The 72,089-nt window shown below is 37.6% G+C and overlaps 2 protein-coding genes across 6 annotated transcripts; one reads left to right on the forward strand and one right to left on the reverse strand.

The window, feature by feature from the left end:
• Positions 1–14,177: 14,177 nt before the first annotated feature.
• Positions 14,178–20,421, reverse strand: RPS24 (ribosomal protein S24). Of its 2 annotated transcripts, XM_074874541.1 has the most exons (7): positions 20,313–20,421; positions 19,488–19,553; positions 18,932–19,141; positions 18,336–18,446; positions 17,445–17,462; positions 15,245–15,280; positions 14,178–14,378 (listed from the first exon to the last, which is right to left on the reverse strand). In XM_074874541.1, the coding sequence occupies exons 1-5, from the start codon at positions 20,313–20,315 to the stop codon at positions 17,457–17,459; spliced, it is 396 nt and encodes a 131-aa protein (XP_074730642.1). In that variant the 5' UTR covers positions 20,316–20,421; the 3' UTR covers positions 14,178–14,378; positions 15,245–15,280; positions 17,445–17,456. The 2 variants fall into 2 exon arrangements, with proteins under 2 accessions (XP_074730642.1, XP_074730643.1); XM_074874542.1 differs by lacking the exon at positions 17,445–17,462 and having other exon boundaries at positions 20,313–20,416.
• An 85-nt stretch (positions 20,422–20,506) lies between these two features.
• Positions 20,507–58,530, forward strand: POLR3A (RNA polymerase III subunit A). Of its 4 annotated transcripts, none has more exons than XM_074874537.1 (32): positions 20,507–21,087; positions 21,640–21,775; positions 22,306–22,443; positions 22,980–23,151; positions 24,483–24,637; positions 25,590–25,829; positions 26,809–26,971; positions 27,170–27,306; positions 27,876–27,979; positions 28,677–28,818; positions 29,339–29,479; positions 30,751–30,820; positions 31,505–31,632; positions 33,114–33,252; positions 34,236–34,400; positions 34,673–34,845; positions 35,525–35,636; positions 36,744–36,862; positions 38,273–38,410; positions 40,042–40,212; positions 40,983–41,096; positions 42,288–42,323; positions 45,772–45,858; positions 45,943–46,025; positions 48,140–48,310; positions 48,903–48,996; positions 49,107–49,199; positions 49,652–49,816; positions 50,582–50,746; positions 51,295–51,426; positions 52,773–52,905; positions 56,530–58,530. In XM_074874537.1, the coding sequence occupies exons 1-32, from the start codon at positions 21,044–21,046 to the stop codon at positions 56,676–56,678; spliced, it is 4,209 nt and encodes a 1,402-aa protein (XP_074730638.1). In that variant the 5' UTR covers positions 20,507–21,043; the 3' UTR covers positions 56,679–58,530. The 4 variants fall into 4 exon arrangements, with proteins under 4 accessions (XP_074730638.1, XP_074730641.1, XP_074730639.1 ...); XM_074874540.1 differs by lacking the exon at positions 56,530–58,530 and adding an exon at positions 54,358–56,502; XM_074874539.1 differs by having other exon boundaries at positions 21,012–21,087; positions 21,620–21,775.
• Positions 58,531–72,089: the final 13,559 nt, after the last annotated feature.

A 72,089-nucleotide genomic window follows, 5' to 3' on the forward strand; every position in this document is an offset into this window, starting at 1 on the left:
CATCTAGGCCAATAAACTAATTAGATAGTAAATATTAGAAGACCTACTCATTCATTAGACTAATTGAACTAATTCTGTCCAGACATTAGCATATGAGGAATGAAAGCTATAGGCAAACAAAACAGCTGTAATGACTTTCTGATAAATACTTTCAGGCTGAATAAGGCCAGAAAATATTACTCAAGGGTGGCAGAAAGATTTTCTTTTCGCAGCAGCAATAATCTATATATCCACAGATAATTTAAATACATGATTGAGATCTGCAGCATACTATGTTCACTGCAGATGTAGAGGTAATCTTGCAGCTAAGTTTCTATTAGAAACCAGCACCCCGAATTTCATATCTGGTCTTCAGGAAGACATTTTGCACTAAATTTTTGCAGAAATGGACAAAAGGTGCTTGAACTTAAGGGATGGCCAGAATGAGAGAAAGAAACAATCACTAGAATTCAGAGTCTAACTTATTTGCTACTTTGTCAATGTCATATTATCCAAAAAAAAAGAGGGAAAATTGAGCTTCTAGGTCTTCTTTACCTAGGAGATCAATGTAATCCCGTTTGTTAAAGTTGAGATTTTAAATAGATAGCAGTTCAGATCATTAGTACTGATTGTTTCTTCAAGACCTAAAATTGTTTCTTCAAGACCAAATCTTGCTAATTTGGAATTCTTATTTTCTCTGAAATATAAAACACTAAAGCTTCATTCACCCTGTCACAAAGTCCCATTGCTGACATTAGGTCTCTAGCGTAGCTGTAAAGGAACAGTCTCTGAGTACAGTCTTTTTCTCTAAACTGATTCTGTTCTCTAATTTGTAGTAGTTTAGCAGAGCACAGAGGGGGAATGTCTGCTTTATATTCCTTTTTTCTGGTATATTGATGGGAGCTTGGAAATTGTCTGACCTGTTTGCCACTCAAACAACAGGAACACAGGCATGCACTTGTATACATGTCTCTACATATGTGTGCATATTACCATACAATGAGCACAGAAATCATAGCAAGCTGTCAGAAGAATCAAGGTCCACAAATGTTTTTTCACACACGGCATCCTTGTTTGATAAAGCAAGGTGTAAGATGACTATAGTTATCTTGACTGACTAGGTGCACATACTTCTCACATGCAGGCATATGAGAACTAAACACCTTCCCACTTAGTTGCTTCCACAGATTCTTGCTGGTGACGTTCCTTTTTTTTCACTACGTTCTACATGGCATGAACTGGAGGGATAGCCTGACAAAAGCCTTAGAGAAGAATGAAAGAAGCTAGTAGAAGGTAATATTATGTATAGAAATAAGAAAGACTAAAGAAGAGTATCAATAATAAAGTGGAAGGGGAGAGGAAAGCCTAATGACAGTGCAGTAATGGATATATATTCTGGAGTCAGTTTGGAGAGAGAGGAAGGTTCTCCAAAACTTAAACTGTTTCACTGCCCCTCTAGACTAATCAAAGGAATGTCGTTTCCAAGTTTACAGAGTATTGTCAGTATCCTGGTCTTGTATGTGGAGATTGTGTGACTGCCATACTGAAAGTTTGTTAAGCTTCCCAGATTAATATTGAGAATTCACATTCTGCCTGGCATAACTCAGATGGAATTCATATATCACAGCACTTTTTCCTATGGATTGTTAAACAATATTTTTATCAATGCCTTCAAATATCTCCATGACTCCTAACAACTTTGGGCTGAAAGGAAACAATTCTGAGAAGTATTTTCAAGGGGACCGTCCTGAAGCTGTAGCTTTCTCATGGTGCTGGTTTCTTGTATGCCTCCACATGCATTCAAGTGATAGAAATCCCATCACTTACCCTTATCTATCAAATATCCTCTAATTTGATATGAAAGTGTAAAAATGTTTTGAGAAATAGATCTCGGCAGAATTTACTGCAGATGCCCTACAAGCCTCTTCCAGTGGAATCATTTATCAAATATGTGAGAACATGTCAGAGTGAGGATTTCTGAGCCTTGTCCTAAATTGCATTTTATATATGGATTAATGAATGAAGTAATAAATCAAGAAAGACTGCTGTGCTTCGGTTACTCTGAATTCCTCATATACAACTACTTCTAATGTCCTACCTGCAAGGCAATGTGGGGAAGCAAGGGGGAGGGATAGCACAGAAAAAGACAGGAGTGGAGAGAATCAGTTTTCCTCTTTGTAGTGATTCTACCTAGTGCTGCTTACCTTTTTTTGATTGTATTTGCACTGTGTTGCCTAAAAGCTGGGTGGAAAAAGAATTCTTCCCTCCCTAAAAACAACCATGTGAGCTCTGGGAATGGGTTTCTTCATACATAGCCTAATTACTGGCTGTCTTCTAGAAAAAAGTACAGGTTTTACACCATATTGGTTATTTGTCTACAGTAAAGTGTGGAAATACATCCCACAAATTAAGCATTGTTATATCTCTTATTCCCCTAGTCAACTGCAGCCTTACTACTAACATCAGTAGTTAGATATAGTGCTAAAGGTCTCAGTTGTAACAGAAAACAGCATTGATTTAACTGTCTAATCAAGCTAAGATAACTTGTTTGAAGCTGAACTGAAATGAGGTGAGAACATCTATATGAAGGGATTATGCTTCTTAACCAATTTATCAATTTTTATAATTATGTGAATTTGCCATATATACAAACCCAAAATATTGTGGAAATGTATTAACTTTCATAGTCTACACCCAGATACTCCTGGCAGGCAGTACACAAGCAAAGTCCAAGTAACGTCCATTCTAAGATGTTAATAAAGCAAAGCTTTGTTCTGTAGCTTGTGGAATCTGTCTAGATTTATTTTCTTTCAGGCGTTATAATGTAGTTGGGAAGGAGTGTAAATGAGATAGAGACACTTCTGTCTCTCAACAATGGAGGGCTATATGACTTGTAATAACAAGTGCTCTGACAATGTTTGCTATTCTGTTGCTGGAAAATCCCCCTTGCCCATCCTGGAGACTTTATTTTCTCCTTACACTTAATTTCCATACTCTTATCCAAACAACAACACAAGTTCTGCGTTTTGACAGGTTGTCATCAGTATCATTCCTATCCTGAGGGCTAGATCCATGATGTACAATTGTTCTCCACAGCCTTTTTCATCTTTCCTATATAGTCTTAAGGAGGATGCAAAAAGATTTCAATGTTTTAAGCTGCACACTACTGTAGAAAGGGGGAATAACACATTTTAGCATTCAAAAGGGTGGATGCCAGATTAATATGACAAACCTGGTAGAAGCTGGATAGATAGCCAGAAAGAGATGATATAAGGTGCAGGAGAATTGGTTTTTAATTGGTGCTGAAACAAGCCATGTTAGCACTGATGTCATGAATCCATAGAGTGTTTGCATACCACAGCAAGTGTTTGTTTTCTCCTTAGGGAGAGTATGTGTTTGTTATAGCTGTCAAGAAGAAAGGTGAGGAAGAAAGAGCTAGTGTGTTTTAAAGCATGATAGAAAAAAGATTGTCTTTTATATATTCTTGGTGTTTGCTCTCTGCAATTTAAACAGAATGTAACTGGTGAAGGGTGGGAGTCCTTCAAAAGGAGGGACATAGGGCAACAAAATGGGAATTGTGGGCTAAATTCTGAATGCTGAACTGTCTGGCATGCTGAGAGAAGGCTCTAGAAACTTCAAGTCACCTGCTGGCAACTTGGGAAGCCATTTGCTAGTGATTTCAAGCCACCTATACTTTAGTCATCCTATAGACAACATAAAATTGCTCAGATTGTATTTATCCTATAGCTGTAAGCAACACATTATCTGCAAATTCAGCAAACACATATATCGACTCCAAAAATATCCCAACATTTAGGGGTGTTTTTTGTTACCCCTGTGCACATGGAGGATTTAGAAAACAGTATCTGATAGCAAGCACTGAACAGTCCCACTGATGATGTACAAGGGAGAGTTCATTTCCCTTTGTCATCTGGGTTGGCTCCATAGAAAGACTAAATGCCAAAACCAGAAATAATTGTTTCACTACAGTGAGTAAATATACTCACTGAATATACACAGAGGATTGCATAAGAAATAAGTTTAACATAGAGCTACATTTTAAAAGTAATTATCCTACTAAGTCTTTCTCAATCATATCAAGTTTTTAAAAGAAAACATGATTTTCCTATGTATTGGAATTTTTAGGAGCTCAGAATTGAGATGCAAAATAAAATCAGTATTTCAGGGTAGGACTGTCTCTCACTGCTTATTGAACAGCAGCCAGAATAGTGTAATTTCCTGTCGAAGTACAAGAAGATTTTAAAGTGTGGTTCATCCCAGAAGTTCACATTGCAGACAAGTGATGGTATTGTTAACTTCATTATTTTTTTTCATCTACATAGAGGTTTATTTTCTAGTGGGAAATCTCTGAAAGAGACAGATAAATGGTAAATTTTTATGTCTACAGACATGCCCAGAAGAGGTTAACTACCTTCAGATGACACCTCGTTGGGCAGGCAATTTCTTGTTCTGTTGTTGCACTAATGGATGCTTAACAGCCCAGTTCAGTAGAGACAGCAGAATTAGTTAGGCCAGGGAAGCTGTAGCAAATAATTTTGAAGAATTTGAGGATTGCTGTATTTGTTTTTCTCATGTAATAGTCTTGGCCTTAATTTAGATTTACAACATTAAGGAATGTTTTTGAGTATTTTATCCATGTATCAATTATTCTCTGAAGAGGGCTTCACCGTATATCTACACTATTGCACTTGTGCAGTAAAAACAAGCATCTGAAGAACCCTCATGAAAATACGTAAATGCCAATTATTGTGATTTGTGTTTACATTCCAGCTGTCTTGTAATGAGATTTTTTTCCATGCTATTAAAAAAAAAAAAAGAGGATACTGCTGTCAGTTTCTGGACTCAGAGATAAAGTTTATGAAAACATTTAAGTACATATTTCAGGTTTTGTCTTGTTGAAAAGATATAAACATACACATGAGTACCTTCACGAATTAAAAACATGATTTAATAGACACAAATAAATGGACACTGCGACTGAATTCAACCACCTCTTTGTTGCTGTGGGTTCGTTCCCAACTCCAAGTAACCTCTCCAAGTTGAGTTACTGACCTTTGATAACAAATGCCCCATGTATTTCAGGTCTGAGTAGTCTAGACCATTCAATAGGGCAGTCCATATGACAGATCTGACTTTTAGAGGATTTTTTCCAGCCTACTAATATTTCTACTTGACTTTGAGCTGGGGACAGATGATAAAAGGTAAAACCTTGTTACTGGCAACATGCGAATCCCTGCCTTTATGGAGTGCCTCTAGTCAACCTGCCTTCACCGAAGCATGAAGGTCTAGAAGCTGCCTGCAGTCCCTCACAGATGCAGATGTCTCTAGAAAGTAGTCTGCTGAAGCATCCCAGCACAGGCATCTGGCCCACACATACTGAAAAAGCTGAATTAACTCCTCTATAAAATGTGGAGTGGATGAATATGCCACTATAACATACCCAAACTGCAGCTGCTGTAATAGCACAGCGAATGTTCCCATTTCTTAAAGGGTGTCATGCATATCAAACCTTTCTCAGTCTTAATTACAAAACAAAAAATAATATGATACTCTTACTGTATGTCTTTATTTACCCTCTCATCTGCGCTGGCATTTTAATATCCAAGTTTTAGTTAGAAACAGATGCCTTAGCTTTAGCACCCTCTTGTAATGGCTTAATACTTGAGGTAAGATCGAAGACAGAGGAAAAAGATGCTACACTGAATACAACTTTTGAGCAAATGGGCTTGAATATTCATTAAACAACATTTAATTTAAACACCCAAACTCTAAAAGCAGCAACATATGGGCCTGTTTTATTTTACATAAACTGAATAGGAGGTTGTGCCATTAGTTTCTGCAGACATAATGTTCATTACAAATGAAGTATGTTTTCCTTTAGGGAATGCACCACCATTTCTGTAGTGTTGTCATTCCCCCAAAAGGTTCAGTATACTTGCCATATGAAGTACTCATCTTGGCAATGTGCTTCAAAATGTAAACAAAATTCCCATAGATCTTCATTGACAAAGGGAACCTGGGGCAAATTAAATTCTTTAATGATAAACAAACAAAGAGCCCTTCCTCTTCAGTATTTTACCATGTTTAAGAGACTGTCTCAACTACATAGTTTGCTACATGGGTTTTCCCCTTACTCTCTGTGATTGAACATTTTTGCATCAATAACTGCATGATATGTGGTTCTACAGTCCTCTGCTGGCTAAAGGATTAGTTTGCACAGTTTCTCCGAGAATCTAAGCTGTTTTCTTGTATGCATCTTCACTGGAAAGAAAGCTATTTGCTCTTGAGGTTTATGTAAATTGAAAATGGCTAAAAACATTTTGATTAATCAGCAAGCTCCATGAAAAGTATTTTACACACGCTCCTGTGCATTACATCTCAAGACAGCTATTTAAGTAGTTAAAATAATGAACAAAAATATGCTGGGGTGATAGGTACTTGGAGAGCTAAGCTGAAAAGCAGATGAGAAGCATCACCACATCTGAGTTTGGAGGATCTGTTCTCTCTGTAGTGTTGTTATAACTGTCACTAAAGTTATTAAGAAATATTAATTGAAGAATGGACCTCAGAATTGCCTTGTAACATAGTGTTTACTTGGTAGGTGACTGCTGTAGTATTCCTCTATTTCCATTTACTAATTATAATAAAACCAAGGCACTGAAAAGTGTTTTTTTGTTGCTTTGGGCATTTGGCATTTTATCGTTTGCTTGCTTTTTTAAATTGAGAAACCCTCCAGAAATTATTTTGCTTCTTTACTGAAGAGCATTAATGTAAGACTAAAGAAGTGTGGCAGATCTATATAACTGGGAAGTGTATCTTCTTCCATGCACAGAATAGCATCAATACAAAATGCTCTACAACCTTCCCTCAACACTGGAGACCGCAACTTCAGGTTCCTCTAGGCTTTTTTCGGCACTTGTACCCACAAAGGTGCCAGTGGAGCATTAATCAACCACTAGGAAAGAGACTGATAAATTGCTTTATATAAGCTACATGATTATTGTTTATTCCTACACAGTCTATGGGAAAGTAAAGCTAGAACAACTATCTGCAAGCAGAACAAATCTAAAAAACAAAGAGACACCACTGGGATGGAAAGAGAGGGGGTGCAAATTAGAAACACGAGGAACATGGAGATAATATCACTCAGGGTATACGCCTTAAGCTATGTTATCAGTGCAACAACCACAGAGACAGCATTTCCTAAGAGTGAGTGGAAAGGGCTGACACAGGTTTCAGAAAGAAGCATGGTCCACGTGCAACAGGCAGCTTGAATGAAGAGAAGCTATTCTCTTGGCTAAGCAGAGACTCACGGGTTAAACAAACCTCAGGCTTCTTTAAGGGGACAGCAGAAGATGGAAGATTGAAGAACTATCTTCCCCTACCTCTTAAAATATTAAAATCAGTAGTGATCACACAAAGCACTTTGTTTAAAGTATAAGTTGTTTATGTTATGGAGTAATGAACTTTGTTAATGAAAATAGAGACATACATTCTGAATGAATTGTAAACCACAGAGAAGAGTGCCCCTAATTAAGCAGCCGGTTATGGGTACAGCTGAGTTGTGAGACTAAAAGGGTACAAAATTATGTTGGTCTATTATCACTGACAAAAGTAAATCCCTACATGAGCCATTGGAAGTATATTTGAGACATGGAAATCTGTTTTCAAGACATCTGACACAGGAGTTGTTCTGTAGGAAAAAATGTTAAAATATTGCCAACTAGCCCTATCACCCCTGAAGAGAGCTTTTCAAGACAAGGAAGTCATCTCAGGAGCTACCTAAACTCAGCAGAAAATTACTTGCTCCTAGGTAGGGGCATTGCATCAGGCTGACAGTACTGGCTGAAACATCAAACATGGATTAGTAGCTGGGTTGAAGTTTAAGCTATTGACCCTAAGACTGCATTGTAGAAAAACACTAAGGCAGAGTGCGGCTGATTGAGGCTTGCTTGCCTTCAGTGCTTTGTGTGCATTGAGCCTCTCACTAAGACCATTTCCACAGAATCAAGTCCCATCTCTGGTTTGCTGAGAAGAAAGCTGGGCCAGCAGTTCACAGTAGAATTACTTTGACCCTGAGGTTCAATTCCCCAGCACAACTTTTGCTTGTTTTCTGACCTGGGGAGAAGCCACTACTGCAGGAGGTGTTTTTATACTAATAGAGGGTTCAAAATTGCACTAGGGCAAGTTTAGACTGGGTATTAAGAAGTATTTCATTACTGAGTGGTCAAACATTGAACAGGCTTCCTAGAAAGGTAATCAATGCCCCCAACTCAAGTGTTTAAGAGGCATTTGGACAATGCCCTTAACATGCTTTAATTTGGTCAGCCCTGAACTGGTCAGACAGTTGGACTAGATGATCATTGTTAAGTCCCTTCCAACTGAGAGAGTCTATTCTATTTATTTGTACACAAGTACATTTGTACTTACGCTTTTAAAACACTCAGGTACTTAAAAAAATATCTTTGTACTTTATCCTTCTGTTCTTTGTCTACGAAGTGGGAATACTGGAATGTTCCAGCCTCATTTGTAAGTGTCTGATAACATCCTGCCAGCACTATCCAAGCACCTGCACCTCTCTTCAATACTGGCATAGCTTTTTCTAAGGAGACTCTCCAATGTTTGGTGTGTGCAACACCACGATAGAGCTTCTGTAAAAGTATCTTAGTCCTACACTGAGACTTTCACCCAGGTCACCACACATGCCATACCAATAAAGTATTGCCAGGAGCCAAAAGAACACTGCTTAAAGAAAGCATTTCAAAAGCAATCATTTACCTCACCAAAAGATTTTTTTTTTCAAAAGCACAAGTCAATCATAAAAGGTACCTGAAAGACATTACACCTGTGAGCCTTCACATTTAATAAAAACAAGAAAAAAATTTGATGCATATTGTACTTACACCATGTTTAATGCCAGATGTTTACTTTCCAGTATTACCTTGAGTCTGGACAATTCAATTTCACCATGTTTTCTCTGGTTTGTGCATTAGTATAGTGCTTCAGTGTTTGTTTGCAAACACACTATGGAGTTCAATGCTAGGCAAAATATACTTATTTTAATTAACGCCTCAAAACCATAGAAGTTGAATATTTGTGTGAGAATACAAAGCAATTTCTCCCAATCCTAGGTCCTTACATTAGTCTTGACTTTTATAAAGCCCTGAAGGAAAGCCTAGATCAACCTTTCTTCAATAACCAGAACTAACCAATTAAAAAAATACTTAAAACATTAATTCTAACAGCTCTTAAGTTTTATAATACCTCTCTCCTTGCATTTAAAAGTATAATAATAAAAAGGCTTAATTTCACTTCTGGTCTGGAGCAGGACTCAAACTATAAAGGAAACAGTGAAACAAACTATGCAAAAACTCATGACCAACATTTTAAGAATAAACTTTTTCCCCCTTTTAATTTAAAAATATTAAGCCACTTCCATTGTGATTTTCCTATCAGCTGTGAAACCAGACAGAAACCACTGAGAAAGTGTCAGTCCCAGTTTTGTACTTACAGCCAACACCGTGCAGGAGATATGGATCTGAGGTCATTTGTCACAGAAAAGTTTTATTATCAGTGATTGAAACCTGTTATCAAATCAACACAAATGATGCCTGGCTTAACAAACAGGCTAGCGAAAATTGACAGAAAATGATAGCAGGGTAGCAGCTCCAGTACAATGAAATCAGATCATCATGAAAAGCAGTGAAGCGTGCTTCTCCTAATGCAGGTCAGTTTGCTGTCTGGCCACCTTCATTAGATAACAAGCTGTATTTTAACCCAAGGAACACAAGTACAAACTGTTATCATTTGCCCCAGTGAAGCGTTGCACTCAAGAGTTTTTGTTGTTTGTATAATATCTACTGTGTTAAGAGAAGCCACAGAGCTCTGAATGTCCTCCTGCCTCAGCACACTACTTGACCTTATTTAAGAACTCTGTGTATGAACAGCAGTAACAGGAAAGGAAGATGGAGCTTTTTTACTAATAGTAGTACTGGGTGTCAATGGCCAGTACAACTGGAAAAAACACAATTATCTTCTAGCGCACAGGATGTTTTTAGCCACTTTTCCAGCTCTTTTGTTACTCACAGCCTTTATAGAGAGCCAAGACTAAAGTAAGGAGCCTTACTGAATTCCCGATGAAGATAAAAAAATCCCCTGTGGAATTTTAAGGCATAACTAGAGTTCACAAATGTTAGCAACAAACATAAGACTAAGTTTCCACTTAATCCCTTTAAAGCAAAGGAGTCCAAAAGCATTAATGTACTAGGATGTGCCTACTCCTGACATGGGCTTGTCAAAGCTTACTTAAACCTTTCCATTTGATGTCTTAGAGGCATTGTAACAAATGTGTTCATAGGAATACCTGAGTCTTATGCTACTGTGTTAAGGATATGATGAACAAAAGGAACATTTTCTATCTATATTGGAAAGCTCTCCTGCTCAGATGAAACTTTACCAGCGTTCAGAGCAAAAAAATTAACTACTCTCATCTGGTCTCTTAGCACCACCAAAATATCCATCCAAAAAAAAAGGGGTCAATAATATCTAGTTTCACTCAAATAGAAGCACATGAGTAGAGAGCATTCACAACTAAATTCCCAAATTACTGTATCAATCTAGTATTAACAGCTGCTACAGGACAATGTTCTAATTCCTGTGTAAGAAACTAATGACATTGTTTGGTTTTTTTTTTACAGGAACTGACCAGAATAACATGGACAAGTTCATTTTTTCTGACTTGCAAACAGATTCACTAGTGGCCTGCATGCTTTATTCCTTAAATGACACATTTTCTATGAAAATAACCTACATGACCCTTTTACCCCTCTGCCTATTGGTACTGCAGTCTTCATAGCATACTATGCCTCATCTATTTCAAGCCACTGATGATACCAGCTTCATTTCTTCTCCTCAACATTTGTTCTCAAACCTGTTAGAAGCTGCTCCCTAGATAAATCAATCTTATTGCCCAGGTGATGCCAAATTTTACCATCTTTCATCTGTATCACAGTTATCTTTTTCTATGATGCCAAAACACTAATCTCTGCTCTTCCAAACAAACTCTGCTTCCCTGGTAAATCTTTCTTTGATCTGCTGTAGTTTGTCTTTGCCTTCTAGACTACGATCTCCTTCAGACAGAAGCCATCATTATCTGGCTGTGCATTATATATCTCACTAAACATAGAGGTGGAACCTCAGCAAGAAGTTGGATTACTTGATCCAGTTTCAATTGAGTCAAGCCCTGAGGCTTCTGCACAGCTTTTCAAGTATTTCACAGGAAGACTTCATTTACTCTTAACTAGTCCAGTTATACAATTTTGAGTCCTTCCTACAAGAAGTCAAACATTTTCCATGGTAATTATATCTCTTGTGAAAAACCACACCAGTCCTGTGGTAAAATGGTAAAGAGTTAATGAAAGTCTTTCCATGTACATCAATTTGAGATTACTCAATGGTTTAATTTAGAAGCTCCTTCTACAAAAATCCTTCCCCGTGTAATTTGGGCTCTAGACTGGTCAAATACATAAAGTACTTCAGATACTGAGATATGAGGGCCAAGCCAAGTCTAAAAGCAGGCAACAGTGACAAAAACTACTACCTATAGGTGATAGGATGTGCCAAGATCAGCAGGAAATAAAAGGGTACCTTCAGCACACAGTAGGGAAAGTGAAGATTCCTGTTCATCAATGCTTTTCACTTAATTGTTTTACTTCCCCCAGGAAAGGGGATTAACCTAGAGTCTTCACAGCATGACATGTGCATTAAACTTCTGAATTACAGAACATCTGCTACACATTGCTTAGACTGTAGTGTATGAAGGCAAAATGTTGGCAGAACAGAAACTCACATGAAGAGCTGCTTATGTCTGCAGACTGTTGAAGCACCAAGATTTCAGATGACAGCTAGTCAGTTACTTGCCATTTTCCAGGTGGAATGGTAGGAGATAAGGATAGCCACATCAAAATAAAATGTTGCAGAATAGTGGAAAAACTCCAGTAGGGTGATCTGACTTGATCAGTTAATTCTAGATCACAATGTCATTTTGTCCCCTTGCCAATTCTTTGTGCTTAATGCCTCATATTGCAAGACAAGCTTACAGGTACATGGTTATAACTTAACCATGCAACAAGGAAAGAGTAAAATGTTCTAGGGATTCAGTAGGTATTTTTTGCTGTCAATCTTAAATCATCAAAATGGGACATCAAGTATCAAATTATGGCACCAATCAGTAAAACAGCCTATTTCAATCCATCTGCTTCAAAAAGTTACTGTACCTCATAAATGAGCCCATAATGAATAGCATGTAAGACACCACAAAGTTGAAGAGATAACCTTTATTACCCCAACTGAAGAACTAAGTTCTGCTTCAAGAGGTACATGACCCCTGGAACACTACTGTTTACTATGTAAAATCAAAACATCAAGACTATGCAAGATACATATACCTCTATGCCAGCATTTATGGATCCTTTGCTGATTGCTTAAAACTAAGGTAAGGAGGCTTCTTGAAAAGTGCAACTGGAATTTGTGCCAGCACTCTAGAGCTTTAAAGTAGCAAACATTTGGAAAACACTAACTGTATGGTCTTCACTGAAACAGATTGTTTCCATTTAATTCAAAGAAGAACCAGTGAAACAAAAATATCACTTAAACTCAGATCCTAAACACAACTATTTTTAAAGTGTATTTTCAAAGCTGACCTCTTTGTCAGGGGACAATTCAGCTTCCTTTCAGCCTATTTTATGAAAAATTGGTCTACAAGTCTTCCTTGTATTTCTATCACTGTGTTCACACCACCCCCTAGTGATTGTTCAGTTCAGAAGCATGACTCCTCTCCTTTCATGCTGAACATGATACACAGAGTTTACGGCAGGTATTACCTTTAAAAACAGGTTTAGGTTCTAACTCTTAAGCTTTATGTGCTTAACATTTGCTCCCAATCCCTTACAATTTTTTCAGCTGTCAGAAATTTACTGTCACCTACTCAAAACATATCTACAGACGCAGGAGTTCAGTGCACATACTGTATCCAAGTACACAAATCCCACTTTTAATACCCCTTTATCAATTCTTCAGCATTTAGTATACTTACCTTTGGGAAAAATATTCAATACATACCTATCTTTGAAAGTCCATCTGCCAAGTAAAAAGGCTGTTTGAACTTCCACACAACTTCAGAATCAAAACTATCATTTTAGAAGCAATTACTGCATTTCACCATCCTCTAACATCACTAGTTCACCTACATATAGAAGAAACTGGAGTACCTATTCTTTCACCAGGGCAACTGCCTACTAATCCGTTATTAACCTCAATAAAGGCAGAAACACTATAGCATGAGGTACAAAAAGTTTACTGTACAGCTAAAAGTGTGATGCTGCTGAATGCAGACAACAGCAACCCCACTAGGGTACTGAAAGAGGCATTAAGTGCTTTACCTATATTTACCAGATCTTTTACGGAAGTTTAGGACAACAGTATCCCCCTGCAACCACTTTAACAATTCTAACTACAGGGTTGTTGGTTTTGCCTTCCAACACTAAAAATGCCTTACCCATGTTACAATATGCTTCCTCAGTACAAAGGTAGTACAATTTAAAAATACTGTACTTTAAGTATCAAGTCAGACGCTTCATCAGAACAGCTGCTAGAGCTGCCCACTCTGTTTCAGTCATATTTAAAGCATAAAACTTCTATTTTGCTTGCTACTTGAAACACCTCCACCAGAATGCCCACACTTCTAGCATAGAGCATGCCTCATCAGCCACTAATCCAATCTTAAGTGACTCCTTTAACACTACCAAATGAAAAGTTAGGAGTGTACTACACAGTTTGCAGACCAGAGAGACACCCCAGAGCCTGTCCTGACAACTCAGGAAAAGACAAGTAATTTCTGACTCCTTCATTAGCAAGAATCTTAACTGTGGAATTATGCGGCTCTGAAAATTTCTGTCTACACATTCTGTTCTCCCTTTAGCTATATTCTACAGGTCTATATAATATAGGCAGTCAAACAGCAAGCACATCTTGAAAGGATTTCCCAATTCACAGTTAAAACACCAGACGACAAAAAGCATACCCAACTCCATGAACTAACACTGCATGCTTGGAATTAGGTTATACTACTACTGGTATAAAGCTCTGATTCACTTCAAATCGATACTCAAAACCAAGAGTTGTTTAATTATGAAAAATTTTAATACAGTGCAAACAGTGCACCAATCTTGAATTTCTCAAACTTTACAAAATGGTAGCTTTCAAATCAAAACTAAAGGGCAAACCAGCATTTTATTGACATAGTTTATTTGATGTTAAAGCCAGATGAGCAGCTTCTTTCCAAATAATTCTTCCTCTACATCTTCATAGAATTATGTAGTCTGTAAAGGAAAAGATAGATCAGTGCCATACAATTAAAAGAATTTTTACACTCATACCTTCATAGAGCTTGAAAAACAGATTCTCAAACAAGTTAGGTGAACCACACTGCTTTTCTTAGAATATAACGTTCAATATTTCACAGTACTGTCATGGGAATAAATGAGAGCCTAGATTACAGCATTTCTGTAGAAGAGCTCAACAAGCTACATTTGCTCTGCCAGCTTTCTGTTTAAGACATTATGCTCACTACATCAGCTCCCAGACAGACTATATAAGTTGCTTTAAAATGAGTTATTCAAACCATCTGTAATAAAACCACAGTTTTGTCTATAAGTTACTGTCCACAGCACATCCAACTCATGTTTCTGCAGCAGAGACACAAATATATAGTCTAGGACTTATACAAAAGGGTATAGGTTTGTTTATAAGGAATTTACTTGAAAAAGGAAACAACAGAAGTTTGTCCTCAAAATAGATATCATACTACTTCAATCTAAGACAATAAAAAAACAAGGTGTACTATCCTCTCCTTAGCATACCTACAAAAAGAAAATCTAAGCCTTGTTTACAATAAGACTAAATAATCAACACCTTTAGCAACAGTAAATCTGAACTGCCTAATTTATTATTTCAGTCTTTATACTAATCAGGTGTTTCATGTAAGTGGAAGTCACAAATTATCAACTGAGTAGTAAGCACAACAGTGATTTGTAAACATTTAAGTCTCTCAGTCTTAAACACTTGCACTGGGTTCCAGATCAGCACAAGTACCACAGTCTTTGTGTAAATCAACATTAGACCTATGTCATCATAATGACTACAAACTACTGAATGTCTACCATTACAAAGCATTCTGAAGTCATACCTGTTATCCATTTTCCATGTGAAGCATGTTAATTTACTGAAAAAGAAAGAGCTTTAATTAGCAAGAGAACAGTTTCATCGAAATTCTACTACTGTAGAAGATGGAGCTTTGAGGCTTTTTACTGACACTCATAATATTTTTTTTCAATTACCACAGTGAAATATAATAGGAAAACCTCAAAGTTTTGACTACTGCAGAGGCTGAAGACTTAGATTTCACACATTCCCTCAAACTCAAAATGGGACCTAACAATAGCTGTTTAGAGCTTTAGTAACACTCAGAATGCAATGCATGTTCAGTTATACCTACAGGCTAAAATGCCTTTAAGCGCCTACCCATCCACACTTCTGTTTGATCAATTTTTTTTTAAAAAACCTATCTGCTTGGAAGACTCACATGTCAAAGGCTGTCACCACTACAGTTGTGGCATTAAAAGGTAGGGTGGGGTTTTTGCATTTTGGTATCCCAGGGTACACAGGTCACTGCTCTGAACAAACACTAGGTGAGGGACATCTTGTTGCAAACTTTTATGCGAGCTCAGCAAACTACAGAGCTACAGAATACATTAACACGAACTACTTGAAAACGCTTTTCTTGAAACTGCAAGGAAAACGGAATGGACATTCAGAAGGAATGAGAAATGAAAAGGAAGCACTGAAGAAAACTTCAAGTCAGGCATCAGCACAGTCGATGCCTGACTTAAAGTTCAAGAAAAAATAGCGTGATTCAGCGTTTCAATAGTTTTCACGACCACATGGTACATAACTTAGATCAACAGACTTGCCTGAAAATGTCTCAGAATCAAGTGCCTACACATTTCTGAGATAAACAGTTTTCATAGATTGTGTAGGTGGACTCCAAAACATATTCCAGGACTCCTATTAAAAATTTCTCCACATGGCTGTGATAAAGGATGTCGAACCATGCCACTTCATTATGTTTAGACATGCATCTTTCAAGACAAAGCTTTAAGACACAAATGAATTTCACAAGCTTTTTTTCTGTGATGCAGCACAGAACTCTTCTCAACCAAGTTTCCCAGAAAGCACATAAATTGTCTTTAGTTAGTTTAAATCTAATGTGACAACACAAAGATTAACAAAACTGGTGAACAAATAAGACCTAACCCATGCATACTTATCAACTAAAAGATCATTTTAAAAGACATTTAAAAAACTTCTAATCCAAAACACAGTTTGCCTACTACTAAGATAGCACACTAGTTTGAGAAGCACTTGATACAGAAGTCACATCTGCTACATAATTATCACAGCACACAATCCTGGTCTTGATTGCTAAAGTGTTTATATGCTTTAAGAGAACTTCTATGAACTGGACAGCTTTAGTAATTCAAGTGACAGTCATTTAACCATTTTGTATTAACAATAACAAGCTACCTTCAAGTACAAAATTCTTGAAGGGAAGAAGTTCATCCATACTACCGGTGCAACACTAAATGACTTCCTTGACACTGACAAGGAAGTTTACATTAGTGTTACTGCTATATCACATGATCATTTGTGCTGTTACACTGTAAACAATTGTACGAATTCATTACTAAAGCAGCATTGAAGCAGAAAGGAAAAGGGCTCCAAATCCTATCTAGTAGTTTGCAGCAACACTTATTTTTATCCAACAATAACCAGAACTTCAGTTATACAGTAAGCAAACAATCTGATTTCATGAATTGAAAACTGTGGTTTGTGTCTTAACTTGGAATACTGCAGAGCAATAGCTAAATACAGTTTAATGCTGACAACTGTGCCATTTCCAACCACCATCTCAAATGCACAAAGCTGTGATGTGACTTAGTTTTCATAAAAATGCACGACTACTGTCACACAAAGGTCAAGTTACACATGCAGTTGCACTGTACTACTTTGATTCAGAACCTGGGGTGTTTTGAACCAATGCCTCAAAAATCAATAGCATTGAGTTTCCTTGATTACTTATCATCTGGAATTCGTTATTTTAATGTTGTTTCAATAGTTTCAGATATCTTGTTTGCTATTAGCCAAATTTTACTTGTAAGTCACATGGAATAAAGTTCATTTAGTTATCTGAACCCTTATAGGACAGAAGCAAGTTTTAAACAAACATGCACGCATGCAAGGCAGTACAGTGCTTCAATTAAAAGGATGGACATGTGTTTCAGTGATGTATAATTCAGTCACCACATTTTCATGCTCATTTTCAGTACCTGCTAGATACTTCATTTCTGATGGAGAATTCCAAGAAAGTAGAAAAAAGCAAAAGTGAAGATTACTAAAGATCAAGATATCAAAGCACTTAAAGCAGCTATAGAGCTAAGCGTCAAAACCCATTGCCCTATCTTCCCCTGTTAAAACACTTGAAAAAACCCACTTAGCTGCACAACTTAGTATTTTTCAGAGGACAAAAAGCTGCTAAGATGACTGTCTTAATACCCAGGCTATTCCTCAGTTTTGGCGGGTTTTTCTGTTTAATGATAGAGAAACTCTGGACCCCTCCAAGCTGCACACCCGACAAGCTTGTATGAAGTTCCACGCACAGCACAAGCAGCTCCCACGAGGGGAAAAAACCCACTATCTTGGGAATCAGTCACTTAAAACCAGGATAAAGCTGGCATTCTACCTTATTTCTATTTACACACTGTCCTCACTGCCCATACCACCACACATCCATAACAAAATCTCCACTATAAATAACACCGTAAGTAACAGTAACTTGGTGGAGTAAGCATTACCTATTTCAGTAGTCTGAGTAACAAGTGTTAAGAATATCTTATTTGTATATCGCAAGGCTGAGTTATGAGATTAGAGCCACACTGTTAGATTTATGAAAGTTTAACTTCAGTTCAAATGACATGTAGGAAAAAATCACTTAAGAAGCACTGTTTCATGTTGTATCAGCAAAGTTCGCAGCAGCAAGGAGCAAAACTAAACTACGGAGCTGGTAAGAAGCTATACAACACCACACAGATTACCTTCTGTTATCCAGTAGAAGAGGTGAAAGAAATAGGAAGAAAAACAATGTTATTCTATTGAAAAATTTCTAATCAGCATTTTAAAGGCAACATGCTCACTCTAGTTTACAGACATTCTCATCCTACCTTCTTGCCAGCACCAACATTTGCCTTGGCCGTGCCCCTGACTTTCTTCATTCTGTTCTTACGCTCCTTTCGCTGCTTCCTAGAAGTCTTCTTTTTTTCATACAAGCCATGCTATTAAAAAAAGAGTTAAAGTTGTATTTAACTTGGTTTCACTGATAGTAAGTTCTAGATTTAAGTTACACTATTTCTGGACTCTTCAAGTAGTGTTTAAATTTGAAATATTAGTTAAGTATTGAGACAAGTTCACTAATTAATGAATGATTCAACACAGAATATAAGCACTAAAGTAGCATATGCATCAATCTCATCTCCCATGCTTCTTCAAGACCTTTCATAGTGGTTCATTATCTATTACTCCTAGACATCACTGGCACCATAAATTTTGCCTTTACAATTCCCTTATAATCACCAATACAAAACTTAACCTATTTTGCAACTGCAGAAGCTACCCTGTATCATTTTAAGACCTCTTATATAACTCTGAATACACCAACAGTACTTTCACAACGCCTTAGCTTTTATACATGTAAATCATGAACCACTGAACACTTCAAACTGATCCTAATAGTTTTCAAAGTTACCAGAAAACACCCTACCCTGGCAAGCCTGTGCTTTGGTTCATTTTTCTTTGCATAGTCCAGAGAATCATAGATCATGCCGAAACCTGTTGTCTTGCCACCACCGAAGTGAGTTCTGAAGCCAAAGACGAAAATTACATCAGGGGTTGTCTTGTACATTTTCGCCAGCTTTTCCCTGATTTCTGTTTTGGGGACTGTGGCCTTCCCAGGATGAAGAACATCAATCACCTAAGAAGGAATTTTCAGAAGTTGCATAAAAGCAGGAGAAGATCAATATCCAGTACAAAGGTCAGGTGCTACAGTTCCACCATGAGCTTAACACTTGAACTAACCCACCTTACCAGCAGAAAGTATTATTAATTTGATACAAAAATATTCATAACAGTTCCCTGCTTCAAAAGACAAAACAGCTCACTACCTCACCATCAGCACTGACTTTCAACATGCATCAACACATTTAAACCATAAGCCTTTACAACCAGAACTTTTGAGATTCCTTATGGTGGCTAAAGAACACCTGCTGCCCAGAACCAACAGACAAAACAATTAAAGGCAATTTCCTGTATTGTTTTACCATCTGCTTGCGCTGAAGCAGCCTGTTTGTCATGAACTTCCTGGTTCTGATGGTCACTGTGTCATTCTGCAAGAGAAGATGGAAAGAAAACACAACAATATTGACATATATAATTCAAACGTAATAAATATGTAAATAATGCACAGTACAGCAACAGTCAGTGGTCTCTCCAATGCTCACAGTGAACTCATAACCTAACCAGACTGTTCCTGGGCTATAGATAACAACCCTGTAAAGCACATTTTAATATGTACTTTTGAGTACACATCAACTGATGACAAACTGGTCCTCAGTTTCCAAAGAATGCAACAACATATATATCTGCACCATTCTGAAAAACTGAAGCAGCGTTTGATGAAACACGTGGATTACAAGCCCAAGCACTACAACAGTACAATGCAAGTTTCCTTAATAAACCCCTGTGCTACTGCTTCCTTAATGCTTCCAAGCAAGAACATCCCCAAAACTAGTAAATGAGCATAATCCACAGAACCCCTTTAACACTTTAAGAGAAGTGAAATGTTACACTGCTACCACAGCAGACTGCTCTTGCCGACCAGCAGCACGGCGGCACAGCAGACCAAGGATACGCCCCGGCCCACACCCCGGCGTTACTTCCTCCCAACCGGCACCGACGCGCCGCGGCCAGGCCGCAGGAGTCCCGACTCGCCGCAGGAAAACAAACCCCCCACGCAGTTTCCACCATACCCCCACAGCCCACTACGGGCAGGCCAGCCTGCCAGAACTAGGCAGCTCGGGAGCCCCGCAGGGAGAGGATGGCAGCAACACGAGGCGGATTACCGCGCCCCTGAATGAGCTACTCACCATTTTAGCAGCTGCCTCCTTACCAGCGAGCGAGAAAAGGAAGAGCAGCGGCGCCGCAGCCAATCATAAGGCGGCGCAGGGGCCCTTCGCTCTGGAGGCGGAGCTACGGGTAGGGGTGTCCCTTCCCGAGCCGGTACCCGGAAGGGGGTGGCAGGGGTGTCCTACGTGTGCCTGATAGACCCGGTGGGGGGAGGCTGTTGGCTGCGGCTGGGCTGTGGGCGCGGTGTGCGCTGCGTTGGCAGGCTTGGTCTCGCCGCCGGGCGAGCGTCCCTAGTGAGCGCTGGCGCCGCCGCGGGGCTGGTGCTGTGCTGCTCCGCTGCTGGTGACCACGGCCTAGGCCAGGGCTGCTGGGGGGGTGTCAAAGACAGAGCCATGGGGTGGGCTTAGCGACATAGTTCCTGGCCCCTGGGGGGGCGGGGGGGCTGGCTTGTAACGGGACCATGGCAGGCAACGGAGCGCCCGTGAGCGCCCAGAGCGCTGCGAGTCAGCGTGAGAGACGGTCCTGAGCCGCGGCCGGACGGAGGTAGCCCTGCTGGCGGGGTCCGGCGCCGCCGGCGGCCCTCAGGGGAGGGCCCGGCAGACCACCCCGGGAGGGCCGCAGCTGTGCCGCAGCAGGGGGCGCTGCAGGCGGAGGGCGCCGCTCTGCGCTGCCGGACGGGCCGGCTCTGAGCCGCCGCGTGCGGTGCCAGGGGGAGCTGAGGGGCCGCCCCCGGGGCCCCGCCGCTGCCGCCATGGTGAAGGAGCAGTTCAGGGAGACGGATGTGGCCAAGAAAATGTGAGTGGGGCGGCCGGGGCGGCGTCCTGCGCGGCGGGAGGCTCCTGGGCGGCCGCTCCGCTGCCCGCCCGCCGGCACGGCACGGCAGTGCGGCGCCCCGCGCTGAGGGACCCGGCGTGGCCGCGGCGTGGGCCCGGTGGCTGTGGGAGCGAGCAGCAGAAATCCCAGTGTGTGATCCTGGAAGAAGTTTAGCGTCCAGGGAACCGGAGGGTGGCTGATGTTGCAGCTAGTTCACTTTTAAAAGCGCTGGCGCAGGCTGCCCTCTCCCAAGCCTTGCTGGGCTTGGCGCAGGTTGCTGGTGGCTCCCGGGCCGCTGAGTGTGTAGGCAGCTGTAGGGTTGCCCGAGAAGCTCGACCAGTCCCCTAGATATAAACAACTAAGTCGCCGCAAAACAGCTGTATTTTTTATAGTTATGCAAAAAGAACCTGCTTCAGCAATATTGTGAATTAACTTAGCCATCTTCGCGTTGCATTTAAATACATACGTGTGTGTATGCCTGTAGTTATAAGCATTTCTGCATGTGCACATACAGACGTGACATTTCCATTCTAGAAGCCACATCTGTTTTGGCATGAAATCTCCAGAGGAGATGCGTCAGCAAGCTCACATTCAAGTGGTTAGTAAAAACTTGTATAGTCAGGACAACCATCACTCTCCACTGCAGTATGGAGTACTTGACCATCGCATGGTGAGAACTGTTTTTTTTTTTTCCTGACCCCTTTTTGTGGAATTACTTGAAATGGTTAAAAATAAATTGGCATGACTGAAATTTACTGCTCCTTCAACATGCATGCAAATGTGTCACTTCTTGAATTGTGTATATTGTCTATTGCAGTGACAGCTACTTCATGCCTTTGGATACTCCAGAAAAGCATTGTTTTGAGGCAGGAGAAAAGTTTTTCCTGCCTAGTTGCTGGGAGACCCGGAGACAACCATCAACAATGTAACATATTGTAGGTTAGCGGGCTGTATATCAGTTGCAAAAGCCCTATGAGTTAATGTCACTAGTATCAGTAGGGCCTCCATGTGAAAGACGCTTTTCTTTAGGATTGGAGTGAATAATGCTACTGACATGCCTCAGATGCTGGGAAAAAGGAGTAAGCCCTGTGGGTGTGCTGTCAGGATAGCCGACTAGCTTAAGAGCTGTTGCATTTTCTATGTATTCAGTTGATTATAGCTAAAACTTTTTTCTGTGTGTGTGTTTCCCTCTTCCCAAAGGGAACCAGTGAAAAAGACCGTCCCTGTGAAACCTGTGGAAAAAATCTAGCTGATTGTTTAGGACATTATGGGTACATTGACTTAGAACTGCCCTGTTTTCATGTTGGATACTTCAAAGCTGTGATAGGCATCTTACAGGTAAACACAATTATGATTTGTTGTCAGTTTATAGTCCAGAAAAAGGAGATTATCAGGAAAGATGATGCTTGAAAGGGTAATTGAGAAAACCAAAATAAAGGTGTATTATAAATTTTATCTTTATACATTTTGTGTTTTGTAAAATAAAATACCAGTAGTGATGTAAATATATCCATTTTCTTTTATATAATCTCAGACTGATTAATTTAATCCATTGTTTTTCTGTAGTAGTTTCAATTAAATGTATGCAGTATAACTTGCCTTTTAGGACATCCCAGTAAATAAAAGCTCTGTTCTGTTGGCATTATGTGGATCTTTAAGATCCTGCAAAATCTACATAAGGATTTGCCTCACTGACTGTATTTTTTTTCCATCTACCTTTTTTTTTGCATTATAGCACATGAATTAGTCTTTCAACCAAGACCATTGCATTTAGTTCCAAAAAACTGCATTCTGTTGAAGAACTTCAGTTACAGCAGGTTACATTTCTGAATGTGTCTGTTAAACAACTGTGTTTATATGTGTTTACATTTAAGATGATCTGTAAAACCTGTTGCCATATCATGCTGTCAGTGGAAGAAAAAAAACAGTTTTTGGATTACCTGAAGCGACCTGGCCTTACCTATCTTCAGAAGAGAGGACTGAAAAAGAAAGTGTCTGAAAAATGCCGGAAGAAAAACACTTGTCCTTACTGCGGTGCCTTTAATGGTGAGTGTTGACATTAGCAGATAGTGATGGTTATCTCCTGTGATGGTTTTTACCTTGGCAGCTGTGATAGACATCAAAATCTTGAATATCCTTGTTCATTCCACAGCTAATGGAGTATTCTCTCTGGCCCTTATTAAGAATCTGCTAATTGCGTTCTTAATGCCAAGCACGTGCTTGTTCACGTTTCATTTATGTGCATAAAGACATTGTCCTAGTAGCTTGGTTTGTGTCATGTGATAGCTCTTCATGGCGGTAACCAATATTTGATACTTGAATGATACCAAAACCACTTCTGCTTAACATGTTGTTAAAAATATGGGAAGCTATTGTCAGTGATCAATATCTTTACATAGAAGCATTCGTAGACTTTGTAATTTTGATTGAACTTTGTTTTTCATCATTGTATTATCTTTCTTGAGATTAGATGTGCTTGTCATCCTCTAGGAGGGTATGTTCTGCAGTTTGGCAGTATTTGAGCTGTGATGATCTTGGGTTACACTGGAATTTGTTCTTCAGGGCAGAGTATCTTGATAAGATTTTCACATTTGTTTCTCAAAATACTTCTTTTCTTCATGTACACTGATCAAGTGATACTGCTGTTAAAGGACCTGCAGTATTACACATTCATAGTGGATGGTTAATTCATGACTTAAAACTTTACATTTTTAACTCATGAAAATTTTGAGTTGTTGGGTCATAATGATGAACACTGTGGATAAATAGAGCTGTTTCATTCTAAGTGCCAAATATACATATATGGGGCACAAACTGTAGGCATTTACAAAGTTAAGTGCTAGGTCAGCATACTTCAGTAAAAATAATCGAGTTTGGAAAGTGTTTGTACTAGTCTGTGGAAGTTTTATGAATAATATTATCTGCATGACGTGATAATATTTCTAGGATTTTTCTGACAATTCACTTCCAAAATTATTTTAAAATACAGTGGGATGATATATAAATGACACATCTTAGTCCTGTTTTTAATGTGGCAACTTCTAGTTTAAAAAAATATCTGCTGTGATTGAGGTGAAGCTGAATTAAAGTGTGAGCTAAACCACTTGCTTTGAGCTTCAGAAACTGCATCATGATCTAGGTGCACCAAGCCAGCCATACAAGGAGACATGATCTGGTTGTCCTCTTTATGTTTTGTGAATTTAGGAAACTGGTTTTTAAAGCTGTTAAAGCTTTATTTTAGTCTTGTGTTCACTGAAAGTTTAACTAGTTTTGGAACTGTAGCTTACTCATTTTAAGTTTGGGATTTGGTTTGAGGGTTTTTTTATTCAATGTTTTTGTTTAAAAAACAAAAGAACCCACATCTATTTGCTTTGCAGGAACTGTGAAGAAGTGTGGTTTGTTGAAAATAATACATGAAAAGTACAAGACAAATAAGAAAGTCATAGATCCAATAGTATCTACTTTTCTCCAGTCCTTTGAAACTGCCATAGAACATAACAAAGAAGTAGAACCCTTACTGGGAAGAGCTCAGGTGAATTCTATTATGACTTAAATTTTCTGCTATTTTTTTGTGCATGATATAAAACTCCTCAAAGGTTTTCAATATAGCAGCTTAAGCCTTTTGGTGGTCCAAGATTTTCTTATACCAAAAGACTCTTGAAGAATGTTTGTATTTATTGCAATAATGCTAACTTTGCTAAAATGAGCAATTTAGTTTATTGGTATGTTCTGATACATAGCTTTTTGTCTGTAAAGAAGGGAGATGTTCTTGGTGTGTTATACTTCCATAAGCTAGAAAAGGGAGAAGAAAAATAGGCCCACATAAACTCTGCATGTACATTTAGTGTAACTCCCAGATGATTACAATACACAGAATTATTATTTTATTCAGAAGAACTTCATGTTGAGAAGGAGAGAGTAGACTTTATCTAACCTTTTCGTTTCGTTCAGCTTTGCATTGTGTGCAGTTTTGTTTTGTTCTGCTCTTTGCAACCTGGGCAGATCTCAGGGTACATTTTTGGACAGAAGAAGTAGTGAATATATGGAGTTTCTTATACTACAGCAGTAGCTGTGCTAAAAAGAAAGGAAGTTTTGTAAAATAGTCTAGAAAGTACTGTAATTCGTGTGAGTTTCTACTAATAAAATGAATACAGTGTACTTTTAGGTTTGTTGTAAGAGGTTTATTGAGCAGCTTTGACAAATAACTATGAAATACTCCCAGTTAACTATTTACAAAAGAGAGTAACATGATGAGAAGTAAACACTGATGTGTAGGGAAAAAAAAGAAGGAAAGACTATAGCAAGTTAGTATCTGAGATGATAAAAGCATTGGTTCATGATAAACCAAAACATAGTTTTGTTTGCATGAATAGATTGTCTTTTTAAAATATGTCATTTTTGAAGTCAGTAAATGAGGGGAGGAGGGAAGCATTGAAACTGTTACATGATGGCTTGTTCTCTTCATTCTCCAATGGATTTTGTAGGAGAACTTGAATCCTCTGGTAGTATTGAACATCTTTAAAAGAATCCCAGCAGAAGACATCCCTCTGCTCCTAATGAACCCAGAAGCAGGTAAACCTTCAGATTTGATCCTCACACGACTCTTAGTGCCTCCGCTGTGTATCAGACCCTCTGTGGTGAGTGACTTGAAGTCTGGCACCAATGAAGATGACTTGACAATGAAACTGACAGAGATAATTTTCCTCAATGATGTAATAAAAAAGGTGAGTTATCCTTCAAGCTCTTGGAGGCTGTTGCTTTCAAAAAGATTTGGTTAGAACTGAACATAGGAAGTGGTTCTACTTCTCTTACTGCTTACAATCTAGCAAGCAGTCTGTACTTTCCTACTGTGTCATTTGGCATTTATTGAAAGAAATAGAGACACTTACTTCAGATGGAGCTGGCTGACTGGCTGCTTGCAGTATAGGACCTGCCGCAGATCTGCTCATGGATCATGGGAAATGTTTCTTTGTTTGAGTTCTGATCCATAAACTCTTCTCTTTTTTTCCCCCTGCTCTTCTTGTGCGCTCTTGCTCTCTTTTTTCCCCTCCCATGACTGACAGTTTTTGAGTGGTCACTTATAATGAAAACATTATACCTAATAGTTGTCTACATGTTTTTTTTCCATGTAGACCTTCCTCTGTTTTTACTTCATCTTTGTCCTTTCTTTATTCCACCATTTGTTCTTAAGAAATCAGGTTTCATTTAGCATAGTTATCAAATAGAGGCTAGAAGTAAATTTGACAATTTATCATTTGTTTAGAAGAACAGTTCTACCAGATAAATACTTTTCAGTCTTTTCAAAACTGGACTTTTGTCAGGCAGACAAAATCAAGTGAGCATTAACTTTCCCATGATTTGAAAAATGGTTAACTACTGATGATTTTCCTGGCTGTGAAGTTCATATATTAGCTTACCTTCCGTGGCTTGGGAAAAATATAATTTAAACAAATGCGTAGTTTTGTGAGCATTCGTCTGAAGCCAATGCTAATCAAAAGAAATTTTTTGCTGGGTTATCTTGTGAATGGCCTTAAGCTATAGCAGTATGCATCCTGTTGTAAAGTGATCTTGCCTTTTTCGTTCCAGCGTATGAAGGTTTTTCAAAGTTATTATCAAAAGAAGAGTTATATTCATCAGAAAAATTCTTTGCTAGTTTAATATGTGTTATATTTATTTTCTGAACTGGATGACTATTTTGTTTAGCATAGGATATCAGGAGCCAAAACACAGATGATAATGGAAGACTGGGATTTTCTTCAACTGCAGTGTGCCCTGTACATTAATAGTGAGCTCTCGGGAATTCCTCTCAACATGGCACCTAAAAAATGGACCAGAGGTTTTGTTCAGAGACTTAAGGGAAAGCAAGGTTTGTCTAGAAAGTTGGTTTTTAACATTTTTTTTTTAATTAAGCCACAAGTATTGGCTTTTCTAAAGCATCTCTCTGCTACTATTGTGTTGTGCTTCAGTGACATACCTTGAAAGATGTTTTAATGTGCTGTCTTAACAGATAACATTGTGAAAACAATTTTTTGTGAGAGTTTTCCCTTGGTTGTTTTTTTGTTAGGTCGGTTTAGAGGCAATCTGTCTGGAAAGCGAGTGGATTTCTCTGGCAGAACAGTCATTTCACCTGATCCTAACTTAAGAATAGATGAAGTAGCAGTGCCTATCCATGTTGCTAAAATACTGACCTTTCCTGAAAAGGTAAGTAGTGCAGAACCAAAACTTTTTCTATGCCTTTTTCCATTTTTGTTTGTTTGTTTTAACCAGACCTCAGTGTTATCCTTCTTTATAGCCTTACTATAAAAGGGAGTGAATGTATTGCGTTATGTTTGAAATGTCATTCACTGATGCTTTGCTAATTCTGTTGCTGCTGGTAAATGAAGGTTGTAGTATCAGATATATGCAAGTATTGTGAAGGCATATGGTGTAAGGAGTGACATACCAAGAGAGAATAGTTTTGCTTGATACTTTTTGAACTCATACATAGCTTCGTGTGTTTGTTGCTGTGCATCTGCCTAAGGAGTGGTTGGGTTTTCTTATTTCTGCATTTACTTCCCAGATTTTTAATTTAATTTCAGTCTGATGTTCTGCTCTAAGATTGGCTTACATTTTCCTCCTCTATTCCTTCCTGACTGTTCCCTTCAGCTGCTGGAGGCTGTGAGGGGGATTGTCAGTTGAGCTTAAAATTTGAAAACACAAAAGCTACCAGCAAAAGCAACAGGTCCTGAAAAGTGTTTCATTTGTTTCTGATTGAAGTCTTTATGCAACAGGTGAACAAAGCAAATATTGGTTTTATGAGGAAGCTTGTCCGTAATGGTCCTGATGTTCATCCTGGAGCCAACTTCATACAGCAAAGGCACACACAGATGAAAAGGTATCATGCTTATCTGTAATGATTCACTTTTTATTTCTCCCTATCAATTTGTTCTTGCTGCTGTGTGAAAACAGTTATATCTACAGAGATTAAAATTTATTTTTACAATCTTTCATAAAGGACAGTAACAAAAAAATTGTCATTGTCTCTTCTGGTTTAGTGTACAATTTATTTAAAAATAATCTGTTGGATTTAAACTTAAGTGTACATAGTAATGATGGCGAACTGCAGTATAATGATTTTTTTTTAATGACTGAGTCTCCCTCATTTGAAATAGAGTGTGTACTACAGACGTAAATGAAAAAAGGCAGTTTTGGGCATCTTGTACTCGCTGTTTTCATGGGAGAGCTAATCTGCTATCAATTTATGGGTAATAAGAAGTATATGAATGAAACTCCCTATACTGCCTGGTACAATTGAAACAAATTCTTTGTTTTTATAAATCAACTTTTTTGTTACTTGTTGTACTAATAACTGTGGCTTTGTTAACTAATGTCACAAATACATTCATTATTTAAAATAGCAGCAGGGCTTAATGATGTAATCCACACCAGTTTTGTCTTCTAGTTATTGTAATACAAATAATCCCAACATTTAATGAAAGAACTTGCATTATAAACACAGAATTCATTTTCAGCAGTGTTTACATCTTTCTGACTTTATTTCTTCTCATTCCATTGTTATGTGTTGTTATAAGATTTCTGAAATACGGAAACCGAGAAAAGATGGCCCAGGAGCTGAAATTTGGTGATATTGTGGAACGACATCTTATAGATGGTGACATAGTCCTGTTCAACCGACAACCCTCTCTTCATAAGCTGAGCATCATGGCTCACATTGTAAGTGCACACACAGCCTAACATGCAGGTGGTGCATCCCTGACTATTGGGTGGTTTACTTGTGCTGGTGTTTCTCTCTTACACACACAAAAATAAGCAGTTTTTTCTGAAACAGTGCACGGGGACAAGCATGAATACAGTGCAGTTCTGCTTTTGCATGGGAATTGATGCATAACCAGACAGTATGCTGCCTCGACAATTCTGTTAATAGCCGTAATTGACCTCGGTATCTGTTCTTGCATAAGCACTTCATGTTCATAGAGTTGATGTGATCTCTCCAAAGCATGTTGTGTTCTGTGCGTTGTATAAATTCTTCATAATAGAAGTTATTAGCTACATTTGTGTAACATAACCCAAGTACAATTTCTGTCAGTTCCTGGTTGAGTTAAATCCTATAATGAGAAATTTTGACTCGTGTAATTGTAATAAAAAGAAAAGATAAAGCCTACAAGGATGCACTCGGGCATGGCTTTTCATCTTTTAGTATGCTTGACTGCATGTGCATCACTTTCTTTTCCAGGCTAGAGTAAAACCTCATAGGACATTCAGATTTAATGAATGTGTCTGTACACCATACAATGCAGACTTTGATGGCGATGAGATGAACCTTCACCTTCCTCAGACAGAAGAAGCAAAAGCAGAAGCACTTGTATTAATGGGGGTAGGTAGATAATGTTGGGGTTGGGATTTTGCTAGTGACAGATGTGTGCCCTGTACTTCTTAACTTGCACGTGAAATCTGAAATATTATCAAGATTCCTGGGTATAGGTAATGTGTGACTGTGAAGCTGCCTGAAGACTGCAGAAGGGAATTTAGAATAAATTAGGATTGTTACGCAATGGTAGTCTACTAGTCTTCTATTTAGCATTTGTGGAAAACTCAGTGGTTTTAAGTAAGTAGATGTTATTATTTAGTTAGTAGATGTCACTTTTAAGTTAGTAGATGTCATTCTGCCTGACTGCCCTTAGTGATTGCTAGCAAAATAGGGTGGCTCAGTTACCAAACAGATAAATACTTTGCTTTCTGGTCTGACAGCCCAGCAATTGCAGATGGTCAGACCGACTGGAAGGGAGGCAGCAATAGTGTGCTTGTACTGCAGAAGGCAGTTTACCAGAGAAGGCAGGTGACAGTAGGTTCTTAGGGCAGGACAAAAAAGGGAGAAGGGAGGGTAGATAAAGAGGGATCTGATGGTTGCAGACATTGATCTGTGGTGTGAAAGTAGAGTCAGCAGCATCAGTCTGTGGATTTTCTAGTACATTGCTCCTTTAGGGTGACTGAATGCCACTGTTTCTTCAGATGTACCAACACAACTGTTGGCTACAGCGTCTGTTGGCTTGCTGAAGTGATTTGCAAGCTTAAACCCCCTGCCTCCTCTACAAGTGTGTGATTCAGGTTTGTGTGGGCCTGTGAACACTTCTGGCAAAACTGTGCCGCATAGGTGGGGGTGATTAACTGGAATAGTCATCTGAGTAAGATATAAGAAAATGGGGCTAGTGGAAGTGGCTAACTTGATTATTACATATCAGCAGGGACCACACAATTTGCAATATTTCAGTAGCTCACTGTAGTGAGCGTAACCTGTTTTGTCCCTTCTCAAGTTCTCAAAACTAATTGTTTCCCTTTATCTCTTTTGTTTGAACAATAACACATCAAGTTCATTTCAACTTCTGCTTTGGAGACAGAATATGTAATTCCCAGTAACTGTTCTCAGATTATTCCTTAACTGTCAGTAGATTTGCATGGACTGTAGTAAACTGGAACTTCTGGTTTATTTTTTTCTAGTTTATATTTTCAGGCTGTACCTTGATTTAGAATAAGTTTTTACCATTTTTGCTAAAATAACTGTCTTAAATGGGAAGTTTCCTTCTGAATAACAAATGGAGCATCAGTGTCTTCAAATGTGTATTTTTTTTTTTTTCTTTTATCATACAGACTAAAGCAAACTTGGTAACACCAAGAAATGGAGAACCTCTCATTGCTGCTATTCAAGATTTCCTCACAGGTGTGTGTATAAGCTTATTTTAGAGCTGTGTGATTTAAGAGTTGTTCCTTCAGAATCACTTCCCTCTTATCCAGAATTTTTCTATATTAATTAAAAAATATGTCTTTTCACAAGTCAAAGTGACATTATGAAAGTAAGGCCATTGTTAGTCTGAAATATGATGACATCCTCAGAATCTCTTCTGATACTGTCTGCCTTTGCAATTATTATTACCTTTGCATATATTTTGCTGTGTTTCTCCAACAGAGGAAATGAATGGGATCTTTGTGTGTGTTAGGTAGACAACGTAAACTGCTTATGATTGTGGTATAGGAGTTGAATCATTAATCAAAAATTAGTTTTAACCTACAGTAAATATCTTCAGGCTTCCTTAATTCTTTGGGAAATATTCAGTGAATATAAGGAGGAAAGTGTACAAAAATGAATGCCAAGGCCTTATTTTTACCTATGGAATAGAGTCTGAGAGAGAGAATAAATTATAGAAATGCATTCATTTTAATTTTTAGAAATTGGAGTGTGGAGCAATTAAAAAAAATTCTGGAAAGTATTTACAGCTGAAGCTGTCTAAACTATTGTCATTTTGCGTAGTAAGTAGGTAACTAGTATTAGAAGGAAATAATTGATACTGAATATGCAATAGCTTTTAAATTTCATCTGTCACATTAATAATTTTTTACATTCTAGGTGCCTATCTTCTTACATTAAAAGACACCTTTTTTGATCGAGCCAAAGCCTGTCAAATTATTGCTTCTATGCTGGTTGGCAAGGATGAAAAGATTAAAGTTCGTCTTCCACCTCCAGCAATTCTGAAGGTGTGTCAAACTATTTTTGTAATGTTGCTAAGACTTTCTCTGTTGTGTGTTCGTGACCTATGATGATGGTCTCATCAGAGACAGTTCTTGTTTTCTCTGACATTAGTTTTGTATGAGATTTTGTATTTGTAAAGTGCAAAGATCAGACTTCAGGGTCAAAGCTATGCCGGAGTTTTTTGATGGTTCCTGATGCTGAACAGAGCCAACCTTGCGTGCTACAGTCCAGATGCAGGGTTCCCTCAGGGTTCAAACATAGCTTTGCTGCTATCCTGCTGCTGTGAGATGGACCACTTGGCTCTTTTGGTGGGCAGCAGAAGATACATCGTTCTTAGTAACATCACTGTTACTAGCTGTGCAGACTAATGGGCTAAATAGAGAAACTGTGTTTTTCCTTGGATGCTCTCAAGTAACGTCCTGAAATGCTCACCAGTTCTAGGTTTCAGTATCCCAAATTTAGGAGATACTAAACCTGGGAAGTAGTATGCTTTAATTGTTAACCTGACAATGTGTTAAAGATTAAAGAGTATGAGTGCCATGTGATTATTTTTTTGGTTGGGTTTTTTGTTTGTTACATCATGTACACGATATTTATTGTGAAGGGCAGAGTATTTGGGTATTTGTCACAAACTTTGAGCAGAGCTATAGTATCATTTATTAGATTAGGGTCTCTTAAGCCTTCATTCACATACATTTAAGGGTGTCTGTATTTGATGAATTTTGTTTTTGAGGCAAACAGTCTTGTTTGGAGGGAGTGGTATGTTTTCAAATTTGTTAAATGCTTACTGAGTATGGGTGTATACATTTTTTTATATACCCTTTATTTAGTTTCAAAATATTACCTGTAATATTAGGGAAATTCAGAAAGTGAAATAGAAATACCAGTGAATAATAGTAATTTAAAGCAAGGTCAGAGCATTTATGGGCAGTATCAAATGTGGGTTTTATAACTTCTGCTAGTAGCCAGGAGCAGTGATTCTTTGCTTCTGTCGCTCCAAATGAATAATTTTAGCAGTAGTTGTGACAGATACTTACATTTAACTACAGCTGAGGGGAGTACATAATTGTATGAATCTTTAACCTCCTAAAAATTTAAACCAAAGGCACTATGCAGAGAAGGAGTTATAAATGTTGCAATCTCTTTGAGAAATTAAATGACAGCAGCAGCATTTTTTTTTTTTTCCCTTTTCTAATCGGAAAAGAAAATGTGACAGTAAGAGGGAGCAACAGAGCATGTTTCTCTAAACGTATGCACATATCTTTGTGTAAAGGAAACCATTCCACAGTGAGTGGTTTTTTGTCTATAAAGGTGCATAATACTTCCCTATTCAAAGGAATGCTACTATGCACTTCTACAAGTATAGTTCAGTATAGAAAGGTTCTGTATAGAAAACAATTTTACGATTAAATTCTCTGCTTGCTGTTTTACTGTAGTTGTAGCATAAACACTGTAATCCTAATTCTTGTCCTTTTGTTTCTCTAAGCCTGTAACACTCTGGACAGGAAAACAGGTTTTCAGCCTCATTCTAAAACCCAGTGATGACTGTCCTGTAAAAGCCAATCTACGAACCAAGGGCAAACAGTATTGTGGCAAAGGGGAAGACCTGTGTTACAATGATTCTTGTGAGTGACACTTCTAAAGCTGTGTTTTGGAAGTCTTCAGAGAAATTGTAGCTATCGTTTTGCTGAGTTTGTTGCTGTTGAGCTCATGTAGGAGTTAAAGCAGTATTTAAGTGTTCTTGAAATGAAAAATAAAATTATGCAGTGACTTCTGGTTCAAGCAGATGATTACCTAAATTCACATTGAAAATATTGAGCATAGAGTACAGTGTGCAAACATCTACAGTGTTCTGCATAAAATGATTTAAATTTGATCCATCTACATATGCCAGTTCTTCTTTGACAGATGGATAATGAAGTTGACAATGAACATATATTGTACTGCTTTCATAGAAGATATGTCTAGTCTTCATGTATGGAAGATACTTTTTAATTGGTTAAAGGCTAAAGCTGGTAAGGGAGATTGAGTGCCTGAAATGGAAGGTTCCTGATGAAGCAAAAATAAATGATCTAAAAGAGGCAGTGTGTACAGGCCTACAGGCAAGATGGATGTCGTTACGATATGCTTGTAATTAGAGAGACAGCTGAGTCCAGTGTGTCTTTTAAATTTAAGCTGTTCCTCCAGAGATGATTCAGTTGAACTGAATATCAGACTAACATTGTTTTATTATGCATGATTGAGGAGTTTATTTCTGGACAGATAAGATTGACTGAAGACTCTATTCTGGTTAATGAAGTGAAATTTATTTTTAGATTTGTAACAAAAAGAATTATTTGCAATATTTCTCAAGTCTTCAATTGGATACAGTTGCCTTTCTAAGGAGGAAGGGAAATAAATTTTAACTGAAGTTGGTGAGGTCAAGTTGTAGGCTGTTTACCTTACATACTTACTCATCCACTTCTACAGATACATTAAATGTATGTATCTTGATTTTGTTCTTTCCATGAACAGAGCTTTTATTTAAAAACCTGCTCCATAACTGATTACTAGAGTTTAGGTAATGTTTTGGAAAACTGTTGAATTCTTTCTGTCTTTTTGTTTCTAGATGTCACCATTCAAAACAGTGAGTTAATGAGTGGCAGTATGGACAAAGGAACGTTAGGTTCAGGATCCAAGAACAACATCTTCTACATCTTGCTGAGAGACTGGGGACAGGTAGAAGCTGCGGATGCCATGTCACGACTAGCTAGACTTGCTCCTGTCTATCTTTGTAAGTACATTTCCTTGTAAAATAGTATCTTAAAGCAGAAATAGCAATCAAACAAGACTTTTGCTTCAAATACGAGGTACTGTTTAAAAAAATAAGCTTATTGTGAAGCTGACAGAAACAGTGAAATAACTGATTGTGCATATGAAGTGCTTATGATGGGAGGAAAAAATAAATTTCCCAATGATAATATTTCCTGGTTTTAATTTGTTTTCTCTGTATGAGATTGACATGTCAATATCCTTTTTTTCCTTTTTTTTTTTCTTTAATAATAGCTAACCGTGGCTTTTCAATTGGAATTGGTGATGTAACTCCTGGGCAGGGCCTGCTAAAAGCTAAGTATGACCTCCTGAATGCTGGCTATAAGAAATGTGATGAGTATATTGAAGCTCTGAACACTGGCAAGCTACAGCAGCAGCCTGGTTGTACTGCAGAAGAGACACTAGAGGTAAAATTTTTAATTTAAATCACTATATATTTAGAGTAGACACTTCATTAATATATTCATGTAAATTGTGATGTTCAAAGTTTTCTTCTGAAACCTAAAAATACGAGTAAATATGGTCCCTAGGTACGCAACTTTAGCTGACTTTATCTAGCTTGAATGTTTAGATGCTTGTATGCATCTAAAAATGTTAGCTAAATACTAAACAACTGAGATCCTCCTTCCCTCCCTCCCTCCTAGCTAGATGTATTGTGGTGACATACAAAAGAATAAAATTACCTGGGTAATTGGAATGCAGTTAATTGCATTTATCAGTATTTGCTAAATTAATAAAGAACAGTAACAGTAAAGAACCTAGTCCAAGAAGCCAAACATTCCTTTAGTTATAGATCTGTTTATATTCAAGTATTTTCTTGCACCTTATTGGGACAAAAGTTACGTGGACTTTGGTTATGCTGGGCTTTTTCTTTTTTCTGTAGAAATTTTGATGAAGACCAGTGAATGTTGCCTGAAAGCTTACAGACAGGGACTTAATGAAGTCAGCTGAAGAACTTTCTTTTCATTGTCTAATTTTTACCTTTAAAAAAAGAGTAGAAAGGAAAAAAAAAGTGGCAAGAGATAGACTACTGTTTGTGCATGGGATTTTTAACAAATGCTGAATTTCTGAAATCTTGGATTTCAGGCCTTAATCCTTAAAGAACTCTCTGTTATCAGAGATCATGCTGGCAGTGCCTGTCTCAGAGAATTGGACAAGAGTAACAGTCCCCTTATCATGGCGCTCTGTGGTTCTAAAGGTAGGGATAGCTGAGCTTTGGAAGTAGATTGCTTGCTCCATCACTGTTCTCAAAATTACTTGCTCTGTCTTCATAACCTATTTTATACAGTTAGTTGTGAAGTATTAAATTCACGTTGTATAGATTTGAAGTGTCTCAATAAGTACAGGTTGGTTAATTAAAATCAAGCTGATTAGCTCGTTTTTGTATCTTGAGATTTTTAGTACAAGTTGAAGAAACATCCTATTGGAACTCTAAATGTTCCTAAGACTTGAATTAATTGATCAGTAAGAAGTTTTCAAGTTGAAGTGTATATATCACATTAAAAAATCAGCTGGAAATTATATATTAAGAATTGGAACTAGTATTTCAGCCATCTTTACTGCTTTGTTTCTGAAGGACCACCTGTGTAGTAAATACTTGTTTTATACTCAAATTCTTATCTCAGCTTTCCTTTGTTTACTATGAGAATTTGAAGAAATCACTTAACCCTTTGCCTTTATTTATCTATCTCTAATAAACTGTGGAAGGCCTCAGGGTGACGTTTTCTATTTCTGAAGAAACACTGAAACTGAAGGAGGAGGATATATTAAGTGTATAATCTGGGAAGGGGGGCATTGTGTGCAAAGATGTTCACCAAATAAAACTTCTGAGTTACTGACTTAATTCTTTGGGACTTAACTTGTTCTAGGAATCTCGGTAGACACTGAACCCTTCATGAAAAATACTGTTAAAATACGTTTATTGAAGAAATTGTGAAGCAAAATATGTAGGTTAGGATCATGGGTTGTATAAAACAGAATCTATAGTACGAAACAGGATAATATAAGGACTGTAGTCGAATGTCTATGATGCAAAGAAAAAAATTTTAAAAGGAGTTGTTAGCTGTATTGTAGGCTAACCTAGTTGTCAGTCTCTGCATAAATGCTGAAATTTACAGGACAAGTAACAGAAAAGCTTCTTTAACTGTTGCAATTCTAAATGCATTTTTTACAAATAGTGAAGCAAAATAATTTTGATGAATTACAAAGCTAAATAATAGATCTTCATAAAAGTGAAGACAGCTCATTAGAGGAGCACTGATATTCCACATTTGAGAGGGAGGTTTTTTTCTTTCTTTCTTTTCAGGCTCCTTCATTAATATATCCCAGATGATTGCTTGTGTAGGTCAGCAGGCTATCAGTGGGTCCCGAGTTCCTGATGGATTTGAGAATAGATCCTTGCCTCACTTTGAGAAGCATTCTAAGGTAATTCCATACGTTTACAATACACTGTGAAGAAAGATTAAACAAGTTGCCTTAAACCATTTTAAAAAGGACACAGGATAGGATGTATTGTCATGACATGATGAAGGAGAAGGATCACATATGGTGACTGTAAAATGTTTTCAATGTGATTTGGGAGTTAACAGCAGTGAATTGCCATAGGATGTCTAGTTAGCTTGACTTTTTTACAGCTAAACCTTGCTTAGACCTTTCTAATTTAGTAAAGTTAAATTAAGTCTGATGATATATTTTTGGTTCTCTTGAGAGTCCTGAAAATAATTTATTAAAGTTTCTCTCTTCAGCTCTGTTTCACTGCATTAGGACTTTCCAGTACAACTGCTGGGTGGGTATTGGTATCTTTGGACAGGTGAAAAATGCCAGATAAACCATTCTGGTTTCCACTAGGATAGGTAAATAGCATGGGCTACTCTGAATGTTCTGTGTTTGAGTTCTGTTCTAGATGAAGCAATAAGGAGTCTTATGCACATGTTAATACAATTCAGTCAGATCAGGTTTTATTTTAAACTGCTATCTGAAACCTAATGATTGGTAGAGAAGGTTCTGGGCACCAGACGTCAATCTTGTTAGTGTGTTAGGTAGGTCGTGTCAGTTGGTAGCCATGACACTTGCATTTGTCATTAAATGTCCAAATTTCAACTTCTGAGTTCTGTAATGTAAAATCTTTTCTTGCCTGAATAAATTAAAGAAGAAAAAATACTTCATGGATTAGATGAGAAGGAAAAAGTTAAAATTTAACTATAGCTTTTTTACTGATTTAGAATGCACTACCTCTCAAATAATATCAAAAAGGTATCTTCTAAGATGAACCTCTGTAGGCTATACATTGTTCTCTGTTATCATGGAGACAATTTGGTGTTACTTAAAGGGCTGCCTGCATAAAGTTCATTGGCAAGAACTCTTCTCGGAGGTGAGAGCAAACCATTCGAAAGAATTAGTTATGTACATATATCCACTCACATTTTTCCTGGATTCCTTAGTCTTCAGCACTGCAAATATCTTTGTTATACTGTGGCAAATTGAACATTCTTATCACCCTTTCAATTTTGGCAACTTTAAGAGAGGCTGAATTGTTGGAAGTTGGTGTAGTGTTTGCAAAGAGTGGCTAGAAGCATGACAAGGCTTGTAGGAAGAGAAAGAAAGTCTGTTAGATTAGTTTGGAAGAACTAGGCAAGTGTTTTGAAGCCTTTTTCAGATCTAAAATACAACCGTTGAACTTAAAAGCTAAATGCAGCTGAGTTAATTACTCTGTGTTTATGTATGCATTGGCTAACTATCTGAAAGAATTTAGATGACATGCAATGTGTTTTTCTGTAACATGCGTATAGAATGTACATTGAATTTTAACCTTTTTTCCCCTGATCTTCTCTGTAGCTCCCAGCAGCAAAAGGCTTTGTTGCTAATAGCTTCTATTCTGGGTTGACTCCCACTGAATTTTTTTTTCATACAATGGCTGGTCGAGAAGGTCTGGTTGACACAGCTGTAAAAACAGCCGAAACTGGATATATGCAGGTAACTGTCAGTGGAGTGGGGGTTTTACCAGCCTTGTGAAAGGAGGATATTTCTTATATGCATGTTGAGGTGAGGGGTGGGAGAGAAGTGCATATATTATATGTGTGTGTCTCTTTTTAATGTAACAGAGTAATTTATACTGTGGAATACATGACTCTGCTCCAGTAGACGTGAGGTTTATAAACCAGACCTCAGGCAATGGTACAGTAACATGCTTCTGTTAAGATGTTTCCTCTGGAATATGGGCAATAAAAGCCCTTGTTCTATGGAATTATCGAGGGCTACTTTCTGTGTAGTGTGTGTTCTGAAAACCCATGTGAATGATGGAAGTTTTGTCCATACATTATAACATACATTTGAGTTGTGAGTGTTTTTTCAGATACAGTGTATCAACAATGAGAAACAGAAACCACAAATTCTTGGTTTGGGTTATTTAAAAAAAAAAAATTGGAATATGGCTAAAGCTCCCTTTCAGTATCTCTCCTCTTTAGGTGACAGGCCCCTTGGCCATACAGGCTTAGAGTTCAAGTTCTATAATGTGTTAATGTCTTTGGCTGTATCTCCTGTGAAAACAAATGTTCCTCCGACAAAGCTTCTTGCTATTGTGAGCAGTCTTAAGATTTCAGTGAAAATATTTAAGTAGTATTTTAAGTATAGTCTTCTTCCCAATATAACAGGCAGGAAAAAAGCCAAGATAATTTGGGGCTGGGGATACATTCAGAGGTATGCAAGTAACCCTGCAAAGACTGAAATCAGTTCCTGTTGGGGTGGGTGACTAATTAGACTGTTTGTGTCCCAAACTAATGGAATAATGTTTACATGTGTATAAGTATATAGAAATACATGTAAATATAACAAGAAAGCTGCAAACTTTTAGCCTACATGAATGAATTGTAGTACTTGGACTTAGGAATTTTTTTAAAAAAATGTTAACATTTGTTTCAACTTACCTTTTTTTCTCCTCAGTGAAAAAGATTACCCATTTATATTCTTTAGTGAGCTAATTTACTTTTGTAGAACAATGAAGTCCATCTTTCAAGTAAAAGTGCTTTTAACCACGAATACCTCATAGCATGCCTTCTTTTGGGGGGATGGAGAAAGGAAGATGGTATTAAAGGGATTTCCCAATACAATGAATTAATCAAAGAGAAGTAGCTAACACTGGTAGAAAAATAGCACCTACTGGATTTGACGGATGAGTTCTTTGGTTTTTGTCAGTGAAAATAATTGTTGACTGGTTTTGCTTCCACATGCAAGAAGTGTTGTATCCCTTTAGAAATAAACCTCGTTGGAAGAATATGAATATTCTGTTAAAAAAAAAAAAAAAAACCAACAAATTTCTCAGACTATAATAGATTCTTGCAGCTTAGATTTCCTATGTGATAGAATTTCTACATGTGGAGAATTGCATTGTTGCTTTAAATTTTATTATTGTTGGCTTTCACGTTCTGGGGAATGTACAGTAAAGCCCTAGGGATAATGTATGACTTAAAGTAGGTTTTCATGCCTGCTAATCATTGTGTCAGATTTATTTCCTGAGTTCAGTTTCTATACTTTTTGTAATCCAAATCAATAGCTATTTTTTGAAAGATCCCATTTACTTCCCTTGCACTTTTTTTTTTTTTCTTCAGAGGCGGCTGGTAAAATCACTTGAAGATCTTTGCTCACAGTATGATTTGACAGTCAGAAGTTCTACTGGTGACATTATACAGTTTATTTATGGAGGAGATGGCTTAGATCCTGCAGCCATGGAAGGGAAGGATGAACCGCTGGAATTCAAACGAGTTCTAGACAATATTAGAGTAAGGATTACTGAAATCTTTGTTGGAAGTGTGAAAAGACTATTAAGCATGTAGGAGGAAGTACTAAATTATGGGGATAACTGTTTCAGTTGAAGAATTTATTTTTAAATACCTTTTTGTGTGGTCCTGGTCAGTCTTTCAGTATATGTATGCTAAGCGTTACAGATTTTTTTACAATAGAACAGAGCAACTAGGACCAAACTGTATATAAGCTGTAAAAAATTGAATTTTGTTCTGTTCTTAGGAATAGTTCTAGGGCCTAATATGCAGCTCACTAAATAAATTACTACTGGCTTAGCTGGGACTAGAATGGACTTGTACAACATGAAGTAATTCCTTATTAAATCAAGACATGCCCATTCTTTTGTGTTGAACTGCTTCTCAGGTCAGAGGCCTAATGTGTTGTTGAATAACTCTGGGCTTACTGTGATGTTTGAAGAATGGTATTGTTTGGTTTTGGTTTTGTGGTTTGTTGGTTGGTTGTTCTACCCTACCCCCCCCAAAGATAAAAGCCTTTTGCTGAAATGACTGTTCAGATTTCTGTAATGTGAGTGTAGTAAATTGATAGATTTAGAAAAATGTGTGTGTGTGTGTACCTTCAGGTTTACGTAAGTAAATAGAAGTGTATGTGGGCCTAGTCTTCACAATAACAAAACTAAAGAATGCTGTTAATCCCTGTTAATCACTTGTATGTATTTATATTCTGTGTCTTTACAATGAAGTCTTTATGCATATGTTTTATGTGAAGAAATAATTTTTTTTCTCTTAAGGCTGTATATCCATGCCGAAGTGAACCAGCCCTTAGTAAAAATGAATTGGTGTTAACATCTGAGTCCATCATGAAGAAGAATGAATTTCTGTGCTGCCGAGACAGTTTTCTGCAGGTAACTGTGTCACTTCCTTATCACACTATGATTAGCTTTTCCATATAAATCAAGGAAACGAAATAAAATGGTTTTATCAATCTGTAGGAGCAGTGGCTTAATTTTATGCATTGGTAGCAGGATTATTAGTTTGTTCAGTAATATATTTCTGTACATTTAGGGGGTGGGGAGGGAGGACTAGTAATTTTATTTCTTGTTATGGTAGTTGTTCATGTTCACCACAGGAGCTTTAGAAACGGGAGAAAAATCTAGTGGGTTTTTTGGTGTTTTTTGAGTAGAAGGTGCTGCTGATCTGAGATATCTTGCTGGACTTTCTCTCCACAGCAGGATGGTACAGTAATTATGTGCTTCCCCTGGGACATCAGAAATGAAATATTATGTATTGACTCTGTGTAAGAAACTACTAGGACTGAGTCTCATACTGTTATTATGCATATGTTTTGATATTACCAACTTTCCAAGTAACTGGTTTTACTCATTTGTTTGTTTTCCTGTAATAGAAACACCAGCAATACACTTACACCTATTTACCTTGCTTTCGTATGATACTAATCCAGCAAAAAACTTGTCACATGAAGTGCTTTGTTGGAGGGGGCTTATCTTCTGGGGAGTACTTACCTGTCTTTTAAGGATGAGTGAATGTTCACATGACTGCTTGCACTTTGAATTGTAAAAGTCAATTTGTTTGAAAGAGTATTAAGCATTTTAAATATTTATGAGAGCAGCCACACTTAAGACTACTTTGGGAGACAGTGAAAAAATATGTAGAATTAACTTGCCTGGGGACACGTAAATCTTGATGAACCTTCTGATAACTGGCAGTGATGAGAACATGCTTTTGAAGGGTTTCTTTTTAATAGGTCAGTTTTATAAACCTGATTTGCAATTCTGTTGCTAGAGGAGAGTTGAAAAAATAATTATATCCATACTTGAAATATGCTGTAAATCTTAACTGCCTCTCTGAAGGAAAAAAATATGCAATATACTAATATCAGAGTTTGGAGATAAAGCTGCTCTTTGAGATGTACATCTTTTTAATAGTATCAGGAAAATCTAGATAATTGCTATTAATTTCAGAAGCACAAAAATGGCTACATCACCTTAATAGTAATTAGTTTAACTTAAGATTTTTAAGTTTCAGATACTGTTACATTTTCTTCTTTCCTTTTCTTTTTCTGTTCATCCTTGAAGACATTAACTGAGACAGGTTATGAAAAATATAATGAGGTAATTGTAGCATGTGTGTGCACTGTGTGAGCATTAATGTTAGTGCTTTTTAGCTGAAGATGTGTGTATAGTGCTAAAGTAACTGATTAGCATATATACATTACTGCTGGTTAAATTATGATGTAGATGTTCATCACAGTATTTTACACAATTCCTTTTTAATGGTGAAAACCAGGACTCATAAATTGTTCCCCATGCTTAAATTTGAGGATTTTGGGGGTTTGAGGAAGCTTTCTTTTAGGGGTATTAGCATGTTTTTCTGATGGTTTTCCTATCCCTTCCTCTACTTTGCCCTTCCAGAACAGAGATACTTCTTACCACTGTTATTTTACAAGGAGGTTCCTATACCAGGTTTATCCCCTCTTGTCCAGAAAACAGTATGTCTAAATAGCCTTTTTCAAACAGACTGGCGTTCATTCTGCCTGCACTCTACCCTCACTGGAGGGAATTCAACTGATGAAAAAGCAGATTGTTGTCTGGCACAGTTTCAGTTGTGTTAATATTTTAAGGTATTTGAGTATATCAGGATACAGGTGAAGGTAAATTTTTGCTTTCTTATAGAAATTGAGAAAGTCTTAGAAACCCTCACAATTTAAAAAAAAAAAAAAGGATCAATCATTTTTCTGTGTTTTTTTGAGATGATAGAATATGAGTACTGGGGAGTGCAGTGCAAACACATAAGACTCGGCACACAGCCAGTCAGTGCTGACACATGTAGAGCTGACCTAATGGATCTTCCTGGACTTGAATGGATTAGTGCTGAATCTTGTGGGATTGTCTGTACCACTCTGCATTTCAGTGGGCTTCTTAACTGTGAGGATTCTTGTATTAGCAGTGCTTCACGTATATAAATGATCCCACTAGCTTAAGTGCTGGGAAACATGACACAAACACTTGACTGACCAGGCTTTATACTCCAGACTGCAATTTTGACTAAACATCGTCTCTGTAGGAGCTGACAGGGCCCATGTTGAGCCAGAGCTTGCTGAGTCAGTTAGGTCCCGTTTTGTTAAACAGTTCCAGACTGAAAGACTTTATAGGTTTTGACTATGTGAAAGACCCAATGGTCTCTTGAGCTCACTCTGGAAGTCACATAGTTGTGCTCATAGAGGACAGTGTTGCACTGAAGATGATAGCTCCATAGAGACAGGCTCAGGAAAGAGCGGGCTACGTTTTCCTTCTATTTGTAGCATAAATTAATCCATAGTTTGGGTAAACTGCCAACAGAAAATTGAAAGTTGAGAAGAATAGGTCATTTCCTCTTTTAGTTCTTCTGCATGAATAAAACTTTCGACAAAGAAAAATAAATGTCTTCAGAGATTTTTTTCACTCTAGTGCATGGAAATAATGTATCATTTCAGTAATTTATTTTTACAATTCAGAATGATATGTAACGATTTAGTATGCTGGAGATTATATTTTTTTAAAAGTATTTTCATACTGAGGGACTGTCGAAGTGGAAAAGTTGACAATAAATAGTTTGCCATAGTGCTATTGGCAGTCCAGCGCTGTTTGGGTCTTAAGTCTGACCTTTCTCCATATGACCACATGGCTAAATCTTCAGCCAGTATGACAACTTCTTTTGAGGAGGTGATGGTGTGTTTTATTATTACTGTCTCCTGGTTTTATGTGAATAAGTGAACGTTTAAAAGAACTTAGTCTTCAGTGTTCTAGAGCGAGAAGTTAGCGTTACATCTTCTGCCTCCTTCCCCCTCCACTCCTCCCTTCCTGCTCCTCCACAAAAGAAGCATCTTTCAAGATAGAATTACTTTTAAAGTCTCTCCTGAATGTTTTGGTTGTTTCTCTAGATCAAATATTTTGGGCAATTTTCTGCAAGTCCTGCAATATTCTTTTTTTATGCACTTGTAGTAAAAAGATCAATTTTTCTAATACCACATTATTACTTAACACTTATTTTTATTAAATAAATCAAATTATCAATTTTATGCAAAGATTTCAGGGTCAAAAACTTCTAAAATGGCAAAATATTTTATTAATGAATTAATATGACTTACTGCAGGGTAAAAGGGGCAGAAATGTATGAATGCATCCTGTTGTCATCCAAGTGGGGAAACAACTTGAAGCATCCATTCCAGCAGCACGCTTCTGTTGTCTGTTCTTTCATTTGAACTTTGTTCTAGTATTCATGGAAAATAATGTATTGTCTGAAAATACCTTGAATACCAGTAAAAATGTTGTTTTGAGAATCTGAGGATTGTGTTAGGTTGTAATAGTGCTTTGATAATGATTTATGAGTGCAGTTGTAAACAAACAAACAAAAAAAAAAAAAACCAAACAAACAAACAAAAAAAACCACAACAAAAAACCCCCCCACCAAAACCTGCAAGTAATTTTCAGTGCCTGGCTACTGCGTTGGTTGGAAGGAGTCCGGTACTGAGTGAAGAAGAGCTGATACTATGTAATCCTCATCCTGATTGTCAGACAGGACTAATGGGGTGGAAAGGGTTTAAAAGATCTCTAAAAATCAAACTATTCGCTCCTCCATGGAGGTTTTCTTAAATCACTGTTGAAGTAGATGGGAAGGATTTTGTCTTGCTTTTTGTTTATATTTTGGTTTTGATAAGCCTGTGTTATGGTAATGACTTGCACTGAGTCCACTTTTAAGGAACAGTTTAATAGTGGACCTTGTATTTCATGACTTCTAGTGTACATATCTATATCTGAAGTCTAATGCCCAAATGATGTTTCATAGAAACGTTGGTATTTTTATGATAGTATTGTTTATGTTTCAGTAAAGACAGCTAGAACTACTTTTGGGGAAACGTGGTAAGAGAGTGAAAGGCTTAGGTACTACTATATGTTAAATTCAATTATCTGCAAGACCTCTCTGCAGCACAGAGAAGTTATTTGAACTATGTTAGGTAGAGACTGATGTGAATATATGTATTTTGAGGGGGTTTTTTTCCCCCAAATAAAGTACATCTTAAATCTCTGAAATCTATCCAGCAAGTGTTCTTTATATACTTCCTCTCATGCCACAGTCTTTCCGCTTTGACTTACTTTGAATACTGAGAAATGACTGAGAATGTGTTTGTGTTGGTATATAGAGAAAATAAGAATTTTGAGTTTTTTGGGGTTTTTTTATGGTAGAATCAGTTTCAGTAAGTGATGGGTAGGAAGGAAGGATCAACCCAAGTCAAATCTCTTTTTAAGTTTTCAATGTGTGCTAAGGAAGGATGCTTTGATTCAGCGTCGACCATATTCCTCATGTACTGCTACTAATTTGTGGTTACACAAGAGTGAATCTGGTTTGCTAAATTCTAGTGTATGTGTGTGTCTAAATTTTGATGTTACTCTCTTCATATTTGTGCATTGTTAATTTATTATTGTAAACATTCCATTAGGAGCAATAAGCAAATAACTTACTGCTGAAGACTTCAATATGAAGACCATGTCTTTGATTACTGTTGTTTTAATGTAATTTCAGGAAATTAAAAAATTCATCAAAGGTGTTTCTGAGAAGATAAAAAAAACTAGGGACAAGTATGGCATTAATGACAATGGCACAACAGAGGTAAACAATTTCAAGGGGTAATTATGTAGTTATTTTCAATTTTCATAAGCTATTGCTTTTCCAACTGTTCTATTCTCATTTCAGCCACGAGTTTTATATCAGTTGGATAGGATTACTCCAACACAACTAGAGAAGTTTCTAGAGACTTGTAGGGACAAATACATGAGGTAAGTGTTTAGCCTGTTATTTTCTCTCAATTTATCCCCCTCCTGCCCCCAATTCAGAAATTATTGCTTTGTTTGCAATCTAGGAGTGTATTTTGCTGTTTTCACTGCATGAAGATTGATTTTGTTGTGAATGTAGTACAAATAAAGAGTAAGAAACAATTGGCCCCAATGATATAAGCATTGCAAGACAAAGGTAGAATGCCAGGAAAAAAGGCATTGCCATCTACAGGTGAGCTTGTTAAGGCAGACATGTTCACTTCCTCCCCCTCTTGCAGGAGATTGTTCCAAACCTCCAAAGAGTCCATGCAAAATAGTATCTGAATAGATCAGTTTCCAATCCATATGAATCGTGATGGTTATTCTTGATCTACACAGTCTGTTCTATACAGTTATGTCACACTTTTTGGATCTGTTATGCACTTGTAGGAGCCTTTTGTTTGCTGTTCTCGGCCTCTAACAAGATACTGGTAGTGTGTATATTTTCATCTCTTATTATCCATTGAGAATTGCTTCATTTACTTAAGACTGCTTGGATTTGTTCATTGGCGTGCAGCCGTTGGTGACATCTGCTTTGTGGCCTCACACTCACCTGCATCAATTGTTTACTAATATTTTTTCTTTTTCTAGAAAATGCATGTATATGTTAAATTCTTAACATAACTATTTAAAATCAATTACCAGTTTTCTGCCCTGTTATTAGGATTACTCAAGTTTGTCTTTAAGTGTTCTTAAACATTGTCTATTTTACTGTAGTAGGCTGTTTTAGCATACTGTATTATGCTGATCTGACAACTGAAGATGGTACAGTTGGAAAGGATCTAATTGCTGTGATGATTGTTTTTGTTTTATAGACTACTGTCATTTTACCAGGAGAAATCTCTCAGCTGGGATTTCAGCAATTTTTGGTTAGATATGACATGAATGTAAAGAGCTCTCCAAATAATAGTGAAAACAATAACCTCAACTTAAACAATTTTGTTTTACAGCCACCCAGAATTAATTCCTTTAGATGTTACAAGCTAAATCACTATCAGACAGCATTTTTACTTGGTGAGAGCTCATCGAGGAAAATACAATAAGCTGCTACAAGTTAGATTGATTTAGGAAGTGGTATTGTGCCTTGAGTTCAGAGGTTGTATTTACAGAATCACAGAATCATTCAGGTTGGAAAAGACCCTTGGGATCATCAAGTCCAACCATCAGCCCTACTCTACAAAGTTCTCCCCTACACCATATCCCCCAACATCTCATCCAGACGACCCTTAAACACATTCAGGGATGGTGACTCCACCACCTGCCTGGGCAGCCTATTCCAGTGTCTGACCACTCTTTCTGTGAAAAATTTGTTCCTAATGTCAAGTCTGAACCTCCCCTGTATTCGCTCTAGAAAAGCAGATCACATTGCACTTTGCGCAAGCTGAAGAATGTGAACTGCAGGATCTGAACAAAATTGTAGGGGAGAATGTTAACCACCCCTCACGTCTCAATCTGAGATCTCATAGTGTAGTGGTCTTCATTTGGTTCTTTGTCCTGTAAGGACAACCAGTTCTCAAAGTACATAAATTTTAGAAAGGGGCAAATGTGGGAATGAGTACATTACATGCATCACTTGAAATGAAAGTACGTCATCAGTATAGGGCTTTTGAATAGGATGAAAACAAGAAGGCATTAATACCTGGATTTTGTTCTGATTAAAAAGTAATATGCATAATCATTTCTTAAGGAAGACTTAATAAAGGTGTCTCGTGTTTAAATATGTAAAGGGAAGTTTTGGAAAGTTTGGCGTATGGGATTTCCCTGAATAGGGAATCCTGAATCTACTGCTTAATGCTTAGGAGGAAGAGTACAAGAGTTTTGTTTGGTGCTACAGATGTTATACTTGATTTGTGGAATACCTGTATACAGGGCATCTTCTTGTCTTGCATGAAATCAGTGTCTTGAGTATTGCTAACCTTTTAACCTCTCTCCTGTTCATTTATTAAAAAAAAAAGTGTATTAACAAACTTCTCATATATCTACCAGAAAAGTTTCTGTCTTTTCTCCTTAGGATTTTATGCCTTCTTGAGTTTCATGTCTTTTTCTGTATTTTTTTAATGAGAGAATTTCTTTGTCAGGGCACAGATGGAGCCTGGTTCTGCAGTAGGAGCTCTTTGTGCACAGAGTATTGGTGAGCCTGGCACGCAGATGACTCTAAAGACTTTCCATTTTGCTGGCGTTGCTTCAATGAACATCACTTTGGGTGTGCCAAGAATCAAAGAAATCATTAATGCTTCAAAGGCTATTAGGTACTAATGTTGTTTTGTTTCTTCTCCTTTGCTTAAGTGAAACCTGATGGATAAATTTGCAATATGTGCTAGCGTTCTCAGTAATGTACTAGACAACATTGAATCCATGGAATGCCAGAACACAAAAAAATCTAATGTCTGTCCAACTAAGTGATACTTAGGGCCAGAGAAGAGATAAGTTTTACTTTTCTGAAAATCAAATGAGGTAAAGTGGTTACTTCCTAAGTTTAATATTCTGTTAGGTGTCTCTTGTATATTGTGAAACTTTCTGGTGTTCAGCCATAGTTGAAGCACATCTATTCCTAGGTATCCATGAAGTCATACTTAAATAATACTAGAATAGTGTACGCCATGAAAATAGTCACTAGTTTGTTGTGTATAATCTCTTCTGTGTGTGCTTGTTTTTACTAGCCTGAAGTACATGAGCAATAATTTTCTTAAATGTACCTGACTAAGCTGAAGGAGTCTCTGTCTTATTAAATACTACATTAGATGAAGAGATCATTTCCATAAGGCAAGCTTAATTCACATTGTCATCTGTAATCTAGCTAAGCAATTTCCTAATTTTTTTGTGTGTGTTTATTCTTTGTAGCACCCCTATTATAACAGCACAGTTGGACAAAGATGATGATCCTGATTTTGCCCGTCTGGTTAAAGGAAGAATTGAAAAAACTTTATTAGGAGAGGTAGGAAAAATTGTATTATTGCTAATACTTTAAATGTAAACATTAGCCAATTGCTGTGGGGCATTTTAACCATTTTCCCATGCTAAGTATTTTGTCTTTATCTCTTAAAGATTTCAGAATATATTGAGGAAGTGTTTCTTCCAGATGATTGCTTTATCCTAGTGAAGCTGTCTTTAGAGCGCATTAGACTACTGAGATTAGAGGTGAGTCGTTCAGTTCTTATGCAGAATATGCCTTGGGCAAGTTCCAAAGGGTCTCTTAATCCTGCCTAAGAAACAGAAATCAGACCAGTGGAAGTTAAAAAAAGAAAGTGAACGAAGGATGTCCTGTGACTACATCACGTCTGGATTTTTTATCCCCTTTTTTTTTTCCTTGTAAAGTGAATTATTTTTTCTTTGTTTGGAAATGAGAGAACATACATTAATTTCTTGGTGGCTTGTTAAATACAAGGATGCAATTTCTGTCCATTAGGTAACATAGGCCAGTACCCTCAGCACAAGAGAGTATTTCATGCAAATTATAAGAGTAACAATTTTTATTTTTTTTCTATGTTACACTTTTTTATATTCTTTTGAAAGACCACTGCATGTATTTGAGCAGATTTATATAAGCTAAGAGAGATACCCTGATGTTTGCTGGCTGACTTTTGCCACAGGTGAATGCAGAGACTGTGCGCTACTCTATTTGCATATCAAAACTCAGAGTAAAGCCTGGGGATGTTGCTGTCCATGGAGAAGCAGTTGTATGTGTGACCCCTCGTGAAAATAGCAAGAGTTCAATGTATTATGTATTGCAGTCCCTGAAGGAAGAACTGCCAAAGGTAAAAGCAAAGACTGTCTCATGCTGTTGTGGGAGGTAATCAGTAATAGTAATTTAGGGTTCTGTGGTGGGAAGATAAAATAATTCTGGTCAGTATTGACAGGGAAGATAGTCTGAACCCAGAACTTTTAGATCGTGATGCTACTGCTTTACAGCTGAAACTAAGCCTCCATTAATAATCTTTATCAAGGCTTCAGTTTTATTTATACTTTCCTTCAACATTTTACTGAAGCATTCAGAGTGCAGCCATTCTATGAAATAGTTATATCTTCTTCCAGCTGCATCTAGAATTGAAGCACATGACAGCATCTGGCATTTTCGCAGATGTGAGGAGACATAGTTCTTAGGGATATGGTGTAGTTGGGAACAGTCAGTGTTAGGTTAATGGTTGGACTAGATGATCCTCAGGGTCTTTTCCAACCTAGATGATTCTGTGAGACTGTCTATTTTGGATTTAAAAATAGTGATAAGTGAATGTTATTATCAGCAGGATGCCCTTTCAGTTGTGTGGATCTGCTGCCATTCAGGGACCCAGGCCTGAGTCTGAGGATATCTGACATAAAATACAAAATGTAGGTAGTGAGTAAGGTTTATAGTACAGTGTATTTAAGAGCAGGAAATCTTGTTTCATATGGATTTTAATTGAGTATTTACTCCAAAGACCGGAGCTTCTAAATAGGTTTGAATGCCAGTAAGGACTACCGTTTTATACAGCATTACTGTACACATCCAAGTTACTAGGTTGTTGGTTTTTTTTTTTGTGAAGGTTGTAGTGCAAGGTATACCAGAGGTTTCCCGAGCTGTCATTCATATTGATGAACAAAGTGGAAAGGAAAAATACAAACTTCTAGTTGAAGGTGATAATCTGCGAGCTGTTATGGCTACTCATGGAGTGAAAGGAACGAAAACATCCTCTAACAACACTTATGAGGTAATGTTCAAATGGGCACTGTAGGTTTTTTCCCCTTAGCATCTTTATTATAAGTGCTTGTTTGTGTTAGACTAGATATTAGGAAGCATTTCTTTCCAGAACGGGTTGTTAGGCGTTGGAATGGGCTGCCCAGGGAGGTGGTAGAGTCCCCATCCCTGGAGGTGTTTAAGAGTTGGGTAGACATAGCGATGAGGGATATGGTGTAGTTGGGAACGGTCAGTGTTAGGTTGATGGTTGGACTGGATGATCTTCAAGGTCTTTTCCAACCTAGATGATTCTGTGATTCTGTGTTCAGATGCAGCAGTTGATATCTAATCAAGCCTGATTTCACTAATAGTTGTCAGAATGCATTAACATAAGAGAAGAATTTGACTGGCAGCACCGTTCACTTCCAAAAAGCTTTTTCTATAAGTATTTTTAAAACTGAGAAATGCAAAAGGGTAGTAATGGAAATGGAGTATTATCTGACATCAGATGGTATTTGTTCCAGGAGTATACTTCCTCCAAGCAATTGGTTCTTCATTAATCTAAAATAATTTCTTGTGTAGGTAGAGAAGACACTAGGAATTGAAGCTGCTCGGACAACCATTATCAATGAGATTCAGTATACAATGGTGAACCATGGTATGAGCATTGACAGGAGACATGTTATGTTGCTGTCTGATCTAATGACTTACAAGGTTTGTATTATGCTTTTTCTAGACATTGCATTGGCCTGTTTATACAAATTAATTTTACCATGTTTGAAAAGGATGGGTGAGCTATGGAGATGGAAATCAGTTATAGATTTAAAGAACTGTAGGTCGTACTGACCAAATACTGTTGTTTGTTTATCAGACAAAATGCTTAATTAATCTAGTTCCTGAGGGTAGGGAGGATAAGGTCTATTTTGACAGAGAACAAGTTGATATAATAAGTAGAGAATCATAATTTTGTATTGGAAATAGGAATCCTAAAAATTGCGGTATGAAAATCAACTGTTTGGGTAACCATGCATGCAATTTAAGGCTTGCTGTGCAGAAAACCACATGGGGTGTGGTTCATAGCAGCTGCACTCTTTATAAGAGTCAAAGGATACAGACATTACAAATAGAATCAGATTACATGTAGAGCATGAACAGTCTTACAGAACTTGTCAGTAGAAAATTGTATCTGTTCTTTATTGATTGACTTTTTCCTTCATATCCAATCATACTTAGATTTGAGTACACTTAGTGAAGCAAGATTTTCCACTTTGCCTGCCAGAGTGCAAGTGTTTATTTTGGGTAAAATGGATGAAGGAGTTCTGACTTCTCCCAAAACTGTAGGGCTTTGTTGTACTGAGCTGCAGCAGTCCCCAGCGCTGACTGTGTGGAGCTGCAACACAGTAGTGGAAAAGGGCATCAGAGTGCAGTGTTTTACACTTGTTGGGCTCCTAGCAGGCATTCTTTTGTCTGTACTTCTGACTTGCACTTCTGTGCACAGTCTGTTATAATCAGGATATTTATTAGAAACTGAGGCAGAAATAACCCAAGTTAGTTTAAAAAACTAATTACGTTTTTCTGGAGAGTGAAAAAATGAAGATTTAACATCTTCATTATATTTTCATAACATCTTAGACTTCTGGCAGCTGAAGTCAGATTTATCAGTAGATAATAGGCAGTAGCTTCAGCGTAGTGCTTTCAGACCCCACTCAAGTTTGGAGCTCAGCAACTAATTTTTAATAGTGCTTTTTTTCTCATGGCCACATTTCTTTCAACCTTTCCAATATTCTTGCTTAAAAAAAAAATAATCTATTAACCATTTATATGAGCTTCTGTTGTGTATGAGTAGTCACTTCTGGTTTATTTAAATATTGATTATTACCAAGCCATTAACCTTCAGGATGTTTAAAGCAGCATATTATGATAATGCTGGTTTACTTGTTTCATGTGTGTTAGAATAAAAGCTACATTTCTGTTGTCACTTAATTTGCTTCTTCAGCAAACATAACTGACCTCCAGCCACTGTTATGATAGTCTTTCTTCGGGTTTTTCCATCAATCAAGGGTGAAGTGCTGGGCATTACTAGGTTTGGACTGGCAAAAATGAAGGAAAGTGTGTTGATGCTGGCTTCTTTTGAAAAGACTGCAGACCACCTCTTTGATGCTGCCTACTTTGGACAGAAGGATTCTGTTTGTGGTAGGTGTTGCAAATTCTGTTGCAGTTTGTGGTCCTTACCCAGCATCTGTAAACCTCTTCAAAGCACTGGATTTTTGCCCTTGTTAAGATTTCTGTTCAGCTTACATGTGAAAAACTTCAGGTCAGAGGCTAATTCATGCTTCTCAGTCCTAGGAGTTTGGTGGATGTTTCTCTACGTCTCAATCGGAGATCTTTAAGTCAGTTGGACATTTGTTGTATGTTTCTTAAAGTAGACTTTTAGTAATTTGGTTTTACTTCTTGCCACATAGCTCAGTACAATACCAGGAAATTTGTCCTGCTGTCAGTAGTTCTGTTTTTTCAGTTTTGAAAGTTTGTGTATCTTCAACACCTAGAGCTGATTAAGGAATCTAGTACCCCATTCAGTATTTAGGTTTTGTTTTCATTCCTGCTCAGGTAGCATAGGTGAATATCATACTGTTTGCTTATTATCATAATGGTTGCTTATGTGATTTGTCAGTTGTAACTGGAAATAAACAGGCAAAGTTCTTGACCTCTTCAGTTTAATTCTGATGTGAATAGATAAAATTCTGTTTGTTTGGTCTTTTTTTTATTAGAAGCCTTGTTTAGCAGTACTCATTCATTAACAGAAGAGAGAAGATCCCTGCCCTGAGAAATTTATTTTTAAATGTATCTCTTCTTTTAAAGTTAACATTCACTGAATCATCTTCTCACTGAATTCATGAAACAATCTGATAAAAGTTTAAAAATATATGCATACATGCATACATACATACAGCCAAACAGAATATTCAAATAGATGAGTTTTGTCATTCTGTTTGTCTCTTAAATTTTGCGTTTCTGCCTACTCTAATGTACTCTAATATTTGGAATTGAAATTATTTTTCTTTTTTGAAACTCCTTTGCCTCTATTCCTCCCAGATTTCATTCTCCTTTAAGTTACATACATTTTGGAATGATTTGTTAACCAGTGTCCATCTAGTAGGTTAACAAGAGAAAAGGATAAGTCAAGCAAGTTTCACTCTCTTCATCTGTTTATGTAAGGTCTACCATCCTGGAGCTGTAACTGCTCATTTGGAGTTTCTGGGTGCTAATGAAGTATGAAGATATGAATGTATACTTTAGGGTTTACTGGTTTGTATGTATTTTTAGGTGGTCTTAGACAGTGTCATCAATTTTATATAGTGATTTGTGGACAGTATATTTACTCAATTGCTGAAATCTGTTAGAAACCTTTGTATTACTAGTTTGCATTTTAAGAACTCTGCTGCTTTCTGTCCAGCACTCCATGTGAGTGGGATTTTCTTTTTTTTTAATTAGTATTTTTTGCCCGTGATTAAAACAAAGATCCTATGGGAGACTAATTCCATCCTGGGCAGTAAGGAAAAGTCCTCCCTGAGCTGGTAAAATCTTGTTTTGAATAATGTGGAAACCAAAGATCTTTTCATGTTGCCTTCTATATACATGTTTTAGTTCAATTAAGGAAATGGAATGGACAAAATAGAAAATTGTTCTCTGTCTTCCAAAACGGAAGAGATGATACTGACTTGCTTGTATGAAGAAGTGCTGTGCAGCTGCGTGACGTGGCCATCACTAGTTATCTCTTTGAATTGCTTTGAAAAGAGTCTCTTACACACTCATGGTTTTGCATCTCCAGAGCAGGAAAAAATTGGAAATGTTGCCAAGAAAAATGAGTATGTACCCAAAATCAACTGTAGGTGCTGAACTGAATGGCATTGCAAATCAGGGCTTCTCCTGAATGTGTGGGTGTAGTTTTAGACCATGTGGCCTTTGAATCCCTTCTGTCTTGAAAGGTGCTTCCCCCCCACCCCTGCCCCGAGAAAATGGGGAACAGCTGATTCCCGCTTTACCTACAGAAAGACAAGCATTTTCTTTTGAGAATTGATGATGCCACCTTTCAGTGGACAGAATGGTTTGAAACTAGAGCAGAGGAGTACATCCAGTTCCAGCAGCATCCACTGGAGGCTGGAAGCAGGATCAGCAGGAAGTGGTACTGTCTGCAAGTCACCACTTAGAGATACAGTCAGTTTACCTTTCTGTCCCCTTCCCAAAAAGCAGCCAACAGCACCTCACTTATAACTTCAGAGTGGGAACTGAGAGCTACAGATCACTGCTGTGACATTCATTTATGAGGAGGTGGTCTGGAAGGGAAGTGTCAAAAATAAACTGCAATAAGATCAGTATGACTGGCTGTATCTCTACCTAGCTGCTTCCAGCTGGAAGTGAGAGCAGCAGTTCATAGCTGTCAGCCAGATGCTTAGATCTGCACCAGATTATAACTGGTGGTGTTACAAGACATTGCACTGGAGGAGGCTTGGATGGTCATTAGAGCAGAGCATGCTGCCCTGGCAGTTCTGCCACCACCACCAGCATTATCTTTACCTGTCCCATACAATTGTCATTGGCCTCTAGTATACGTTAATCTGAGTAGATATATAACTTATGCTTGGTTGTTACAGCAGCATGTTCTGTCCAAATGTTTCCTGCTATATGTGACTGCTGTCAGATGCTGCAAACTATTATTTTGTCCTCGAGGCAAAAGGGAGGTGGGGAGGAAGGCTTCTGGTTGTAAACGTGTAAGTATTGCAAAGGGAGAAGGATTCCCAAAATCCAAATGAGTTTCCATGGTTCAGTGGTTGCCTCAGGTTGAAAGGTTATTGTGCCAAACCAGGTAAGTTTTATTCTGCTAGGTGTTAGAAAGGTATTTCCTTTATCTGTTGTAACCTGCATACTGTAGGGACTGTACAAAGTAGGGGGCCTAAATATACAGTAACTCCTAAGTTGCACAAGATTTTTAAGTACATAATGTTGGCAAATAAATAGTAGAAATGCAGCAATGGTCTAAGAGCAAAAATAGAGAATCTTCATTTGTATGCATTTAAACTACCAATCAAATCTTGCTAGAATGTTAAATAAATTGATTTTCATCCTTTCTGCATTCAAAGGTACAGCTGTTTATTGTTATTTTCTTAAACATTTATGTGAAGGACAATACTCTTTGTTCAGATCATAACAGTATGCTGATTTAAAAAACCACTGGTATCTGATAACTTGCTTTTAATGTGGAACGTTCTTTGGAAAAGTTGTATACATCAGTAGATCTGGAATATAAATGTGTTGGCACATTGCTGTGAAAATGTTATAGGTGTCAAAAATACTTGGGACAGGCTAAATCTTTCAATTTAAAGCAAGCACTTTTTGAATCATGAAACGGCAAAAAGTGGTATAGCTAAAGTAGTGGTATGCCTCTTTCACTGGGAGATTGCAGGGTTTTCAAGGGAACTTGGCCAGATTTGACCAAGCGCTAAGTCAGAGAATGAACAGGAAGTAACATTTCGTTGCATCTTCTGCTGTTGGCACTGAGTGGAACATGTCTTCTCCAAAAGTAACCTTCTGAAGCTCTTCCATTACTAGAAAAGGTCTTTAGGTTGGGTTGAATTTTTTTCCTATCTAGAAATTAAATAACTTATCTGATGACCATAGGATTTCACTTTTATCTAGTGAAGAGACCTTGTTCTTTACATGTGGGGTTCAAGGAGATTTGATAGGCAATGCATACAGAATGAAAACAGGTTTATAAATCTTTACTCTTCAGACGTTCAACAGGTTTGTTTTTTTTCCTAGGTGTTTCTGAGTGCATCATCATGGGAATTCCGATGAATATTGGAACAGGACTATTTAAACTGTTGCACAAAGCAGACAAAGAATCAACTCCTCCGAAGAGGCCCCTGATATTTGATAATAATGAATTTCATATTCCCATTGTTACATAGCACTTGGACATAATACAAGATAGCAAAAGAAGAAATAGCAAGAAAACATCATTTAAATTAAGAAATATGTATTATCAGTTCTGTGTGTTTCAATCACTGTGAATTGGTAAGTGAAATACTATCAAAAGAATTGCCCAATTGTTTACTGCCTGTTGTTACTACAGACCCTAAAAGGAGAGGCTTCTCTGCACCAGAGAGTGGAAATAAATTTCAAGTGGATTTCAGCTAATACAATTTTCTTTTTCATGTGATAGAATTAGATCTTTGTGTTAATGGGTGGAAGTTTTTATTAATTCAGTATTACACATGTGTATGCAGATGTGCTTAATAAAACCAAAACTGCAAGAATGTTCTGTGAGCTTGGACAGAGTGTATTTGGAAATGGCCTTTCAACAGGAGCTGCAGAGGTCAATCTGTAGCTGTTAAGAACAGAGGCTTCAGAAAGCTAGAACTGAGTCTCTGATTCATTCATACTGAGTTAAATTTCAGGAGTGCTGTTTAAAGTGTATGAAATGTTTGGTCTTCACTTACGTTTTTTTAGTTGTTTTTCTTTTATCCCCAGTTGTTTTCCAGTAAATGGTTTTCCTCCCCAGGATTCTGCTTTGTGATGTACCTGCAAGAAGCTGCAGATTATAAAGCTGTTCCTAAATTCTGAGAAAACCGTTATAAGAACATTACAAATTATAAATAACTTTTCATATTACAGCAGTTGTTATACTGCTGGAATCTGTAATTTACAGTAGTCTTAGTTTTGGGAAAGTTTCATAATTGAGCAGGATCATCTGAACAACCTAGTTTTATTTTAATATGTAAAGTAGAAGTAGAAAGGGAAGCTATTTCCATGCATTGCCATGGAAAAATTTGGAAATATTTTAATGTTGGACCCACTAAAGCAGTTTTCGGAATGAATACAGATTTAAAATTATTTCAGTGTGGTATGTTTAAATTTACTCTGGTGCTATGGAGGGGGAAGTATCTTTGTGTTTTCTTCTCAGCATTGTTTGGATATTCAGTGTGCTCATAACATGAGTCAAGGATGGAGAGAAATGAAATAGAGAAAAAAAGCTTAAGTTGTGCACTCATGAAGTAAAAGCAGGCTGCCTGAATGATCTTGCATTTGAAAATGAACAAGTTGCTGCTGTACTTTGTCTTCATATAGTGACCAAGAGAAAACTGTAAGGCTACATTCAGAGAATGTAAACCTGTTGTTTTAAGTCTTAAGGTGCCACTGTTTGGTTTTTTTAAATATCCATACAGAGAAGACCTGATGTGAAATTCGACATAGCTATTCTCAAATTATTTTGTATTTTCAGTGTGATACTAAGATATACTTCTGCCTAGATTTTGGCAGGGTAAAGATTGAGAATGTAATGCATTTAATATCTGCTCTAAAAGCCATATATATTTTGCTATCTCCCTTTTAACAGTAGAAATTTCAGAATAAATATGGATTTTTCTTTGTGATCTCAGGGAGATTGCCACTTAGTGATTTGTTTGTATAGAAGTCTAGCTCTGTTTCTTTTTTAAAGATGTAAGTATAAGACAGGTAGGGGCCAAATGGAGAGAAAGCCCATAAACCTTTCTGGTGAATAAGTACTTCATTTTATCATGGGAAATTCTACTGAAAGTGCTTGGTATTTTTGTGAATAAAGATTCTTCTGAAGGTGTAAGTGGGTGGAGTTGTGCTGGAATGAGTAACCTTTTTTTTTCTTTTGGTGAATATAGTGAAATGCAGCTATTTAAATGGTGGGTTTATTCTCTTGTATGTGTTAAAAGTATTCAGTAAATTACATGCGTTCTTGTTGTCTTTAATATGACAATAAAAAGAGGCAGAGATAAAGAAAATGTAAAACCTTGTGTTTGTTCATTGATGCATTATATTTGTGCATAATGAATTTATGGATGACCTAACCTCCATCTCCCTCATTTTCTTAGTTAAGACAGTGGAGAATTATTGAGCTTAACTCTCAGGTATTTGCAACCTAAATGAAAATATAATATAAAGCCTATCTTGCTTAAAGTAAATATAAGCACATCTTGCCCTCTGGGTAGGCTATACACTTCATCATAAGTATTTCAGCCAAAAATAGATTGTTTACAAGAGTAATTAACTAGTAATTAACTAAAGAACTAGTAATTATTGTTTGGGCTTTCTGTACAGTCAGTAAACAAATCAGTTGGATTTCCCTCATAAGCAGCTTTTTTTAAGGGTCAATTTTAATGGTCAAAGAAATAGAACTTTGAGATTTCCTGAAATTTACATTTCAATTTAAATTTTCGATAAATTATTTCCAGAAAATTACCAGGCAACAGTAGAAGCCCTAGAACAGAACATCCTACCCAGCCAATGTGTCTTTACATGGAAAAACATCACTGATTGACTGATGATGTGTCAGAATTGTTTGTGTACTACGGTACGCGCATTATTACACTAAAAACATTTGTGAAGTTAATGCTAAAATTTCTAGTATCTTTCATAGCCATTAAAATCTTAAACATCGTCCAGCTCCTGTGGAACATAGGCATTGAACTTAGCATAGTGGGGCTGCTGAAGAATCTCAAGTATGAAGTGCGTAGCCAGTGGTGCAGTGGGCAGGCAGCAAGGCCAGCTGCGAGTGGGAGGCCTGAGATGGGAACACCGATTCATTTCTGCACTGCTGATGGCATATATTTAAGAAAGCAAGAATTGTCTAGCAAAACTCACTTAAGGTAATTATGAATATCCATACCCTGATTTCTAATTTTCTCTGTATTTTTCATCTGTTTTAAAACAAATGTAAACTTTTCCTGAATTGTCAGGCTTAGAAACTCCTTGATAAGTCATTATTTATAAACTGATCCTTGATTAGTTTTTTTTCCACCAGTGAGATCTACTGAAAATACTTTACTGTGTGACTTACACTAAAACTTGAAAACAGTTTTCTGTCTTACCTTCTTTGTCATTTACTTGAGATTATGTTGTTAATTTGTATTCTTTCAAGAGCGGTAGTTCTAGATTTTGTGTAGTGGGTAAAAAAAAACCCGTTCCATCTCTGCTTTTCTTTCTGTCTAACAACAGGAGTAGCTGAATAATTACTTCAAAAATACATCAGTAGATACTTGGAGATGGAAAGAGCTTCTGTATGTCTCTCTTTGCCCTAAAAACAATCAAACGAAACCCTACCTTTGGTCCCTCTGATTGGAACATAGAAACTGACCTGCTAGTCTGGTGACAAGGCAGCTGGAAAAGCCTGGAGGCCTGGCAGTAGGCAGAAGGCTGCAGTGACTGTTCGTACCAAGGGATCAGCTGAGCTTGGCAGTGAGGGCAGCAGCTTTTCAGTGATGGGAACAGAGCAGAACTTGAGCAGAGGCGTAGGTGAAGGGGGAGAGGACAACGGAGAATCACATGGAGAAGTCAAGTAAAGCTCTGCTTCCTGCAAGTATTGCAGGAGGGTTAGGTATTTGCTATGAAATCCATTTCTCTGACAGCTGTATGGATGGCAAGATGCAGCTAAGAATATTGAGGAAAGAAGCACATGTCCAGGGGCCGTCGCTGTTTGCTGTGGAGGTAGACAGGGCTGTCTGGGTAGGAACGTGGCTTCAGTTGCTGGTGGTTGAAGTTAAGCTAGAATGCTTTTGCAAGCCTGTATAATACATTTTTCTACAAGGTATATAGCCTATATAATTTTGACAAAAGACTAGATACAGACATGACAGGATTTTAATTTTTACAGGTGAGGTTTACACTAATTAGCAATCTGTGACTGCTAAACCTATATCCTTTGACAAATCACTGTTCTTTCCCCATAGTATTTTTATTTGATGGGAAGAGTACTGAAGGTGGAAGAAGTATGCAAGCAAAAATTGTAGTTAATTAGTAAAGCAATAAGCAGAGAGCAATTTTTTTTTTAAAAGGCACTTCATTTAAAAAAGTACTCTCTTAGTATGTTTATCAGGAATCTATTTTACACAAGTCTCTTACCTACAGAGACGTAAGAAAACAGAAGCATGTGCTATAGAGGTTTCCTGTTGTGAGTATGGGAAGCTGTGAATAAATGAGCTGCTGCTTTGGTCCCTAGCTTGAATTTAGTATGGAGGGCTAGTACTTTATTTTTGCTTTATCTCTGCTTCAAAAAAAACCACAAAAGGAAAGCAAATGAATCCTGTATTTTATAAATTAACTACAAATAGGATAAAATTAGGTTCCTTGAGGACAAATACTCCCTGATGTCTGACCACTTGTCACTGTTTCAATATAAGCTGAAGTAACCACTGCACCAGGTAGTTCCTCAATTTGGTATTGCTGTGCTTGAGACAGGAATGTCTTTAGAAACCCATAGCAAACGGGATAAAGATTTTCATAGTATCTGTGTATTTGCCGAAATTCTTCTGTGAATGTAACTGATGAATCATCTATCTTCAAAATGATTAGCTAAAGCGATGTATTCAGACGTAGAGAAGTCTGTCAGTAATTAAATATGCGGAAAAAACATAAGAAAATAAGACAAATTAGCCTGTGTTTTTTATGTCTAAGAACATAGAAACTAAAAGGGATCAAATTAGAAAATATGTTAATATTTTAATGCACAAATATTTGGCAGGTTGTTTAGATATGATTACAGTATTGATGTAAATGCATAGCAAATTTATCTTGAGGAATAAATACCAAAATCTCACAGGACAATCTGAAAGACTGAAATAAAACAAACTAGCCCTACTACTCTTGTATGTTAGTGCTTGTGAAAATGAATTATGGTTTCCTGTAACTGATAGAATGAAAATTTTAAAACATTCCTTCTAATGAAATTAGATCATATCATCATCTTCCACTAGAGAGCAGCGTTTTGTTTTGGGAAAAGATGTTTGGGTAGCAATTTCTTTATTTTTCTATTAGAAAAGGTTTTTGCAATATTAAGAGCTGAAATACAACTATGAGAAGGAAGGTTACCTGTTAAAATCATATACATGAGGAAGGAGATTACGGGAATTCATTTTCCTGAGAAGGAGAAAACAGTCCAGACATGCTTTTTCATTAATTAGTAAGGACTTGCTTACCTTTTTCCCCATCTCACTTAAAAAACAAATAAACAAAAATGTAGCACTTAAGTAGAAAGCTGTAGTTATTCCCAAAGGAACACAGCAAGTTGCTTCTGGTAAGTGGGAGAGCAGTGTATCTATACTGTGAAAGGTGACAAGTCTTTTGTCGCAGAATTTTCCATGCAGCAGTGACTGTTACAATCTGTATTCATTCTCTACAGTGAGCACTTAAATATAGTACCGAGAGCTTCCCTGAAGCATAAAGTCCTGGCAGCTCGCTGGGTAGCATCTCACATTCTTCAGCTGCTGCAGAACCCCAAAGCAAGCCTGTATTAAAAACACTTGAAGGAGATGCTGAGAGATGCAAGAGACCAACCGTTAGGACTGAAAATAATATGAAACAGGTGGTCTTCTCTGTATACAGACAGCTGAAAACAGCAAGATTCATAAAAGATGACTTCCACTTTAACGTCTGAAAGCTACAGTGATGCCTGCAGCTTTGTTAGTTCCTGTAATATGTGTAACTCAACTGACAGTGATCTTTTGAGTGAGAATTTAACACTTAGGGATTCTGTTGGCCATGATCTTTAAACACAGCGTTGTATTCACCACTGCAGCTTCTTTTAGTTATATGTAAATCTTCTCTGTGCATCAGATGGTAAAAGGCGTTTCTTAATTCAAAGAGTCTGTCCTGTGAGTCCAAGCCTGAAAGATGAGGAAAAACTGCATGTTCCTTTTGGAAGCAATGATAGGTGTGACTGATACTGCACAGGAGTACAGTAGTTTCTGCAGGTGTTGAGGACAGAGAGAAGAAAGCAGACAAGACAGGAATGCAAAGATAAGCAAGGGGATATGGAAGCAGAGTAGAACAGAATTTTGTAACTCTTTGGGGGAAAAACAGAAAGGTGCCAGTTAGGTAAAGGGACACACAGATATTCATAATCTCTACAAGGAGTCCCAGTGAAGTAATGTAAATAGCTGGAAAAAGGATGTGTTTCTCAGAACTAAGATTTTGTCATTTGACCTGGAGATTACTGTCACTGGCTGTGACAACTGATATTTAAATCATTATTCATTCATTAAATGACTATTAATAATGAGTAATAACTCTGAATTATTTCCTTCAGTTATTATTTTTTTTGGTTGTAATATTCTTTCAACCAACTGTGTGCAACTACAGCTCCCTAACTACAGGAATACACTCCAGTTAACTGTAAAAACTGCTGTGCATGTTGGGTTCTGGTACAGTCCATGTGGAAGATTATATCTGTAATTGGGGGGCAAATAGGAGTCTGTCTTTTAGTGCTGATACTTGTAGTTAGATCAGAAGCATTCCTGGAAAAACCGTATTTGAGGAGATTTTAATACATAAGCCCTCCTACTGGGCCAAGATACAGAAATTACATCAACTAAATTCTTAGTGTTGCATCTCCCACTAGAAAAGAGGCCACAACATCTATGAAGATCAGATGGGTAATTCACTGAAGTTTGAAAATGAAAGCTATTCTATGTAGATTTCGTTGTTAAAAGATGAGGACTATTTGCGGTAAATGTCTGCCATCACAGTCCTATGATCTTGTTGATTTCAAAGCTGGATATTGCTGAGGAGTTTTAGTCTATGGATAAGAGGACATGCAGGTGCCCCTGTGGCTTTTATGGTCCACACAATGCTGGGGTACCCCACAGGATTTCATACTGAGTTCCTTTCTCCTCCTTGATGGTTATCTTTTGTCAGTTGAAGACATTGCTGACCAGAACTGAAGCTGTTATGAAAGCAGCAGGTATCTGGATTATTAACCACAGGCGTTTTATTCTCCTTCTTGTGAAAGTGGGTGTTGGTTGGCTAATTTTTCAATACATATAGCAATTTTATCTGCATGTACCCCTTTTAAATTATGCAGATGTTAAAAAGCAAAATAAAGAAAATTAATTGCCAAGAAATGCAAAAGCAATAGTAAGACTGTGCTTGTAAACTTTAGGAGTCCCAGAAAATGCCAGAATTAGGTGTAAATGGGACTTAAAAATTATTTGAGTTATTCAGGGTTTTGTTGGTTTCTGAGAAGAGTTGGTTAGCAGTATGGTGTGATTCATTCCCATTTGTAATCTGCAATACTATTTTCTCTTCTCTTACTTGAAATAGGAGTTGCTTCTTGAAGTCCGCTTTTCTACAGAATGAAGTCCTGAGCAATACAGAGACACAGACAGGGGGTTCTTTGACTCAGGCTGATTCACAATATTTCTGTTGGAAACTGCTGATTGTTTTTGGAGTGACAAGGATGGCCTTGGCCACATCATGGTGCGGGCTTGATGCGCCAGCAGTGATATTGAGTGACTTGTTGAAGGGTACATTGGATAGGGGATCTCTTTCATGGACACACTGGAAGGAAGGACACATCTCGCTCCTTCCTCTACCCTGACCCCTGCACTTTTCCAGTGCAATGATGCTAAAATGTTTGCTGTATGTGTAGGTACCTTGACAAGACCACTGTGTGAGTTTTGTCTGGGATGGAGTTAATTTTCTTCCTAGTAGCTAGTATGGGGCTTCGGATTTGTACGGGGAACAGTGTCGGTAACACCAGGATGTTTTGGTTACTGCTGAGCAGACTTTACTCAGAAGTCGAGGCCTTTTCTGCCTCTCACCCCAGCCCACCAGCGAGGAGGCTGGGGGTGCACAAGAAGCTGGGAGGGGACACAGCCAAGACAGCTGACCCCAACTGAGCACAGGGATATCCCAGACCATATGGCGTCATGCTCAGCAGATAAAGCTGGGGGAAAAAGAAGGAAGGGGGGGACGTTCAGAGTGATGGTGTTTGTCTTCCCAAGTGACTGTTAGGTGTGATGGAGCCGGGCTTTCCTGGAGATGGCTGAACACCTGCCTGCCAGTGGGAAGTGGTGAATGAATTCCTTGTTTTGCTTTGCTTTTGCTTTCCTTATTAAACTGTCTTTATTGCAACCCACAAGTTATCTCACTTTTACCCTTCCTATTCTTTCCCCCATCCCACCGGGAGGGGGGGAGTGAGCGAGCAGCTGGGTGGTGCTTAGTTGCCAGCTGGGGTTAAACCATGACACCCACACAACAACTTTGTCTGTTCTTCCAGATTTTCACCTCATGCAGATATTTTCCAGTTACATCAGACGCTTCCTTTAAACTTCCATTTTTAAGAAGATATTTAGTTCTTCTGACTTATGCCACTGCTGTGCATTTTCTAGTTTCCCTTTATTTCTTTCTCCTTGTCCTTGTTTCTCACACAGATTCTTCTCTTCTGGGCCCATAGTGACTGTCACTGCTGGTGACACTGCTTCCCTGCAGCAGTGCTATGTCAACCATACTGTGCCACTGGCTGGCTTCAACACAGCCATGCAAGGTTACTGTGAACCTTTGCCTAGAGGATAATTAAACCACTCAAGGAAAAAACATCTTCTCAGAACATCTGGATGTGGAAGTTTACTGCCATCAAAATTATAGTTATGGTCAAATAACTTTTGAAAAAAAATACCTTATTATATAAGGGGAAGTATTCGTACTCTTAACTGAAATGAAAAGCATCCCTGCTTCATGTGGCTCTTGGTCAGCACTGAAAACTGTATTCAGCTATTTAATTCCCCACTTCTCTTTTTAGCCTGCTTCTGGTCCTTCCCACTTCCCTGACACCAATGTTGTTTCCCTTGGTTGTGTTTGTATGTATTCCGTTGAGAATAAAAATGAGAAGCAATGATCAGCACAGCACCTTGGTATGTAAGTTGGCACATGTAAAATCAGTTAACTGTTGCTGCTACACACTTGTATGATCTGGAGAAAACTTTAGACTCTTTGTACTTTAGATTCAGTATTAAAGACTATTAAACAATAATAGTATCTCCTTACCAACATGGTTGTGAGAGGAGATGATAGAATCATCAAGGTGAGTGAAGGGACTGTGCTTGTGAGAACTTACATGCTATACAGAAGACTTAGTAAATGGTACATACTTATCTTGCTAGGTTTTTATTGCCAGGATGTGTGAATTAAACAATGTGATTAGCATCTGCCCTGTATAGTTCTTTTTATTCTTTCATCTTGCAAAGAAAGCGGAAAAAGGCTAGAAGTTGCTGTTCTTGAAGTCAGCTGCAAGACAGACACTGACGTCAGCAGTAAGAGCAGAGGGCAAAGTAGTGAAGCTCTTTGCTGCCATTAATGTTCTTGGAGGGGAAGAGTGGCAGCTCTGAAGATGAGTTAAGGGAAAAAAATTCTGACAGTACAAATAGCCTATGGTAAAAAGGATAATATTTGGCTTGCCTTGCTGATGAAGTGTATTTATCCTTCATGGAATATCCCTAGCAGACTTTGAGACTTTTTATTTCAGTTACTCTTTTGCAGAGTATTTTTATTACCAAATTGGGACTTAATCCAAGTCCCCTGGAAACCAATTAGAGAACTTTAACTTGGCAGAACTGGATGAGCTTTGATATATGCATTATATTAAATATTTCTATCCATCAAACTCCCACCAGTTAATGCATCTTTCTAAGTTTCAAACAATTGCACAACACTTCTCTAAACATCATTGCTGCAAACTTGATCCAGAAAGAATCATTTTAACCTAAATCCTTTTTAAGGTTTCCATGCTGCTCAGGACTTTGTCTCAGATGTTTCTGCTTATTCTGGGCCATGCTGCATATGTTCTTTTCCATTTAGTATCAAGGTGGGGATTTTCTCTTTGTTTTGGGAGGGGGTTTTGTTGTTGTTGTTGTTCAGTTCTGACAACTCTTAGCATTTATAACCTTTAAAAAATACTAGTCAGCTTGAAATCTTCAGTTTAAATTTTTACATTTGTATTATGAGGGGAAAAATGCAGATGTGTTGAAGATTTGTAGCTCAGTTTAAACTGGATGACCAAACTTTGTGGAAGCTGGTAATGCAGCTGCCACTGTGCCAAGCTGAGACATTATTTCATTCTGGAAGTCTCTGATGGCTTTCCCATCCCTGCCAAGGCATGTAGACTGGCACAGAGACTGTATTCTTTTTGCCTTCTAAATTAGAGTGTAACTTAAGAGTTACTTCATTTCATGTTAGTTACTGTTTTCAGAACTGATTTTAGTTAAGTCCAGTATTTTTGTCATGCTAAACCCTTCTCAGTCTTTAGCTGCATCTTGGCCCATAGTCTGCTTTGCCTGAGCAAATTGTCTAGAGCAAGTTGTACAAGGGTTTCTCTTTGACTTTATTCTCACTGTAATCCCAGTCTTGTGTTTACTTCCTACAAAAATAATTTCCCTCTCCTGCTCAAGGAATATCCTGCAATGTTAAAAGTAAAAATTTCTTCTCAAATCAAAAGCATATGGAATTTATGCAGTATTTATGTAAACAGAAATCAGTGTATCACTGTCAAATAGCAGTTAAATTCTTAGCTATGGGTATGACACACAGGATCTTCTTAAAGACCAGCATATTTTTCGACCCCCTGACCATCTACGTTTGTATTGTTTCACAAAGACTTGTAAAACTATGCACAGTTAATGAAAGTGCCCTAGAAATGCTTCTCCTATATCATAAAACAGATGAATTCAGAATGCTAGAGCATTTCATTATGAAGCAATAATAATCCCCTCCAGCTGGATGCTCCCCACAATCCTGCTCATCTGCTTCCATGCATGATAAGCTTTTGGAGTCTAACCAAATCTGAGAATTGCTCTATTCTCATATGCAGATCTGCCGGGTACTGTTTTTTTCAGGAGGTGGGCTGCCACTTCTGTTCCCCCCTTAGTTTAGGTGTTGAAAAACAGATGAGCTGTGGGACTAGCTCTTCAGGAGTGTGTGAAAAGACAGGTGTTGCACAGTATCTAGAGAAACAGGGAAAACCACAGTTGTACACATACCTCTCTCCATTTTCTCAGGGAGCTCTCTGGGCTTGGACTAGAGAGATCTGGACCGCCCTGGAGCTTTCAAGTATTATCAGCTTCTATTTAGCAGCAGGAATGTCAATTAAAGCACTGCCCCATGCCCATGCTCTGTAAAAGTGTGCATTTTGCGTGTCTCAGGATGCTTCCTGTGGCTCTGCAAGCATTCTGCCCCTCAGCCTTTCTGAAGTTCTGCTTTGTCATTTCTGCCTGCTAGGCATGATGAAGTGTTTTTTTGCTCTTTCTATACCCGTTGGGCTAATGTCTGATGGGAATTATATTCTATCAAAACAATTTCTTTCTCTCTGGCTGCATTAGGGTTTTTTTTTTAACATATTAAATTTTCTAATGATAGAATAAAATATGTGTATTTTGGTAGATAATGAGCAAGACGTGAATCAAAGCCCTTTAAAATCAAAGGGAGGATCACAGCTATATACAAAGAGTCTTGGATTAATCCCTAGGTCCTTTCATTGACTTGGAGACACTCAAAAACTCATCTTGTACCTGAGATATATTCAACTCAAACTCTTGCATGTCAGTGAGCAGGGGAACTACTTACTATTGGAAGTATATATGTAATTCTTAGCATATCTGAGGCTTCAAATATGAAACAGAACATAAGAAAATACCTTTCCTTTTTCAAGAGCCTTTAGATTCAAATCCAGTTTGAAAATGCTCACTGCTGACAGAAAAACAATGAAGATAGTGAAACTGTGCCAAGGCTTACTCTGGAGTCCTTACTACTACAGTTGTCTACCTCCTTCAGCTGCAGCTTGGGTTTTCTTCTTACGAATTCCCAGCTTGTGCATGGCTTGTTTATAGAAGCTAGGCAGGGATGCTTAGGGCAGACAAGCTTAGGATGCTTGTATCTCCCCATTAGTGCTAAAAGCAGTAAAAGCAAATGATTGGTATAAATGGCCTCTTTTGTCTTCACTTAAAAACTGACCTAGAAACTAAACCAATAACAAACTGCAAGCAACAGCTTTTAAAGGGGCTGTTTAACATCTGCTCACTTATAGAAGTTAACCACATCACAAGTCAGCCCAGTCTCCCAAAGAAAATTAAATCAACCTCCAGTTCTGTTCTAAACAGACGGGTACTTGGGATGTGCTTGCAGGGTGCCTTCTCTACAAAAGCTGAAATTCTTACAGCCCTGTAGGATCACTGCTGATGTGCCTCTGTAGTATTGCAGGTTTTCTTTTGCTGCCTGTTTTTGGAAGCGGTTATCTGGGAAACAGAAATGATTGTGTATTTGCAGGTCCAGGGGGAGCCAATTTACCTAACCTTTTCTTCTCCCCCCCCAAAACAAACAAACACACACCCTGCCTGACAGGTATTCTGTCCTAGACGAAGGCCTTGTCTTGCTTTTTAACAGTCAAATCTTTAGTTGCTTAAGTAAAACATTTTTTTTAATTTGCTTTTTCAACAGCCCCAGGAAATTTAAAACCTTCAGCAGACAGGGTGTTTTCTTTCTGTTGAAGCTGACTGAAATAACTGTCTGATCTTCATTTTAATTTGAATTACCAGTTCAGCTCCTGCCCAGAGTGGGAACAGGCCAAAATAATTACTATCTATCTGAAAACTGCCTAGTGCACTGCTAGATGAAATGACCAATAGGTTTTAAAGCTACAGGAGAAAAAAGCAATATAAGCCTCTGGTCTGCTTTCGTTCATACTGTATGTCATAGGACCTCACTTAAGAAAGAGCTAAACCATTGCCTGGAGTTCACGGTTACACATTTTTAGAAAGATAAATGATCCTTGTGCTTCTATGAGAGTCCAACAGCAGCTCCCTCAGTCCGCAGCTTCAGCAGAAGCGCTGAGGACCTCAGGATTTATGGGCATAGCCCATTTCTGGAGGTGATAGTGCCAGATGAAGTATTTGGCCCGGGCAGTGCCAAGATTACTCACATTAGGTTTGGCTTTTTTTTCCTTTTTATGGGTAAATGACATCTTTTGATCTGCTGGCCCATTAGACCAGCACCTTCCTGTCCTGAAAATGCTAATTAATTGTCTATCAGTTACATCAATCTGAAAAAAATAAGCTTCTGTTGAGAACTGCTTAGCTGCTAGTGTTTCATATAACACCTATTACAAAATTTCTATGGTGTTTACTTTGTATCTAGACAACTCTAATCTTAACTTGATGATCACTTGCATTTTTCATATACCTGTCTTGGAGATTGTATAATCTTCCTTCCCAGGATCCTCACAGTGTTGTCAGCTTCCATTAACTTACTATAAATCCCTCAATATTTTTCACTAAACCCTTTATTGCTTGAATCATATGATTACATGAGAAGCTTAGCTTTCATTACAAAACTGTTTCTAGCGTACATGGCTGCCAGTGAACCTTGAAGACCTGTATCCTTAGGGCTACAAAACCAAAAACCAAGTAAAATGTCTCCCATGTATTTAAAAATAGTAAAAAAAGTTCCTAATCCTACAGAAAATCCTCTACTTTTGGCCCTTAGAATTTCTGACTGGTTCAGATTGATGATATTGAGGAGGTAGATGCAGAGAAGGAGGAAGTATCTGAGGAGGAGTGACAGGGTTTTTTTGCACAGAATACTATTGTCTTATTAAAAGTCCTGGTAAAGTGAGTATAATAAATCAGTTTTAAAGCCCAGATGTTTCTGAAGGGTGCCTTATCAGAAAATACCAAGCTAAAATAATACAATAGTGTCACTCAGTATGTGGATGAACAATGTAGAATATAAATTTCATCACCTAATGGCTTTTCGAAACAAAGATTTTGCAAGACACAAGGACAGTCACTGGGTGCGTCCCTGCCATTGCAGGTGCAACATTATGTACCATCTTATTGAAATCCATTTGAAAGCAGGTAGGCTTTTCTTTCCTCTTTCTTTGCTTTCTTTTTCTCTTCTTCCTCTTTCCTCCGCTCTCCCCTTTCCCTTTCCCTTTCCCTTTCCCTTTCCCTTTCCCTTTCCCTTTCCCTTTCCCTTTCCCTTTCCCTTTCCCTTTCCCTTTCCCTTTCCCTTTCCCTTTCCCTTTCCCTTTCCCACTTGATCGTCATGATGTTCAGAGTCTTCTTGGTTTCAGCCTAAACTTCTCTGATCTGTATGGAAGATAGACTTTTACAGTGACAACTATGTGCTGGATTACATGAATTTTAATATCTTTTTTGTTTCTAATGTGAATGTATGATACAACATTGTATTTCAGGAAATGTGCTGAATTTTCATACACAAGCATGATGATTATTGCATAATCAAAAAGGTTTATTGGCAATTACAGGAAGAAAATCATCTTCTGCTAAAAGTTGAATCCTGCTCTTACTGCTCTTGATTCTGATCTTGATATTTTCAAAGGGTTGCATGTTTTTTGGTTTGGTTTGGGATTTTTTTATACGTAGTTAATATTGTGGAATTTGCTGGGATTTCAAATACTGCACAGAGGTATACGGACTTTTCAGTCTCCATCTGCAGGGTTGCTGAAACCTAATGCGTGTGCTGTGGATGATCCTGTCCTCCCAACAGAAAATTCTGCAATACGAGTACTTAAAAGTACTTTGCTGCTCCCATCTTAAATCTACAGAGGGAGGTTTTTCAGAGGCAGATATACCAAGCTTGATTTTTCAAATTCTGATTTCTGTTTTTGAAAATCATTCCCAAGGTCTGATAACTTCTTAAGCCTGTATTTGAAAGACTTCATTTCTACATGGCAACATCAGTTTTTCACATTTTCTTTCTGAAAAGAAGATATAAAATTGAATAAAAATAAACCCCAATTTCTGCCTCCATGTCCCTATCTTGTGCCCCAAATCTTTTGCCTAATATGCTCACTCAGAAAGTCAGTGTGTTTTTCTAATGCCCAAAGCCTACATCCTCAATAGCCTAGTTTCCAAATCTTAAAAAAAAAAAAAAAAAAAAAAAGATTGGGAAAGCTTTTCCAAAGCTTACAAAAATCTACTGGTCTTCTTTTTCTGTTAATTTGTCAAGTTGTGGTTTGAATCCAATTTTACACAAGCACCCATGACATCCAGTGTCAGAGCTCCATATTTAATTACATTTTTTTAAAAAAAGCTTTCCTTTTATTTAGTTTAAACAAACAAACAAAAAGCCTGCCTTCCTTTTGGTACTCTGATAAACACCTGGTTGACTCTTGCATAGTCTGTGCAAGTTGTACTCTTTAATTCATTTCAGGGATCTGTCTTTGATTAACTTAGATTTTAGTTCTGAATATTTATTCTGCAGATATTTTTCTGAAAACTTGGCAGGAGAACCAAAGGGTGTTTTTTTTTTTTTTTTCTTTTGGAGAGGAGGAGGAAGGAACTAATTGAAAATTGATTTTGCTTCTTATTTTGGCAGTAGGGCTGTAGATTCTGGAGTACTGTGACGATCTGAATTTTGGTCACTTCATAAACTTTTGGCATAATACATTTCCATACGTTTCACAGTTTGAGTCTTCAAAGATGACATACATGCCTAAATCTTATGAAGACTTTCCCTGCACTTGCTGGGGAAGGTCTATACTGAGTCAAGCAAATGAGTTAACA

The sequence above is a fragment of the Strix uralensis genome, chromosome 7 (genome assembly GCF_047716275.1).
Source record: "Strix uralensis isolate ZFMK-TIS-50842 chromosome 7, bStrUra1, whole genome shotgun sequence".
Classification (NCBI taxonomy): Eukaryota; Metazoa; Chordata; class Aves; order Strigiformes; family Strigidae; genus Strix; species Strix uralensis.

Bases quoted from the DNA above. Each gene is read 5' to 3' on its own strand.
- RPS24 (XM_074874541.1), bottom strand. The intron at 19,142-19,487 runs GTAAAACAATAC...ATTCCTTCTTAG, and splicing joins TGCTTCAGCGCAAGCAGATG to GTGATTGATGTTCTTCATCC. The intron at 18,447-18,931 runs GTAGGGTGTTTT...TTTTTTTAATAG, and splicing joins CAAAGCACAGGCTTGCCAGG to CATGGCTTGTATGAAAAAAA.
- POLR3A (XM_074874537.1), top strand. From the start codon at position 21,044: ATGGTGAAGGAGCAGTTCAGGGAGACGGATGTGGCCAAGAAAAT. The intron at 48,311-48,902 runs GTACTAATGTTG...TATTCTTTGTAG, and splicing joins AATGCTTCAAAGGCTATTAG to CACCCCTATTATAACAGCAC. The intron at 52,906-56,529 runs GTAGGTGTTGCA...TTTTTTTCCTAG, and splicing joins ACAGAAGGATTCTGTTTGTG to GTGTTTCTGAGTGCATCATC.